Raw genomic sequence first — 72089 nt, 5'->3', positions numbered from 1 at the left:
GAATAGGATAAATACATTATTTTCAAATGCAAGCAGAAAATACACACAGGTTCATATGATATTTCTGCCACTGATTGATGGGAACTACAGTTAGTGACAGCTAACAAAATTTCGAAGTTTGTGATTCAGTTTCTGTAGCAAGCGCTCCAGGTCCATCTGAATTTACCCCCAGTTGCTGTCTTAGCCTTTGCTCCCGTCAGAGACAGCAGCCTGCCTTTTGCATGTTGATCTATATGTTTCCAACCTATCTATGACACTCTGTTCTCTGCTAGTTTCTCCTCAATGCTTTTTCTCATCCTCAAAAAATCACAGATCCTGATATCTCCTGGTTAAACATGAGGAATTTCCTCACTATGCATCAGGTGGAGGCCAGTGGCCGTTGACCTCCCTCATCACTGACTCAGTTGCTTCTATGTTGTTGCAACAGAAACAAGGCTGGTGGCCTACACCAGGAGTAAATCATAATGCCATGAGAGCAGGAGGAAACAGTAAGAAATTTCTAATTTCCCTGAGCTGTAATTCCTCTGCTGTTGTACTTCTGGGATGGTGAAGAAACCAGATTAGGACTACAGAATGTTTTCTTACGACAGTAGTAACATTCAGGCAACAGTAATGAAATTGTTATTAATAAGATCAATTCTATAGTCCCACAAGATTTTTTTTTTCATTTGGAAAGATGTTCTAATAACTTTTTTTCTGCTGATTATATAATCAGGGTATTATAATAAAATAACTATAATTATTCTTAACAGTGAGTATTTTTATTCAACTCCAGGTAGGTCGTCTTGAGAATCTGAATTAAAGAAAAAGAGTTTAAAAATCAGGTCTATTTAAAATGTCTTAGAATTTGAATATAATTATTTTAAAATGAGGAAAACAAAACCCCAGTATATTCTTGTGACCTTTTGTTCATCATATATTATTCAACTTTAAAAATGTCAACAAATTTTTACATTTTGATAACACTTCAAAAAAACTGTACAGTAATACATTTTTATTGCTTTTGACTATACATATCTTAAATATAAATGAGCAAATGGAATTTCAATTGTAATAAAGGTCTGGAAGTCTTTCTAAAGGCAAGATCCTTGTGCAAATATGACTTTCTTAAGAGAGAGAAGATAGTGAGTGCTGTGGTTAAGCAGGTCTGAGAATTAATCATCTGCTAGTTTTTAGACTAGCCCTGTTTTTGTTAGTAGGTGGGTGAAATGATTTCTGTGAGACAGGTCTTGGAGCACTTGGAAATTTATCCGTAAAAGATGAACCATAAATGTAAGCTGTGGGGATAATATTTTCAATAGCACCTTATGAATTCAGGAACAATCTAGAATGGAATTCAAGGTCTTAAGAACCAACGTTTCAAAGGTGAAGACAGAAACCTGCAAAGACTTTCAGGAGTGTGTAAATAGAGTATTATCTAAAATCAGAACAAACACAGCCCTTATGAGCTTAAAATGCTACTTAGGCAGAATTTAAGTGCTACTTTTAGGAGAACTTTTCAGGAGAATGTCCCCTAACCTGATTAGGTGTTTGAGATGTACGAGCCGTATATATTTTCTGATAAGTGGTTAGATGAAGGACATCTACCCACAAGCCAGTCAACCCAGGCTCCCTGTATAGGCAGTATAAAGAAACGAGCATTTTTAGGATGCAATTCAATTCATCTGATTCACTTTCAGATCCCAACTCTAGATTGAGCTGAATTTCACCTTTGAAGTGTCCTGTCCTCTTCTTCGACCATAAACAGTCTAGATACGTATCCCATAGTAGATGTCTAAATGTGATTGGATGAATCCTACTTTTGGCCGCTGTATACTCTGGAAGAAAAGACCAGACTGAGTCACAGAAATGAGAAGGTTGACTCTATGGACCATTGACGAGGATGTGTCATGAGGAAGCAGGAGAACGGTCCAACAAAACAGGCTTGAAGTGGAATCACCCCAGGGTTCGCAAGTAAATAAGAAAATGCCTCATTATGGGAAAAGCTCTCATGCCCTTTCTGGGAAATCAGCACGGTCTGAAGTACCTGTAAAATAATGCATGCACAATATGGCTTAGAAGTCTGTGTACAGGGCTACTATCTCACTGAGATTATGGAGACGTGGTGGCACAGCTCACAGAACTGGAATGCTGCTAAGAGTGGATCCAGGTTCTTTAGAAGGACAAGCTAGGAAGGCAAGGAGGGGGAATCTCTTTTTGTGGGAGAGCGGCTAAAATACCTGAAACTTTGCCTGGAAACAGACTAGTGGTGAGCTGAGAGCTTTTGGTTCAGGATTTGCAGGTAGATCAGTGTGGGTGATATAGCAGTAGGTATCTGCTATAGATCACCTGATCGGGAGGAAAAAAGAGATCTGGAAGAGAGCTGGAAGTGCTTCAGAGAGCTGGGAGAAGCCTCCCATTCACAGGCCATGGTCTTTATGGGGGACTTTAACCACCCTGATTTCTGCTGGAAACAACTCAGCCTGGTATAAGCAGTCCAGGAGGTTTCTGGAGTGCACTGATGACAACTCCTTTACAGAGGTGATTGAGGAGCTGATGAGGAGAGGCACTCTGCTGGACCTCTTACTTGAAAATAAGGAAGGATGGGTCAGAGATGTGAAAGTCAGTGACAGCCTAGTGATCACAAGATGGTGGAGTTCAGGTTCCTGAGAGAAGGGAGGAGAGCAAAAAAGATCACAGTTCTGAACTTCAGGACAGCAGGCTTTAGCCTGTTCAGGGATCTACTTGGAAGAATCCCATGTAACACAGCCCTGAAGAGATTAGGGATTCAGGAGACCTGGATGATATTCAAGGATCACCTCCTCCAAGCTCAGGAATGGTCCATCCCAACAATCAGGAAATTAAGCAAAGGTGAAAGGAGGCCGGCATGAATGAACAATGAGTTCTTGACTAAACTCAAACGTAAAAAAGAATTGTACAAGAGGCAGAAACAGGGACAGGTGATCCAGCAGGAATGTAGAGACACTGCTCAAATGTATAGGGAACCCAGGGAGGGACTTTGGAAACGATCTGCTGTAAACAAGAGTGCCTCAGATTACCATCTCATACCGAGCCGAGTGCCCAAAAGAAAAAAAATTCTTGCTGCTTCTCTAGGAATTGTAAACTCAAGCCTTTTTTAAAACAAAATGCAAAGTAACTCTTGTGACAGAGAACACTGGATTTTTCCCTGTCCTCTGCCTTTCCCAGTGATATGTTGAATTGCCCGATGTTTAAAAGGGGCAATATCCACTTTGCAGCTGTCCAAGCTGACACTTTATTCTTAGACTGGGACTCTGGATATCTTTTCTTTTGGGCTACAAAAATCCGTTAACTCTAGAATTGCATATAATTATTTATACATGTGTACACAGGCACAATCTAAATGCAAAATTAGCATTAATTAAATTTTTCCCACATACTTGACTCATAATTATTCTCCAGCTATAAGAAATAAATATAATTAGAACAAGTGAGGATCGCAAGACAGGAATAGTACAACAAGTTAGAGAGGAATAGTAGAACACAGGTTAAGAAGAGAGGGAAATTATTAGGGGATTATTTGTAGTTTAGAAAGAAATTAAGTCCATTTGCTCATGATGATTAACCACTGATAATTTGCAGGCATTTTTAGGTGACACTCTAAAATATTTCTGCTGGTAGCTTTAATAAAACAAAAATTGAAGTACTAAGTAAAAAGCATGGGAAGCATTTGAAGTTCTAAGTAAAATGCATGGGAATTGGTAAATGTATTTGAAGTGCAACTAGTGATACCATATAGAGGAACAAATGTAATCTGCAAAAATTATTAAAAAAGAGCCTACTGAGTTCACTAGACATTCCACTTCTTGTTTTAATCTGCATAAATAAGATGGAAGGCTAATGTAATTAGTAGTTCTATTTTGTAGTGGCAATAGAAGAGGAGAATGAATGCAGTAATGAGAAGGATAAAGTTATGAATGAGGAAGTTAAAGATATAATGGAAAGTAAAGTCAACATTTTTGTGTCTATGTCACTACTGCTGAAGTTGGAGCATTTTGCTGACTATTGCTTTGAAATAAAAATTTTATGAAATGCTCATAGCAGGGCAGAATTCACTTGCTTTAATGTGTCTTAAAATCTGAGAGACAAGGTTTGTAGGGAGAAGCAATATCTTTTATTAAACTAGCTGATACAGTTATAAAAAGAGACCAGTTTCCAGGGCACAGGAAAAAGGTTTGTATGCTTGAAGCATGTCTGTCTGATTTTCAAACTATAAAGTTGAGTTAATAAAAGAACCTCCTCTCCCTAAACCTTGCCTCTCTAAATCCTTGAATACCATCCCTAATGATCCTATTACTTAAAAATATGAGAAACTTCAACCAACTCAAGAAAGATCACCTCCTATCAGATTTTTGAATTTTGTCATAACCATTGTCCAAACCTGAGCAAAAGAAAAGAATGAGGGACTGTTAGTTATGAGTCTGTATGTAAGTCACAAAGAGGTCATGGTTCTGCACTTTTTTAGTGCAAATACAAAATTTTCTCTGAGTTTTGGATCAAGGGGATGATTTTCAGAAGCAGAAATAGGAGTGGAGTGCCAGTCTCCATTTTTCAAAAAGACCTGGAAAACTCTGCAGCTTTTCAAAAAATTTTCTCCTGCAAGTTCACTGTAGCAGCCCTGTAAATTCCTGTGTAAAAACTAACCCTGTGGATCAGTGGAAACAGCTGAAGGGCCTTTTTTTTTTTTTTTTTTTTTGGTAAATAGTAACTTAAGGGAGAACTACTTCTGGCCCACCATAAAACAATAAATATTAATGCATTCTCAGTTAAATCTAGACATAATATACTTTAATTCATTTTGTTTTGTTTTGGATATTGACTTTCTTTGAAACCTTTATTAATACATTATTTCAACCAAATTTCAATACAAAAGTGTCTTTGTATCAATAACTCTTAGCTGTTATTTGCTAGCTGTTAATCTACTCTGATTAGACTGTAATATATGCCTAACATTGAGGCTTCTGCTGGATAATTCCTGCAGCTAGGAAGAAATATTTTCCATTGTCTGACACTTAGCGTGGATTGTGGTAAGTTTTTTTGCACTAATTCTTCCAAAACATTTCAGATAGGCCATCAAAAATTTCCAGATGTTTGCTGGAGCACAGTGATGCCTCTAATGTTATTAAATAGTTAGGTGTCCAACTGATGTGTCTTGCTCATATATCCAAAGTTAATCTAATTGTTAGAACTGGATTTAGAAGGAATTTTTCCTTCAGGCCATGCTGGCAGACTGTTGATGCATTATTCCCTTCCAAGCTAGCAAATAAGTGGTTCTCCTAAGGCTACCTGGAAAAATAAAACAAGAACACTGTTTTTGAAAGGAGGTAGGATGTTGGCAATAACCTCTCTATATTTCTGTTCTACTTTCTGATGATGATGGCTTTTCATTTTTTACAATTAGCACAAATTTGTTAGCAGATGCTAAGCAGTATTTTAAAATCTATAGTTAGTGAATGTGTAAGACAGATGATCCGTAAATACTGTGTGCAGTAAATAGAAAGTCTGAATATAGGAATGTGTAGGGCTCATTCAAGGCCAAAACTCCTGCATTTCTTAAGTAAAAAAATATAAATATGTTCCCAATTTCTTAAACACAAAAATATAAATATGTCCCCCATTTTTTAAACTTAAACTATTTACTCAATTTCTTGTGAATAGATCCAGTCACACCAAAGCAACATTTTTAATGGATAAATTATTCACTAAAAAACTCACTAAACTCTATAAGGTGATTCAATGAGTTAATGAAATGGTTTAATAAAGTAGCACAGTAAAAAATAAATAAATAAAAAAAAGTTAATATACATTTAGCTAATCCTCCTACATTATGATTAACATGAAAAATGGTAGACTCTTTTCTACTTCTGAGCCAAGATTAAATAGCTGAGAGCATCAGTACTGACAAAATATAATGCTGATTTCATTATTTAACAAAATATCTATACAGTATACTGATTAGAGCAGAGTGAGGTAAAAAATAATCCAATTGTCAAAATAAATGGAAAAAAACCCCTTTTTTGAGGAATTTTGCTATTTAATATTTCTCTTCAAATAAAGCAATACAAAGTGCAATGCCCTGGAGGTAAATGCAAACTGGCAAAAAGTTCTCTGGTAATACTGCATAGGCTGATGTGGAAGATAAAATGTAATCAAAACCTTTTTTTTTTTTTTTTGGTGCTACCTCATAGAAATCAAGAGATTTGTCAAAATGTTAAACCTAACAACTTGAATGTACCCACACATAGCTCAACTTAATCCCCATGATCAGAGGCGGTCAACATGTCCGCTCAGACATGTGCAGACTGTCACACATTTAGTTCTTTGGAGCCCTGAACTAAGCAGATACAAGGCTGTTCTGGTCCGGAAGCTACACAGCCTCGTTAGGATTGCTACTGAGCTCTCTTGTGCTGTTTCTTGGAGATGGCAGATACTTTTTAGGTAGCATAGTGAACTAGCAAAATGGAGAAGTTAGTGCTAAAATAAAGTACCATCTACTGGTATAAATCCAGTCTCCATGATCTATGACTAAGTCTTTTAAAAAGGTCCCTTTAGGATATTGTGCAGTTAAATCTAGATGGGACTGCTAAAGGACTATGCTCAATGTGTGTGGCAGCAGTGTAAGGAACAGGGGCTCAGTTATTGCAACACCGTAAGCAGAGTGGGTACCTCCTAGGCTTCATCCTTCCTTTTGTCCTGCTCTGTCCCTTTCATATTTACGCAGTGCCGCTCTAAGGGTTTCCCTGAGCTGGTCTGTACCCTGACTCAGGGTAGGGACATAGGGACATACATCTGCCTATGATGGTTTCAGGACTAACTTGGCTTCAGAACCAGTTCATCAGTTTTCTTGGAAAGGCCTCTGCCAGACCTTTGCTGGCTGTGAGTGGGGCCAGCCCAAGAGCCCCTGCACTGTATTCCTGGGACTGGGAGTGCTATGCAACACAGTGCTAAAACCTCTGGGTAGTTTTGGATGAAGTCAACATGAGTCCAGCTCTGCAATGGGATTGGGCTCAGGATCAGTCCTATTGGATCTGGTAGCAGAGTGGGCAGTTGCCAGGAAAGTACAAAAAAAAAAAAGAAAAAGAGTCAATACTCTGGGGCTGGAAAGGGCCAGGCTAGAGTCTCTGTGTCTACTAGTCTTCCCAGCATCCCAGCAGGATCACTTGAAAGATTCTATAACAGTTATTCCCTGCAGCCATGTATCTCTGAACTTCTCTTCCCAGCGTATTCTACATTATCCTTTTTTCCTCCATTACCCAAGTGGCGCAGCCTACCACTAGCACTGTAGAGATAGAATATGATTCTCAGAAACACTAAAAAATACACTGCAGTTTTAAAGTCAGAAGGAGACTGGGACCTTGACAATGCTACAGAATTTGCAAAAAGTTTAACATGATGTCTCCAGATCTTGTGCTGAAAAATCTGGAAGCTAGATGTCCCGTCTTGCATATTGAACAGCAGTGAAGCAGTGTGGCTGGACCCCAAAGAGACAGCTTAACCCTGTTTTCCTAAAATGTGCAGCCATTACTTAAGAACTGTGTGTCTACCTGTAGTCAAAGTGCTTGTTATCAAAATCACAGCGCCACAGACTAAGCAACATAAAGGAAAAGCAAAGCAGATTTACTATCAGGAAGTGCAGTCCGGTCAGAAACACATTCTGAGACATTTCAAGCTTCATAACGTATTGCTGTCTCAGACATTACAGTAAACAGTCTATTAACAGTTTTGCGAAATGAATGCTGACCTCCACGTATTTATTTACTTGTATTTCTCAATATTTCATATAGAAGCTCTGGTTCTGGACCTTTCTCAGCTCTGAGACAGCAAAAAGTTCTGAAGCTTGAAATGACTTGGTTTACTGAGGCTGCTATTTTTGCTGAAATATCAACTTATTTTATACAGTATAATATTGATTCATTTTGTATCCTCTTTGAGAAAAAATCTCAGTGCGTTGTGTTCCTAAGTTGCCCTTACTGAATGCCCCAGTTCACTTGTTCCTTTCTATTCCAGGAACAGTCAGTGTCATTTTTAAGTTTTAATTGATGTACGGGAACCAGATTTTTTTGAATCGTAAGTCTTGCGTAGGGTGAAGAGCGGAAGAAAAATAGTGGAAGAGAATAAAAAATGGAGAGATCGATCAATTGATCTGTCTATCCATACAAAAATAAATTAACATAGAGACATTTCACAGGATAAGAATGCAGGAGCTGTGAAATGAGAGACCAGAAGAGTGATGCTAGACCCACAGTCTATGTATTCCCAGCTGTCACCCCCAGCTGTAGCTAGTGGAAGGGTAAGAAGTCAATACTGATACAAGGATGTAATTATACCGCAGGTCCTGCAGGTGTAAATTTTGAGAGCTGATGCTGTCAAAGATTGCTGTATTTGATGCTTTGATGTGGACAGATGTCCCAACCATAGAGTTCTCTGTTCAGCAGAAGAGAAGGCTGCTGAAGCGCAGACCTAAAAAGGAATTAATTTTTTTTTTTCTTCTTGATATCATAGGCTATGTCTAGTATATCAACTGCCTGGAATTATGCTCTGTTTTTTGTCTGGCCACGTCCACAATATGAAGAAAGAGATGTTGGGGAGCAGTTTCATGGGGAAGTTGCTTTGGACATCTAACTACAGCTACTGTTGAAAATCTGACTAAGATGCTAGTCTTTTCCAATAGGCTTTTTATTACTTTTAAAAGTTTAGCTCCTCATTTCATAACACTAAGAAAAATCTTTGAAGTGCACTACTTTGGCCTTCCTTTCTCCAGCAAAGGCCAAAGACTGGACGCTCTTTGCTGTTGAGATTTCCCAACAGGTTTAAGAGAAACAGTAGCTGGTTCCTACAACAGCAGCTTGTGAAAAAGCAAGCCACGCTCCCGATACAACCATGTAAGGGGCAACACTGGGGTATGGATGTGGGAGTGCAGGGAACCGCTGCCTGGCATTAATCCAGTCGTGTCTACCTCTGACTGGGAGTGCTGCACAAAGCTGTTTCCGCAGTTCAAAAAAGGAGAAATGCTGGTACTGTCATGCTCTGCTAGTGAATTCAAAAGCTCTTTATTACTTCTTCTCTGGGACTTAAGTCTGATACAATTTTATTTTCTGGTTTCATACATTTTAATTCAGTTTTTCCTCAGCTCTTTATTTATTATTTTTAGAGTTTCCAAGTCTGGGTGAATTTAACTTTCTTGAAAGGCAAATAGCCCTCTCAGTCACCCCAGAAAGAAGGTTAAGCATGTGGCCAAGTCAAAGGGGTTCATTTGACTTCAGTAATTAAGTTATTCCCGTTTCTATAGACAAAAGCATACAGGGATGAAACTGAGTCAGCATAGCGTAGTACGTATCAATAAATAGGTCAACCTGGAGACAGTTTGGGGATAAATCCAAAGAGTGGCTTATGCCTCTAGAATTGAAACAAAAATCTTTCACTCTTCCACACTGCACCATACTCTCAACCTTTCCTTAGAGTGGCAATATATACATAATTTTAAAAGACAGCACACCTTCTTCGCTCTTTTACCATGCAACCAGTTTATTATCTCATAAGATCCTGAGATGCAGTACTTAATAACCTGGAATGTTGTGTTCCAGTAACCTTGCTATGAGAATTTAAATGGCTTGCATACTTCAGTTGCCTCTCTCCCTACACACTCATTTTCCTGTATTCAGTAAGTGGCGTGAGACACATTACAGCCAGTTATGCATTACCTTGATCATATTTTGACCATACTTTATATTCGTTTGTTATGTTTCCAAATTGATTAAGCGGCAGTTTAAATTAGATAGAAAGCAGGCTGACTCATTGATAGATTATATTAGACTGAAGCCCAAATTCAGAAAGTCTTCCCTATTCTGGGAAGCACTTCCCCATGCAATTAACCATAAAAATTCTCTCATGCTGTCGTCAGTTGGGATGTTTGCAAATGAAGTCACAGTCATGAAATAATGGTCTCAAAAAAGTATTTGTGTCAAAAGAAATCCTAGAGAAAAATCAAAGTCTTAAGTCAAAATGACAGCAAATGTGGTATTTATGCAAGGTCACTTACTTGTTAGGATATATCTGATGAATGATAGAACTAAGGTAGAAAAAAAAAAGTGGGAAAAGGTGACAGTTGCAGGGTAGGTGTCCTTCAGTAGCTAGTCAGACAAGTAGAAACTTTCTCTCCCAAAACTTAATGTATTATTTAAAGATAAAAAAAAGAGACGGTTCAAAAAAGTGTTTCAAGATACAAAACCAAGAACCGAGGAATCCTTTCAGGGATCCAAACCTCTTGCTGCACTGCTGGCTAAAAATTAAGATTTCTTCAAATATACACTTAGACTAAGTCTATCGAAAAGCAGAGTGATAAATGAATGGATGGGTTGCCAAGAAAGAGGAATCATCCTGGCATATGAAAGTCTTTAATGCTATCAGTATAATGGAAGGAAAAACCTCAAGCCAGCAGAGAGTGCAGTTTTAGACACATGCTTTTCACAAACTGTCTGATGTGGTTCTTTCAAAGAAATCAATCTGAGCCTTGGCAAATCACTCTGGGCCAGATTCTACTATTCTGCCCTTGTCCTATTCACATTGCAGACACAAACTGCACTTCTCTGCACGTAAACTCATTGGCTGCAATAACTATCTCCTAAGATGACAGTGCAAGTCAGCTTGGCAGAATGTGTCCTCTTGAAAACTGAACAATCCGGACTTCAGGGGCTCATAACAGGCAAAGTTAAACTACAGATGTTTTTTCTTTTCCTTTTAATATTCTCTCTTGAAATTTAAAAGTACTGATTCTTTCAAATTCCTGCAGTGATTTGTTGCTGTCATTCACAACATCAAACCGTAACCTTAACGGTTATTTACATCATTTGCGGCATGCTGTGTTTTTATAGTTCCATTTGGCTCAAGGCAAAGTGATATAAGGCATTCATGGGCATACAAGAGTGTAAAAGAAAGTTTGATCAATAGGACACCTTTGTTGTTGGTAAACATTGTCAGAAAATGATCGGTGTCAGTGCTCTAAGCCAGAGAAAACTAATAACATGAGTGGCAAGCTTCCTGAAAGCGCTCGACGTATTTATGTGGCGTTCCAAAGCAAGATCTGTAAACAAGACTAGAACAAAAATACAATTTTATTGATATCCCCTGATTTATGTTTACAGCATGTGTTGATAATAACCCTATTTGTCAGAGAGTCCATCATGAATACTAATTTAGAGTTACTGAGTCAAAACCAAATAAGTGAGCTTTATGTGATGGTGTAGTCTATGCATTTTCATGTAATCATATTTATAGTGACCTGAGTCTGCAGTAAAGAAATCAGAGGACTTTCACCAGGCACAGAACGTTTTCTGTTGAGCTTGTAAGTGCCTGTCCATAAATTGAGCTCTGGGACTATGAAACAAACCTTACAGACTGTTTTATGAAACACGAATAAAAATTATTTTTAGTGTTATGTCATACTTTTATTTGACCAACTTACTTTTCAAAGTAGAACATCTCAAAGTTTCAGAAGATCAACTCTACAAGAAGTTGTTACATTTTGAACTTTGTTTCATCCTAACTTGAAACAGAGACAATATTAAGATCTTTCCTGAGATTAAGTTGCAGGGAAATAAATAGTAATTTGGTAAATATAAGAACGACCTGATCAGACTATTTTTTCCATAACATAGAGAAATTACTTTTAAACTTTATCATTCTATGTATGATGATAAGGTAATATTGAAATGAAATACTTCAACATAAATTAAATGGATTAGTAATTGTTCATGCATAATTTTGATAAAATTGGTACACTCCTACAAAGTATTCAATTTTGACTAATCAGTACATTTCAATAATAAAAAAATCTAGTAGCTATATTCCAAGAATGTATGAATATTACTAAATAATTTTTATACATAGAGAAATCCAAATAGAGATAAGATGATGTACCTAAATGCTAAAATCCAAAATCTCAGCTGGCATAAATCTCTTCGGTGGAGTCCGAAGAACATATCCCAGCTCAGTTCTCGTTCTTTATTCCTGTAACTAAGTAAACCTACTCTGTTTCTAAAAACCGTAAAAAGCAGTGAGACCCGGACAAAACTCCCTGTGATTTTACCACTAATGAAAGCCTTTCACAACACACTACATCCTGATTGTGTTTTATCTGCCTGAAACAGCTACTGCTATGCTCATGTTTGATGAAATCTGTCTCATTTACCTGGCTGGTTAGGGATACCCAGGGAATTGCAAAGTGGCATAACATTAGAAAAGCGTTTCCTGGTAGCTGGTCGATGTCTGTAGGATTACTAACTCTTGTGTTTTACTGCTTCCAGCATTTGCAAAGGTACCGTGAGCAGTTCTGGCCAAATTCAGCAATACTATATTTTATAATTTTCCGCTTAATTTGTGTCACATGAAGTTGTATAAATGCTCAAGAGATCTCTTGACCTTACTGTCAGGAAAACATTATTCTTGAAGATTCCTTCTCTTGGATTCAGGCTATGGTTTCCTCCTGCATCAGATAAACAATGGGAAAAATACTTTCTTAGACTTCAGTGCAGTGGGCATCTGTATGTCTAGCATCACCTTCAAAGTTTCTATTCAGCCCGAAAGACAGAGAATGGAAGATAATTTTCTGTATGTATGTGCTGTGTAATGCCCCTGTATCTGCCAAAGAGACCTGCTAGAACTGCTGCAATGAACTAGTCATCCACAGAGACCTACTGTTCTGGTAAATTGCTCAGGGTATATAATAAATAAAAAAATATATATATTTCTCATTTTTCAGAAGGAATTATAGTGAATTACCAAAGTTCCATACAAAAATAAAATAATAAATACAGGCTGGATCTTTAAGTGGAGTGTTCTTTCTAAGAAGAAATGCAGAGGAATAGGTGTAGAGTGAAGATCACATAGCTGAAGTTATTCTTATTCTATAGGAAGACACTTTGTGCTTATTTATTTATATTCATTTCTATGCATTGCTACCTTGGAAACCTTAAACCGTAACCACTGTTCTTTCCGGGTGGAAAAGGCGAAAATTATTGCCACTGAAAATGTAAGAAGGACAGAACTCCAGTGTGTATTGAATATCTAGAGTTCCCACTGTCTTCACTGGGAGCTTGCAGCACTCAAAGGTTTTGAAAAAGCAGATCTCTGCTCTAAGCTGGCCAGGGAAATACTGCAGAGCGATAAATGCCTCTCTGGCTGAGCCAGACTTCAGACCGGAGTGGTAGATCTGATGAAGAAAAGGGAATCAAACTCCATTCTTTATTCATGGCTTGGAATACACAGCTCTAGCCTCTAGGCAAATTGATCAGCTGATACTTGATAATTAGCACAGTACTTGTGGGAGAAACAGGTGTCTGATATGTTTGCCCTTAAATTTTAGCATCATTCAAGGTTTTGCTGGCAGAAGTACAGCTGAAAGCAGCAGCTGTGAATGGAAGATCCTTAGCTGGATTTCAAAAGCAGAGGACAAACAGTCTCATCTGGAGCTTACACTAGGTTTCTAGCACGAACTGCCTCACTACTAGGAAAGAGCACTTCTTCAATGAAAATAACCCTTGTTCATCCAAGTGAAAAGCTAGAACTACTGATAGTGACATCTGGTGGCACCTAAAAATGTCACATTTGAAACTAAATCCCTTTCTGGTGCAAAAATTAAAAAAAAAAAAAAATCACTTATGGTTTGACTCTTTTCCAGGGGGAGTTTGTAGAAGAAGTTTTATCTACTGGCAGTGAACGCCCCTTCCTCCCTTCAGTCAGGGATGTCTATGAAACCTCAGTCCCCATGGAGTTAGTTTCCACCTGATCTGTGTGTTGAAGGAATGAACTAAACTCCCAGATGCTTCTTAGAGGGTATTTACATTCTCTGTGGACACTGCACAAAATAAATCAAGTAAATGCCGCTTATAGATATGGTGATTCAAACGAGAAATTCTACCATCTATGAAGAAATAGATGCGAATACAAAGGGACTTTGGCACTATAATATATGACACTTCTCCGGCCTGGAGAAATACATCAGGTGTCTTCAATTAAAATAATAACAGTAATCCTCTTAGCCCTGTTTAATTCAAGCCAAGCATTTAAATTCAGTTTTCTCTCAGCTGATCTTAATAACCCTGCTACAATTACTAGAACTCCCTCTGAGTAACCTCTGCTCTGCCCACTGTTGCAGAAACATTTGCCTGGTCTTTTATGCTCTGCTCCTTCCTTTTCTTCAGCTGCATAGATGGTATCTAGTCTATTTTTTCCCTGCATGCTGTACAGGTGCTGATACAGACTATCTGATCAGTGTGACAGCAGAAAGCAAACTCTGTTATAGGAAGGAGAAAGAATACTACTACATCTGCTCTTAGCTCATTGCCCTCCTAAAACCCCCCCGATTAGATTCGCTGCTAGCGTCTCAGCTAAAGAAACCAGAGCAGCTCATGCATTTAGTTCTCCAGGGCTCCATTTGGGTTGTTATGCTGTAAGACAAAATGGTGGCCAAGGACCTTGTTGTCTTGATATAAAAATGAAGAAACACTTTCCAGACTGAGACCCTCAACTTTGTTTTCCCAAAGAGAAGCATCGTCTTTCACTGCTATGCTTCAACTCATATTTCTTTGTGAGAGAAACTCCTAACGTATAAACAGGTACAAATTGCAATGATGGCCTCTTGAAGAAAGCCATACGCTACATATAAGACAAAGGATCGGCACCTCTAGATGACACATTTTACTGTAATATTATTTCTATTACACCATCTACAGAGTCCAACAAGAATTTCGGGACCCACCTGCTAACTGCTAACATATGCACACCTGCATATATTCATGTGAGCGTGCACACATATTCATGTGAGCGTTTGGGGAGATTTGTGCCTGTATGTAAATCAACAGTAATCTTTGATACTTGGGTATGAATAATTTCCCCAACAATTGTCAACCAGTCTCTTGGAGAAAAAGGATGTTTATAGTACTCAAAAGTATTATAAATATGAATAAACATTAGCTCATACATTGAATAGTGTTAATAATATGCAGACAAATATATCTCTTTATACATAGCCTTCCCCTCTTTCTTGCTGCTAAACCTGTTCAAGTACAACTTCTGGACATTTTTCAGATTGCTCTGCTTTCACACGCTTACATAACTCATGAACCTCTAATCTTCTTTCAGAGTTGGTTTCTTCGTCTCTGAGGGATAACCACAATATGCAGTGCGTATCTCCTGGACTCGGCAGAGCTTGAGGAGAATGGCAGCTTCTCAGTCCTTTTATAAACACTTCACAACCCTGTCAGTGAATAAGCAGCAAGGAGCCTTCACAGGGAGTAGCAGAGCAGGTTTCGAGTTAATAGCTGACTGATACTCAGTTTTAGGTGAAAGCAGGAACCTAAAACTTTGAGTTTGTGCCCAGATGGGCACAATGTTGGGACAGGAAACATATATTTTAGTCTTGCATCATGAAAGTCACCGAGTCCTCTGGGCAATCCTTAATGACTGTATTTATAACTTCCTCACGCCTCTGTGCTCTGATTGACTCAGTTCTTGGAGGATGAGCATGTTTGATCTGCCAAGCGAAGTACCCAAGGTGAAAATTTCTGTTATAGGTTCAGAAACAGAAACTGTCACAGTTGAATTCTGGACATTTCTGGGCTCTTGTTCCCTTTTCTTGGTATATGAGCAGACACAGAACACTCTAAACTAAACCCATCTTTATTCTCTATTGCTTCTCTTCTTTTGGGGGGAGGGCTTTAAAAACTAAATACTATAGTCTAAAACGTATGGATTGTACTAACAAAATAGATCGTATCTGCCTCAATGACAGAATACTCTTAGATAAATTAAAGGCTTTGGCAGATATCTTCAGTTCCTCTAAATTGCCTGAAAAGCTTAAAGGTTCTCATCCAATCAAAAAATTTCAAATTGAAACTGGTCCTTAAGAAGACCAGTTTCTAAGGAGAATCCTTTTCAGAGAATGCTCCAAAATGTCGTATCCCCTTTAATTGGACATCTTTTGCTTAGAATTACCTCGTTTAACTCAATATTCTAAATTTTACATCTGCATTCATAAACTTGGCAAACACAGTGAGTAGATTACTAATTCAGGGAATAATTACAGTACCCGCTTTTGTTTTATCTTGTTTTAATTTATAAAAACTTTACTCTGGAAGTAAAGTTACAACAGCACTCTTGGTTTTTGATCACAGATGAAGACTTTTGGCAAAAGAAATGAAACTAGCTGGAGATTAGCTGGAGATTTTTTAATTTTTTTTCCCTGCTAACAAGAAAACCAAAGTTCATTGTTATATTAAAATGAACTACAATGCCAATTTCTGAGTTCCTTCTTGGAACGGACAACAAGGGGAGCTGTCTCAGCAAAAAGTCGTTCTTGGATAAGCTGTTCAGTGATTTCCATTTTTGCCTTCAGGCATTAGAGATTGAAGAGTTTACCTTCTTGAAATTAGAAGCAGACTCCTGCCAGTGGAGTATTAGGGGCTTTTACAATAACAGCAGCAAAGAGGAGACTGAAGAGGCAAAATGAATGCACAAAGATCTTGGAGTTGTGTGACTGCTTTAAAAAGTTTCTGCAAAGCTTTCTTTGGATAGTTTTGATTTTGGAGGGGAAGAAAGAAAGGCTTTTGCAAAGGGCCCTGGACAGAGATTCAGAAGACCTGAACCGTTCCCAGAGTTGTCACAGATTTCCTATGTCTGCTTTGGTAAAGGACTTAAGATGAGATACAAAAGATCATATAGAAGCTTAAAATATAAATTAAATATAAATTAGGTACACGCATCAAAAGAAGGGATTCAAAATCTGTTCATGTAACTGCTAGGATGAACTCAATGATCTCTGAGTCCAGAAGAGATGTACTGTATATCATGCTTATACCTCACATTCAAAAGGCAGTGACCTTTTCACCACAAAAACACAGTGAGCTGCATGAAGCTCAGCTATTGAAAATGCACAGAGATGCTATTTCTTGCTGAGAGAGGCAATTTGGGATTTAAAGATGAGGCATTTATAATTCCCATGAAGGTTGTGATGGCCGAACCCTCCAAGCTGAGAGAAAGCCCAGATTACGGGGAACAATAATGTGCTTTGTAATAAGAAAGACTTGATGTTAAATCGATCACAAATGAACTTTTCAAACACGGTGAAATAGGCATGATAAATCTATTAAGAAAACATGCATTTAATGTTTCTCATCACATGGGGCTGTAATAGAAGGTTTATATTTATATTCTGCTTGTTCTTAATTTACCATCAGTTCTGTGAAAAAGACAATGCCTAGGAAGAAGTGCCTACTGAACTCTCTACTTTGATGGGGCTTTGGAGAAAGGAAAGGACTAATAAAAGCTTAAAAAGAGCAGGGTGGACCAGGCAGGCAGAGACGCAGAGAGCAGGGGGGCGGGTATAGGGAACAACCTTGAGATGAGCAGCTTTGGTAAGAACAAACCCAAAAGGAAGCTCTCAGAGCTAGAGACAATGGCATAGAATTTGTGTAAATTCGGAACCGCTGAAAATTGTTGGCTTGAGAACCAGGCCAAACACTCATCCTGGAAGAACACAGTGGGCAGAGCTCAGGAGGCTTGTTTTTAAACCCTCTACTTAAATCTCACTAAGAGATCTCTGTCTATCCAAAACCAAACAAATCATAATTTAAATATTTTGTGTTCTAAGACGATTGGGCTTTATACATGGAGAGCCCTAGTTTTCTTTAATGTACCTACTTTAAAGAAAAAGTGGGACAGTCTTTCTCAGTTCCGACCAACAGGATCCTGCCACGGTATCTGAATTTTCATTATGATTTTAAGGATGCTAGATGCAGAGAGGGGTAAGGAGGAAGAGAGAGAAGAGCAGAACATCATCTGAAGCCAGGAATGTAAACTAGAAAATTAATACAATAGGTCAGTAAATAGAGCAAGCATGAGAAGAGGAATGAAGGTAGTGACTGTGCCACGGGATGCTCTTGTTTCCTAGGCACAGCAAACAGGAACCAATTCTTATGAAGAAAGGGTAAATTGAAAGTGAGACAATCAAGGCTTAAGCTGGAAGAGCAGTAGGTTTCTGAAGACATCTTGAGAAAACATGAAATATGAGCTCGAGGAAATTTCCAAGGACAATGCAGGAGTAGAGAAGGTAAGGAATAAGGCCACTAGTAAATATAATCTATAATTGAGTGTTCTTTTCTAGTAATTTTTTCTTTTTTTCAAACCATCATTTCATCCCGATTTGATAGATTGAAGATGCTTCTTTTAAATCTTGTCTGGTATCAAAGTGATTTTAGGGCACTCTGACAAACTTATTTCCTTGTCAGATTGACAAATATGACAGACTGAAGTAGAATGCTTCTTTATGCATAGGGAGAGTCCCAAGAGTTGGGAAACATAATCTGCACACCACTCCGAGCACTGACAGCTACATTAGAGTAGAGTTTCTTGCTATAAACTGTAAACCCTATTCTTTGCATTAGAGGTTAAAAAAAAAAATCACAGTAGTCAAGAAAACGATGCCATAGACTCTATCCAGGACTGACTAACCGCCTCTAGTTAGTCAGCAGCTTTTTAGAGGATTGTTCAGATAAAATGCTTGCCAATTTCTGGGAATCAAGAAGCATATATTGTTCCACAGTCCTGAATGGCTGGACGTTTAAGAGTATGACTTCAGCACGCAACTCATCAAAGGTGCAATATACGAATATTTTGAGAGCTGCTTATGACTAAATGGAATTTCCAGGGTGATGTTTTCCACAGTGAGTTAAGATCTTCAGCATTGCACTGGAGACCTTCGCTGCAGATGTTGGCATACAAAAAATATTTTGTTTAATAACTAGAGATAAATATATATTCACAATTTATTGCTTTAAATGTGATCTAAAACTATATATGACATAATAAAAAAGTAACAGATCCTAATTTAGCAAGCTTTGGCAAATAATAATCCATCCAACCAACTAAAATAATTTAACTAAGATGGAATGAGTGCTTACTGCGGAACGATATATCACTAATGATTGGAACAGGTGTACAAAGTGTCTTAATAAATCAGTAACCTGGAAAACACATCAATTACTTTGAAGGTTAATGGATTTTTTTGTTTGTTCTCCAAAAATCATGAAGATATTTTCGTGAATATGTCAAACCTTTCAAAAACAAACCAAACCAACAACTTTGATAAAAATTTTAGGGTGGTTGATATAGCAGAGCAAGATACTAGTGGCACAAAATTAAGTAGAGTGTTTTTATGACTGGAAGGAAGCAGAATTTTTGTAATACAAGATATCTCAGACTGTAGAAAAGCTATTAAAGTGAACATTTGGACTTATATCTCCCATCACACTTAAAAGCAATACTGGTCAGGAATTTCCATCAGAAAAGTTCTTTAAGGAAACTTAGCATTTTTTAGCGAAATTCTTGGCAGGAAAGATTTCGAAAGATCTAAACTGAAATCTTGTCAAAATATGGCACAATGACTAAGCCAGTACTTGAAGTGCTTGCCTGTTATGTAGGAGACCCTGGAATTTTGACATTAATTTCCTAATCAATGAAGTGGCAGCACTTTCATGATAAGTTTTAGAGGAGTCTTCATTTAATTCTGAAAGAGTGAAAACTTGAATCTTTTTTTGACAAACTGAATACCTGTTTTCCCATCTAGATACTTGGTCTTTATTACACGAATCCTTCAGGGATATATCTTAGAGAGGAGCCACACAATTGCACAAGATGGACACCGGTTTTTTTTTCAGATTTTTTTTTTAAATCTCACAATAAAGAGATGGAAGAAACTGAGTATAAAATATTTAAGAAATATACAGAAAAGTAACTAGTATGCAGCAGGCTTTATATAGATGAGCAGACTTTAAAATATCTTTTTAAAACAAAAAAAAAGTATTAAAAAACACCAAAAGTGAAGGAAGCAGACACAGAAAAAGTGAAGAAATAGTTAATGCTTTAAGGTATTTTAATAAAAAGGAAAATCTTGTTTTATCTTATCTTCCAGTATGCTCTAAAACTTCCAGAGAGAATGAGGAACAGGAAGATTTAAATAGATCACTTGAAAAATTATTTTTTTCATCCTATCATCTTTTAGATTCTTAATATCAAGAAGGACGCTCATTTTTCCTTGCATCGAGTATATCATAAATGCTTTTAACTTTCACACAGTTCTTGAATTGTTTTATCTGGGGAATTTCGTGCACTCAGTGATGGAAACGGTCCATTTTAATTCCGTAGTCCAAAACAAACCCTTTGTAATGCGCCAGTGAGCTCCTTGGGGCATCCTACAGATGGCAGTAGCAATCAAGTCATATGTTCCCTGCAGCAAACATATGACAATAGTAGGACAAATCAAAACAGTTTGTCATTTTGAAAGATGTATTTAGTACAAAGTATTTTCCAGGCAAAAGAGCAGGGATGACGTGCATCTGGAGGCAGAAGATTAGACAACTTTACAGCAGAAGTGGCAGAGATATATGGTACTTCCATATAATACAACCTAATTTAGAGAAAAGAAATTGACCTGTTAGACAGATCCTGAATATGCAAATACGAATCACACAGGGACAATTGCAGATCAAAGAGATATACAGAGGACTAGAATAAAAGTCCCTGGTTTTCTTTTCATCTCATCTGAAGTCAATTCAATTCTTTTCTGTCTGATATAACCAATGTTTCATAATAAACAGCCTCAGAGTTAACAGTTAACTAGACTTCATTACAGAACATAGGAAATTGGTTAAGAACTGTCATATATAGAGAGGTATTTCAAGTAATGGCTAAGTTAAGAGTTGCTTTCCTTACCGAAACCTTGCAGCCCACAGTCCAGTTCCTGAGTCAGAGCACCATGCACAAAGAAATAATCTTCGGACTCCATTGCTTTTGATTTTGCGTGAGCCCAACAATCTTTTCCCAGTTATCCTGCAGTTAGCATTCATGTAATCTCGCTTTCTTACTCACAAGGTAAACAAGGCATTGGCGGTCCCTCCTTTTTCAGCCAAGCTTACAATTAAAAAGGCTGCAATAACTTTCACAGAAGTAATTAGCAGCATGCTGCAATTCTGAATCCAGCCCTCTTCTAGGGCTGTCACCACTGAAGATGTGTCCAGACTGCAAACAGAAAGGCAAAGAAAAGTCCTACCCGAGTTGTCTCCAGGTAATTTGAGCTTCAATAACAGAGAAGATGCATAAAATGAATATCAGTGTAGTTGCACCAACCAAAGAAGAACCTCTGCTGTGGTCGCTCTCATGACATTGCTGGGCCAGCTTTGCTATCGTTTATACTTGAGCAAACGCAGGGGGGTGAATACATTTTCCTCCTTTTGTTCTGAAATTCAGATCCATTACAACAGTATCTCTGCAGGGTCAATAGTACTCTTTCTTTGAAAGCCCTGATACCCCACATGCTATGGACCAGCAACCAAAGAGAGTATGTGTTTTTACGGAACAACTAGGCTACCCACACCTACAACATGAGTCATAGAGCTGAATCCAGCTATTCCTGCATAGTGTCTCTCTGTCTGTTTTAGAAGAGTAGAATTCTTAATATAAAGATTTCAAAAGATATAAATTCCACTTTTCCCCCTGTAGTTTGTATTGATTAATTAGAAATATGAACATAAAAAGCTCTAAATTGAAATTTTCAATTTGATATTTATCACTCCTTCCTCTGACTGATTAAGGAAGCCAGTGTTTCCTCCTTGTGGGGCTATCAGAACACAGAGATCTTCCTTTGATGAGTTAACGGACTGAGATCCTTAAAACTCTTTTTTTTTTAGGGATTTGTCCCCACCCTTGAATCACTTTTGTGACTTTTTTTTTCTTATACTCTTGCCAATTTTACGCTATTTTAAAAGAAATACTGTCACCAGAACTGTGTGGAATACTCTAGTTTCTGTTTCAGTAATGACACACAGGGGAAGAAAAAAAAATCAGTTCCTAATTCATTGTTCTCCTAATAACTAGAGTCAATGAATCTTCTTGCTACAGCATTTTAATTCCAGGAAATTAAAATTTGTCTACTGTGACCCCTAAATCCTTTTAGGAATCACAGCCTGCTAGTACCTGAATTGCACTCTGTAGATATCCCCTGTAGTTTTTGCTCTCATATGGGTGTGCATGAATATAAACCTGCAGTGCAATACATTAGGTAAAAATATAAGTGGTCCTTTGGATTTTATTCTGAAAGACACTACCCTGCAAAATATACATTCAGCTCTAAACAAAATACTAGTAGAGTGAAGATATTGTAGGGAAGAGCTAAAATGACGGGCTGGCTGAAGGAGGACAACAACTGAGAGTGAGGAAATTATAGAAAATATTAGAAATGGGTCAAATGTAAGTGCCTATTGAAAGAATTTCTAGCGAATATGAAGATTTAACTGGTAATATGAAAATTAAAGTAACAAAATTGAGGTTGAGCATCTGAAAATGCTTTTCCTAACAATGCATGAAGCTGTGGAACATTTTCTAAAGGAATTTATATCTCTTGGGACATTTTAAACTTAGACTGATCCAAACGAGAAAAATGTTTGGATTGAAATAATCTTGCCTGGGTAGAAATCTAGACCAGATGGTCTCATTATTTCTGTAAATAAATAATGTAATGAGTCTATAATAGCATGATCTGTTGAGTAAGTAAATGCCATTTTTCATTACTAATTTTCTAAAGATGCTTTTTGGAAGCACATGGTCAGTCTGGATGCAAAACTTAACTCAGCTTAGACTTTAAAGGAACTTTAACGAGAAATTAATTCCATTTTCCAGGAAGTCTGAGTACATACAAAATCAAAATATTTTTATACCTTTTAGTCTAAAATAGAGATACGTCTTGGGAAATTTTCTGTTAATATAGCCTATGTTAGACTAGTCCCAATGAAAAACACAGAGTTAATTCTCTAAGACTTTATCTGCTACTTTCTATAAAATATCATTCAAAGATCATGAAATCAGTGGAAGGGTTCCCAGTGATTTCAATGGGCTTTGAATTAAGCCCTAAATTCACTTTTGAAAAACAAAGTAAACTGTATATTCTAAACATAATGAACCCTTTACAAAAAACAGTAGATTTATTCATCCACCAGAAAAATACATTAAAAGAACATTAAAGTTGTGATGCAAAAGAAAAGATGTGTGAGAATTTTGTTAAAAGCAATACTTACCATATGGTGTACAACACAGTGACACAATCGAATACATTTAAAAAGTAGTTAAGGGATACCCTGTTGTGTCTAGGTGTAGGGTGACATCTGTTAACTCTTCTTTCTTGACTCAGAGTTTAATTTCATTTGATTTTGTGTCAAAATCCTCCTTTTAGTGTAGCTAGCTAACTTCCTATTGCAGTAGGTAGATTGAAATACACTAAAATGGACTCATTTCAGAGAGTAGTTGAAGAAAGAAAATAAAAGATCTATATACAGAGATTTTGTCTGAACTAAGGTCATTTTTTTCCTCTTTGGAGATGACATACTTACTGTTGCAGATAGATAGAAGATTTATTTTCACCTACATGTTATTTTACAAAATATACGAATTGTTATTTAGAATTCAAGTCTATTTGCTAATTTCCAGTCAGTCATTAAACTAATTCTCAAGTGCTAGCTTGCTCTGCTTCTTTCTCACCAGGTATTCCTATTGAGATTTCTTACCTGTAGCGGTAGACAAGTGGTTGTCTTTGTAATCACTCAAAGCTTCATCACAGGTCTTGTTCACATATTCATCCGTTAAACACATGGTGCCCATATCTTTTCTATGTTTGTTGGCCAAAGTACATCTGGATGGTTCCTCAAACTTGTCAAATGGATTATGATTACAATCCAGTTATCTCATGTCAGGTGGCCAGTCCCTTTAAGCGTAAATAAGCTGCACTTTGAGAGGTTAGATCTCTAATATCGTGAATATGCCATTTTGGCAGAGATGCTTTGAACCCCCTTGGTTGTCTTAAACGGCACCACAAACCTACACAGTCCCCAAAGCATCATTGTAGGTGCTTTTGCAGCCTGGTTTCCTACTGCCTCTCCAGTAGGATGTGGATCTCCTGTAAGTCACCATCATATTTACCCTGCCTGTGCCTATAGCTCAGACATCCTAGAACACCGCACATGGCATTAGGCACTACATACAGCCAATCAAACCTATCCAAAGGCTAGAACGGTAATTGTCATGCAAACACCTCAGTGTAGGTGTCTTATCCCAAACAGAACCTACCTCTGCTGTCCAGCTCCTCATGGCACAGGAGGCAAGAGAGGGTAAGTGAAAGAAAGAGGAACTTCTTTTTCTCCTTCTTTTATGTTTAATCCTCTCTTAGATCTCTCCATTAGCTGTCTGTAAAGAAAAGACCTAGTAGCTAATGTACAGATCTGCGTAAAAATGATGCTGCTATACCTAAGTTGGTAAATTAGACAGTGAAATGGTAATTGACTATTCATGCTGCTTAAATTCTCATAATGACTGTTGGTACACTTTGGCCTGGGCTACCTTTCACTTTCATAGATTTTTTCCAGGCACAATTCCGTTTACTATGGTCCAGAAACCTCTGTTTTAGAGGCTAAAAGAGGCTAGACCATACTAGTTGGCCTCAGGACCAGAAACAAAATTATATATTCATATAATTACTGTATAGCCTTGACACTGAGCTAGTACTATTAATACAAGCATCAAACAAGGCTTCTCTTTCCAGACTTGTTAGCACCATTCCTTCAATGAGAAAACTGTTATATCTTGAATACCAGCACTTTGGTTTTCTATCTGAAGGGGCTTTTCCACACGCTACATTAATCCGTTATTTTGTACATGCAAGCCTCAGCTTAACGGAACTTAAATGTCCACATAGTCCCTATCTATCTTCCTCTTTGTCTTTAATTCAGTCCTGCCTATCTCCTCTCTAATATCTAACTAAGGGCTAGCACTAACTCCCAGCCAGTCCCTATCTGAACTAATCTACCCTATTCATCTGCAGTCTCTCTCTTTTCCTTCTACTTTTTACTTTATATTCTCTGCTAGCCTAAAGGTTTGGTAGAAGGGGAGATTTCTGCTGATGGAAAGTGTGCCTCAATTGGGCTACTTCTTCCAAACATTTCTGTTATCAATAATGTCATCTCCAATTTACCAAACTTCAGTTTAGGCAGTTGCCATTCAACTAGATGTGTGTTTCCCTAATCAAACAAGATAGCTGGGAATGATACTATCTATTTGAGTAGCAAAATAATGGAGAACTTAAAAAAAACCTTACCGAGTTAGAACAAATATACATCTAGCCCAGTTTTCCATCTCTGAGAATGGCTCAGTAACAGAGGCTTATTGAACAATAAGAAAGAACTACATATATTTAAGATCAATCCTTCTTTTCACATACGGCCTACCTGCTTCTGGTACTTAGTGGTTTGGGACAGTGATTACATCTGAGCAATGTTTTACGCCCATCACCAGACCAATTCTCAGTGAAACTGTCTGACCTTTTAAAACTCATTTATGCGTTTGCTCCTAAAGCAATCTATGCAATGGATTCCACAGCTGAATGATGCACTGTGAGAAAAGCACTTCCTTTTGTTTGCGTTAAACTCTCTGCCTAATAATACTTTGGGTCGTCTTTGGTTCTTGTATTGTGTCAAATAGTGAATAATTGTTCTTATTCCTTTTCAATATGTCAATGTGATTAATGCCTTCTTCATATTCCTAGCAAACTGAGGAGTTCTAGTCTATTAATTGTCTTCTTTTATGAAAGCTGTTATATATTTCTGATCATCTTTCTTTCACTCCTCCGTACTTTTTTTATTATATCTTTTTTCAGATAGGTGTACCAGAACAGTATATATCATGCAAGACATAGGTGCACTGTGGATTTATATAGGGCATAGCGCATAGCGATGTTCTACACTCTGCTGAGAGTTTAAGATATCACTATTACCAATATTAGTAGCATTACAAACTCCTCTGCTACTGTGATTTAACAGAAATGAGAATGAGGATGCAGAAGAGAAAATGAAATAAATGTTATTGTCACAGACCTGACACTGCAACAACCCAGTGTTTTATTCCCATATAACATGGACAATATGTCTATATATCTGCATCTATAAATACATCTTACCAACTTTTTCCCTTTAAATTTTCTGTTTACTTCAAGAAAGTTTGTTTAAGCAGACCATATTGGGGAATTCAGTGGGACCTTAAAAAAAAGTAGATGAAACAAAACCACGAACTTGGTTAGCAGTTCACCACCACTTTTCCCAAATTCTCAGCCCTATGGTTGGGGCTGTTTCTTTCTGTAATTAGCATCTATAACAATTTACAAGTCAATGAGAACAAAGGACATCAGGGACTGTTTTTCTCTTCTGACATAACGAGCAGACAGAGAGAAGTATTTTGACTGTGTTGATCTTCTGCCCATTGCCCAACTGTACAAGAATTAAATTCAGATATGACAAAATAATCACTGACTTTGTCATAGTCTGTATGGTTTTTGACTTATAAAGAAAATAAAAATTAGATTAATGAATCTGTAGGAGAATGTTCAATTAACTAATGTTTGATTAAAATAATGTTTCAACAGGAGAATTGCCTGTCTGACAACTTGAATAATGTCTCAGCTATCGTGGCTTTGTGCTGTTCATAGGAAGCAAAATTACAGTGGATCTACGTTCTGAAAACTAGTCATTCGTCTTTTATTTAATGAATTGGTAGGGTCTGTTTGTTTAATAATACGGTTCCATTTAACAGCAAATAGCATTTGGTAGGTGGACAGTATGGAGGCATCTAAAGGATAATAGCAAACAAAACAAAAGTAAAAAAATAATTGTGTTTTGCTAACCTCTGACATCTGAAAAAATGTGTAACTTAATCATTGCTTAATTCTTGTTTACCGGTAGCGCTATGCAGAACAAATTGCACGCTAATTTAAACCCTAACCCAAATACTGAGTTGCAGCAATACTGAGGTTATACACCTCAGAAATGTGCATCATTGATTTCCAGAGGTAACTTAACAGGCACAAGCTTCATTTTCCTATGCCTAAAATGGGAACCATTCTATATACTTGGCAGGGATTTCATCCAGTTGCTCTCTATTCTTCAATTTTCTATTTTCCCTGAAAATATGAATGGTCAAAAATCTTTACTAGGTCACACAAGCCCTCAGGTGCAGGCACACCATGCTTGTTCTGTATGTCCCTATTAAGTACCAAAACCTATGCCCAAGAGGAGGCATGCAAAACAACAACAGGATGCTTGTTTAAGGCAGAAAGTAGAGTAGCCAAAACAGGCTGATCTCCCGTTTGACCTCAGCAGTTTTGTGCATTTTTAAATGATGTACTCAGTCAGTTGTTTTGCTAAGCCTGTACAGCTGAGCCTGAAAGAGTGATATTCTAGGCAGTATACCCTAATATTACACGTGTAATGAATCTGACTCACTTAGCTAAACTGCATTTGTACCCTGACTTAACACTTCAGCACCATACTCATGTTCATATAGACAGCTCTCACCATCAGATCTATTCCTGCAATAAATATCTTGCTTACTAACCATTTTGGCAATGCACTATGCACTGTTACTCAGCACCTTTACTGAGTTCAGAAAGCCTCTGCAAGCCTTTTCTGAAGTTAAAAACTAATTTTGAAATACAACTTACAAGGTTTTCTTCATTCCAAGGATTTGTGGGTATTCAACACTTCTGAAAAATAGAGTGCTTGTTCAGAAATACCTATATATGAAGGTCAGAACAGACTTTTAGCCTTCTTCACCGGTAATTTGGAAGGGATTAAATTAATTAGATGCATACCTTAAATAGAACATAAATAAGAACTGCAAAACTAGCTTCCTGACTTGTGAATCGTTTGTGGGACTGTGTTTTTTTTTTCTTATTTAGTATGGAACAAATTCTCTGAACTTAACTTACAGTAAATAACAGACAATTAAAGTATTGTCATTCACAGGAAGGCTAAATTTGACCCTACATTTATGAACTGAAAAAGCATCTCGGCAGCTGCTGCGCCTCAGGTGGTGCTACTATATTCCTAATCATACTTACTGCCAATTAAAAAAAATAAAAAAGTAGAAGCTGCTAACATAATTATTACAATGAAATAAAAAAGTCATTCCCACAATAGCAGTGCAACAGCTAAAAGGTCACTGACTGTCTTTCATTAAAAGTCTTTTAAAATATGATTTTTCAAGCATGATGAACATAAATATCGATTTTGTTCTTGAGCAAACTCCCAGCTCCCTGTAAAGGTGTTGTAATGAGATCCTGTTTTAGTGTAATACCTCTTTAAAGCACTAGATAGTGGTTCCGTAGGTCCCCGTGCAGGGCTCATTTCATGAAAGTTACATCTACGCTTTTTTTTAAAGAAAAGATGGACTCCCGATAGATGCTGAAGTGAAAATTCAAAATTCTAGATTCTTGCCATTGTCTTTATTAGCAGATTTTACTGAAAAGGAGATGAAGGTTACATATTCTTCAATGTTTAAAACATGCTATGATCTCCAAAATAATTTTTAATGCTAAAAGCTGTTACCTTTTGTCTTTACTCATGTTAGTAGTGCCATTCACTGCAGTGGGACTTCTGTAATAAATGAAATTTATGGCTCCAATTCACTACAGTATTTGATTTCAGTGTAGCTACACAGATCCTCAAAATAAAGCACAAAATAAAGAAGTTCTCCAGCAAAGAGGGGAAGATGTACTCATGTATTTATAGTTAAGTGCGTGTTCACATGCTTTACTATAGTGGGATCTATTTGCCTGATAGTTTTAATGATGATCTTCCTGGATGCAATTATTTCCATTACATTTTTCTTAAAATTAGAAATTTAGACTAAGGAGAGCCAGTACAGGTAAAATATACTCTAATCTTGTCCCCAAAACTTTCTCTGTGGAAAATAGACACATGGCCCTTGGTCATTTACTCCACCTACCTTAGGCTAGAAGACTTTATCCTGAACATAGAAAGCAAAAGTCAAATAAAACAAAACAAAAAAGAAAAAAGTTACCATACCAGGGAGTGGCTACTTCAGTACTCTTGTGATGGTTGATACTTGAGGGCAAATCCTCCTCCTTTCTTCAATTATTAGAGCACCTTTGGACCTCATCCTGGAAGAACACCTAAAAGACATGTAATATTTTATCCAGATGTCACGGCCTGCAGTGAGGAACGCACAATTACAACCTGCATAGGAGATGCCTCCAAAACACACAAAAAAACCGTGGCACAGGCTGACTGATACGGAAGCAGCATTAAAAGGCATGCCTGCCCCATCTCAAAAACTGTACTTTTGAGATTCCTTCTGAGCTGCCTTGAAATCCAGACAATTTTGAGGTTCAGTAGTACGCCTCTCCTGGGAATTTTGAAGTGAGTGCATGGGAATCCCTCCAGCAATGGATAGGAGAATGTCAGGAAAACAAAAGTATGAGTTTAAAATAGGCAGCATTGTAACATAGATATAGAGCAAATATTCAGTGTTTTCTTCTCTCCCAACATGTTTGTTTAATTACATGTTTTCTTCTTTGCATGTGGAACATGCAGTTTCTCTTTATGTATATCATTCTGGAACTGATGTGTATTTTAAAGACTGAGAGCCAAGTTGGTATGTGGTTCAGCATCAGTGTTTTCAAAAGTGATAGAACATGGACAAATCAGATCTTTTTCCATGCATACCCCTACCAGTTCCTCTCTGTGTTGAATTCAATGCCAATATTGCATCTGAAACAGTTCTATTTACAACTCTACTGTTACTCATGCAGAATCTGTAACATCCAAGGTCATGACTCATAACAGGGAAGATCACATTTTACTGCAGCTCCTTCACCAGTGCCTGCCAGTAAGTCCCATTAGTTGTTTTAGTATTTCAGAAGCACTCTGCCTTTCTAAGCACGCAGAAAAAATACCTCAGTCCTTTACAGGCCTTTCTTCTTTCTGCTTCCTCTGAGATCTCTCAGACTTCACACAGCTGATGATATCTTTCTCAGGCTAGCAGACACATATCTCTAAGTAAAACTGCCAGCAGCAAATGTCAACTATTTTCTTTTATCAGTACTAAGATGGTCTCTAACAGCTTGGTTTAGTTTCTTGGTTCTTAGCTGTAGCTGAGAGCTGCAGCAGTTAATGGTAATGACTTTGCCTAGTACCTTTCATCTAGCAGCATCTAGCAGGATCCCAAAGTGTTTTATCTGACTGATAAAATGTGTAGAAGAAGCTCCATGTCTACCACTGAAATGCAGCCAGAGAGAAGAACACTGTGACTAAATGAAAGTACAGAGAGAATTCATATAGGCATCTAGTACCTTATTCTGCTGCGATAGCTCAGATGTAATATTGTGGAAGAGCACCATCATGGGCTCTCGAGAGCTGGTTCGTATGGTTATTTCATCCTGTTATAGCATATCTTCCTCATCACTGGAGGAGCAAAAGCAGCTAAGGCTAGAACGTATAAGGGTGAAAAGGAGGGGAGAAAGCAAAAGGGATTATGGAGAGCTAACCCAGATATCAAGGGAAGCATCGAGTAAAGGAAGAACAGAAGGGATCTCGCCTGCACATACAGCATTGGTAAGCACGCCACTATAATACTACATCAGGATCTGGGTTCTAAAATTCGAGACTGATAGGTATAGTAGATTCTGATGAGGATCACACAAATGATCCAGGCAAGCATTTTTTTAATACTCACATTTTTGAATTTGTTATTTCCAATATTAGTGTCATTGAACAAAGCACTGCTGAGGCCAAATCTATGGACAGTTACCTACCCATGTGCAAGAAAGATGAAACAGGCCTGAAAATATGCACTGAAGTGCCATTAGGATATTGTAGAGAGGGAGCATAGATACTCCTTTATGGAGAAGAGTGAAACTTATTTTGTCAAGCTTATCGAGGTGGAATCTGAGAAGATTGGCTTTTTTTTTTTCAAAAAAAGAATAAAGAAAAAAACTAGGAGAAAGAAGCATTTGAGCAAAGGTGACACAAGAACAAATGGATGTAAATTGGATATGATCCAATATAAGCTCAAAATGAGAAAAAAAAATCTAACAAAGTAGTAGCAAAACAAAAAATTGAAGATCAAGCAAAAACATTTCTAAAAGGATTATGTCGTGTAGCTGTTTACCTTAGCAGAGCCTGAATTCAGTAGCTCAGGATGTCATTCCCAATAATCCTTACCGATACTACTATTACGGAAATAGGAGGTGATGACCAGAAGACACAAAGACCAAACCCACAAGGAAATGTTCAGTGTTACAAGTAGTCACATGTCAACTACTATCCAATAATTCCTTGTGTCGATAACCTTGGCCCCGGTGAATGCTACTTGACTAAGTGCTGCCCTATCTTCTTGTCAGACTAGATGACAAGCCAACTATTTCATTAGAAGTGAAGACACTTCTCAAAAGTAACTGCAGTCACAGACCCATGACAGTGTTATAAAACACAAGAACATAGGAGTTACAGGTGGGTGGAGCCATAGCGTGCCAAAACTAAAATTGCCTATAGATAAATGTCAGTTATAACAACTCTCCCAGTTAAAAAAAAAAAATAATCAAGGCACACATTTTGGAACTGGCTAACTTTTTCTCGATGATATTTTGAAGTGGAAGGCTTTTTCTAATTTTATTTTTGAGATTTGCTTAGCACTACAACACAATAAAAATTTTAAAAAGTGAAAAATAAAAGAAAGTATTGTCATAAAGAAGACTAATGATAATAACAATAATATTAATGATATTTATGCTGATTCAGTGTAATTTGTATTTTTAACACTTTTTCTTTCTGAACTAGGATGTGAAAAAGATGTTGACCCCTAGAAAGCTATCCTGGGACTGTAAACATTTTGTGGCCACCTTTAGTCTATCTTGATCTGAAATGACTATAAAACTACTTAATTGGAACACTAACATTTAACATCCTGCTCACTGTGATATAAAGCAATACAGAGAGCACAGGGCAAGTTTAAATAAGCCATACATTCACAATCATTTCTTCCAACAGCAAAAGCCCCCAAAACACAGCAACATATGATGGGTATTTTTAACCTGAATTAGTTTCCCTGATGCTGTTCACAGTGTGACACTTAACAGTGATTTCACTGGTTCATCTGAAGGAGTGAGATGAGACAGCGATAATCAGTGAGGCTTGGGGGATGCACAACCAAACGTTGATGCCAAGATAAATGCTTATGAAACTAGAACCTCAGATTTGTTATGAAATTATTGTTTCCTTCCACTGCTGCTTACCTAGCCCTCAATTTTTTTTTTTTATCTGTGGCTGTTTTATTTGCTTGAAAGTGTTCCTCAGCAGGACTGAGTCATATGCAATATTTATAAGCAGCTGTTTACCTTAAAAACGAAGTTTTGTTTCTTTCAGAGGGACAATATATATATGAGCTGAGAATACCTGAGACCTTCACTGAATAAGGCAATCAATTATTATAAAACAAAACATCTATCTATGATTTATTTTGTTATCAGGTTAAATGAAAGAAAGTGCTTGCCCATTTTATGTTTTCAAGGAGTATAAACACACATGAGTCACTTGCAATTCTTCTTGGGATTTTAGCAACTTACAATCAATACATTTTTTCCCAGTCCATGGATTTTAATCAATTGAGATTGTTGTAGACATGGTATGGTAATGTTATGATGCTCAAGACAGATAACTCTTCTACTTTAACCAGCATGAAGTAAAGAATGAAAACATGTAAACTTCTCAAATCCATCTCCATTTTACACACTTCAAAATGAAGGTGTACTGATTTTCCTGAGGTTTTTCCTAATTTGAAAATTAAATGTGAAACATGATTTCTTTGCAGGTATATACTTCTCGGATCCTTGCAATGTGCTCCTGACTATCGTTAAGGCTGAGTTTAAGGTAATTTCAGAATAGCAAAGGACTGTCGATTTACAAGCTAAACAATTATTTTGTTCACTCCTATATTTAACAAAACATCAGCTTGAGTGATTACATTCTGCCTACCTAATTGCCCCTTATATTTATAATAATAAAGAGCTTGAATCTGATCTTGCTCATTCTAGTGTACACCAGCGTAGCAGTGACTCCATCTGCTCGTGTGGTTAGGCAAAAGAATAAATCTGGTGTAAAGGAGATCAAAATCAAGAGCAGATTTTTCTCGTCTTTTTTGAACACTTCACCTCAGAGGTGGTTGAATTTCAGTGACAGGTGACTCAATCTCTCCATTTTTAATTGGGCTGACGAGGGAAAGAGTTGTAGAAATGCACGCCTTCATCTCTGCTGTCGCTACAGTGGTTTTCACTTGCAGCAAATAGACAAATACATGAAAATTAAAAGATCCTTATCATGCTCTGAAGGATTATCTTACTTCTAATAAAAGTGAAAGGCTAATAGTTATAACCGGGAAGTTTTCCTAAGGCCATTGGCCTGCAAGTGCAGGGCAAATACCTTACCTTCCACTTCCGTACTTGACTGAGATGCAGTTGCATCTACCGTTCCTGCCTCAGCTGCTGTGCTGTGTGCCTGTGCTCAGTTAACAGGTGCCACAACCTACCTTAAAGCTACTGAGACTGTTCCCAAAGACACGTGGTAAAGCACTTTGAAGAAAGCTATTATGACTGATTCCCTTTCCTGCTAACATCAGCCTCACTGTAAGTAAATGTGATTTGAGATAGACAGGAGGTGATGTTAACTGATGGTCTTTCCTGAGCTGTAGGGGACACAGACACTGATCTGGGAGAGATCAGATCATATAATTTTGGGGGGACCTCAAAACAATATAGTCTTTTTTTTTCTCTCATCTGGTCACATACAATGCACTAACTTTTTTTTTTTTCTAGTAACAGATCTAGTGGCAACTGGAAGTGACAACTTTAAAGTTAAGTCAGTGTAACATTATGTCACTTTTTTGTGAGAGCAATGTTAATTAACACATCACTTTGCACCACACCAGAAAAATATTGCTATTAATTTCATTAAAATCATGATATATGCAATGTTAGCTTAATACAAAAGGTATACCCTTTTCTGTACTGATTATTTGACAAAAGATTAAATGGGAACGAGGAGTTCTCTATATTTTTATTAAAATTCTTGGGAACTGACCCTGATTTTGACTGGAAGATTCATTAATATTCATTTGTATATAATTGCCTTAATTTTAGTGATAATGACTTCAGTTACCAACTGTGTGATTGATGGGACGTGTGTCTTCTCTCTGAAGGAGATGAGCTAAATAAAAAAAGAAGAAACTTGCTATTCATGCATGATATTTTTAGCTGCCTTTAATTACAAGCTAGCTAAATAAGCATGCAAACTTCGCTATGATTGATAGGATCTCTATGCTGTAGTGATTGTTTTTCATGAAGTTAGAAGGTGCTTGAATCAACTGAGCTCTAAAATTAACTGGAAACTGCATCCCAAAGAAGGCTCAATTCTTACTTAAATTAGCAATGAAGAAGAAACACTTAAATATTTTACCCGTACTAGATGCATCCACACACAAAAAATCTTCTCTATACTAATCTGCAAATATGCCGCTTAAGTGGAACTTCCTTTCATATTCCAAGTAGTTGGGAACCAATTGTCCTTCCCTGCAAAAAAGCTGTGCTTTCAAAACAGTCTCATTCACTCCTGGGATGAAACCTGACCTTCCCAAATTCATAGTAAGGAAAACTAACACATGCAAGCCACACTCAGGATTACTTTAGAGGTTATGCCAGCCAGTCAATATCCCTGCTTTGGTGTTTTCCCAAGCTGCAGAGCAAAGCTTCAGCAGGCAGACTGGTCTAAACTGCATAACTGTCCTCTTGTAGCTGTTCTATCTCCTATTATTAATTAGACTCTCCCTAGGGCAAGTGCTTGAACCCTCAACAGAGCTAAATCAGCCAGGTCTTCTACTGTTGAGTTCAGCACCCTGGCCCAAAGCTCTTGGAGGAGAGAAATATAGGTTTTCTCTTATGCTTTCATCAGATACTCTACCATGTGTCTGAGGAATGTGCAGAAACTGATGAATATTCTTCCACTATTTTATACCGGTATGGAGTGGTCATCTGAGGCTGTCATTATCATTTGTTAGGCTCGGTCGTTGTACAGAGGGTGGCTTACAAAAGCACACTGACACCTACAGAGTACTGTACTGTAGAAAGCTGAAATCATCTCTTATAGTAAATGGTATGACTTGCAGAAATGATTTTACTGATGATCAGAATCTTTTCTCATTATACATTTATCTTTTAAAAATATATCATACTGTTCATGAAGTCCAAATTAAATTTACGTTGAGAGCAGTACTAGAGAGGGGACTAGAACTTGAAAAGATTGTTTTCTTTATCCAGGAAGACCCACATTTTCCTACATTTATTTTAAGGAAAATATTCCAAAATAGTAATATTTAATAGCTTTCTAAAAATGGTGTGCTGTAGATATCCTGTCTCTGATTGTGTTCAATATCACTGTAAGGAACACAGCTACAAGAGCAGTCTGGTTTTGACCACCACTACGGCTTTATTCCAGAACCTTTGAAGTTACATTTTCTGACCAGCAAGAACTGTATGTTGACTAAAACGCTCTAGAATTATTAGACAATAGGGAATAGAAAAAAAAGCATTGTGTAACTTCTCTGAATGGATGAACGATTATATTCTGTAATAGTGGGAAGAGAAAACTGATGTTCACAGAAAACACAGGCAGGACTCTGCAGCTTCCTCTATGCTATTTGCTGTATACTGATTGCCAAATGTTAGCTGTTATTATTATTATTCTGCAGTGACGAAGTCTTCATTTCCAGACTTTCATTTAAGTAAAAAACAAAATGAATGATTATAAGCTGTTCATAGTTGCTTTACAAGGCTTAGTCTATTCTTAAATCATTTATTTACCAAACTTTTAATTTATTAAAAAATTAAATTAAATATTACATTACTAATAGCCTCAAAGATAAGAGCAATTAGCAATGAAGATCATTTACAAGTTGATTTATTGCACTAAATAGCAGCCTAATATTCAGCTGCCAGTGCAATAATGACATTTTCATATCTCTTTGTTATTTGCTTGCCCAGCACTTGCCTGTACAATTTCAGGTGGTGCAATCATGGTCATTGGAACTGTGCCAATTCATTTCAACTGTAAATCTGGCCCTAAGTATCTCATGTTGACTCACACGTATGTCTTAGTCCTTCGAAAGATAGAAAATCAGCTGTCAATGAAACCTCAAGCCATGTGTTATAAACATTTTACACTTCTTGGACAGCAGCTACCAGTGTGGTAACGTCAGTTTTTGAGCAGGAAGGTTTGAGCAGGAAGAAACCTACACAAAGAAAGGTTTCTGAGGATTTCTGCACATCTTCTGAACAGTTTCAGAATGTTCTGGCATAATGTTGTTAACGTTTTATTTAATCAGGAAAAATAAAACAGGAAGTGTGATCTACTAACAGTCAGTAAAGGAATTCCATAAATATGAAGCTGAAGAGATTTCAAAGATAGATGTGAATCCCCTTAATTAATTTCCTTCCCTCTCTGGAATATTTTTAACCCAGTTATCTTAAAGATATATCTTAGAATGAATATTTCCTACCAGATTTAGATGACTAAAGTGAATCCCCTTCTAACTAATCCACAGAAAAAATCTGCAAAGTAGTATTGGTTTCACCTGTTCTTTTTGTTTTTTCTTCCAGTGTAACACTTCCCATGTGCATTCTCGCAAGGTTGACCAAGGTGCTACATGACATTTATCTTTGTTATTTGCCTCCTCTTAATTCTGACCCATAAATAGCATGAATAAATCTGTATTAATAAAGCTGCTAAACGTCCTCTAGTCTGAAGATGGCTACAATAAATATAGGTTGGACCCATGTGGACAGCTTCAGAAAAATCTTTCAGCAAGGATTCATTGATTTGACTGAAATAACAGCTACTGAAGATGAGATGGTGATGCTTAAGATAATGCTGGGTAGGATATCTGCAATGTCAGTGGTGGAAAATAGGTAGTGCACCAGTGGCTGTTCAAGCGCACAACGTATTTGGTCTACCTTACTTATAGGCATGACTCTGAGGTGCATATTCAGTATAAAGTATATATGACAGCATACTGACCTCTAAGTCAAGAATTTTCATGATCTGGCAGCTCTTTCTTGTCTTGCACGCACATAAACATACTTCGCAGTCTACCACTGACAGTGAGAATAAGATGAAAAGTTTTATAGTAAGTCATGAAACCAAGAAGAAAGAAACCCCATAAATTACACTGTGCCTCATTGTACTGTCATAACAACAGCACTTCATCACATGAGCGGAGTCCTCCTACAGCCAAGGAACGTGGCCGCTTGAAAAGGCAGTGCTAGAAAAGCCAGAAGTTTTACCTCTCATCTCCCTGTTGTGCGGAACAGCTAATCCAAAGGGAGGAAATTTTGCCTTTTCTTTGTCCAATAGCATGTGACAGACCTTGTCCTTTTATCTGATGAGGAGTTGCTCTATACAGGATGCGCGTATGTGTTATATCTCCTGTGTGTCCACCTCCAGTGTAAGAATGGAAGAATTCATCTTGAGAGAGACTGAAGACCCAGGCAAGACATGTAAAATCTGCCAGAAAGAACAATTTCCATAAGCTGTGACTGAAGTCATGGCTGATGTCTTTGATATACTTGTGAAAACACCACTTACGGGGAACCATTCTCCATCCTGAAGCCACGTTTTTTCACTCCATGAGAGTTTCAAGGTACAGTCTTCATCTTTAGCTTCTTTTTCCCATTTTCTGAAAACTTTTGCCTGTTTTTGTTTAGCTCTTCCCAGAATCGGAGGGGGAGTGTTAGGGCCATAATATTAACTGAAGGACTTGATATGAGCCTCCCTCCTCGTTAGGTCTAACTCAGTTAGGTCTGACTTTAATAGTGGTTTTCTAGGGATGAGTTAGGACAGGACAGGCATGTATAATCATTATGCTGTCTCTCTCTAATAGTCTCCCAACCTCCAACTGTTTTGTCTATTTAATATCTCCCAATCGATCTATCTTCCAAGGACTTATTATGTTTCACCTTGAAATCAAATGAACTTCCTCATCCACATTATCTAACGGAAATTTTCACAGAATCACACAATCGCTAAGGTCAGAAGGGACCTATGGAGATCGTCTAATCCAACCTCCTCCTGCTTAGATCTGGGACAACTAAAGCAGGTCACTCAGGTCTGTGTCCAGTCCGATTCTGAATATCTTCAAGGATATCACAGTTTCTCTCGGCAACCTATTCACACAAGTCAACAATCAGTTGAACGTAGAAACATCTTAATAAGTTCATTTTCTTATTTCTTCCTAGCTTCACCTGATGAACCCTATTTCTCATACTAGGAGATATAGCAAATGGTCATTTCCTACCATCCTCTCATACTCCTCCTTTTGCAAGCCCCTGCTGTATCTCCCCAGGTCATCTCCTTTCCAGGCTGAATACACCTCGACTATTCAACTGCTTTGCACACAAGAAGCAGTCCCATACAACTGTGATCACAGTTTTTATCCTTTGAGTTTTTTCCAGTTCTATTGTATATTGCACGCACTACTCAGGTCACGGTCAAACTATGAATTTATAAAGTGGAATTATTTGCTCTATTTACCTTTCTTAATAACTATTGTAATTTGATTTGTCTTTTTGACTGCTTTCAAACACTGATCTGACACCCTCATCTATCATAACCCCAGCTGTGAATTATGAGAAGCAGATGTGGACACATAAAACACAACCTGTGTCATCTACTAATGTCCCATAGACATGGATTGAAGCAGTGAAACATTCCTAACAAACTAAACAACTATATGTACCGAGAGAGAGACATGCATAGACACACACTAAATCTGGGACCTGTGTACACATATATTAATTTAAGATTTTATTCTAGATTACTAATAAATTCAATAATATTACAATACTGCAGAACTATAATGGATAAAATTGTTTGCACTTTTTTTCTAATATTTTTTCATAATGCTTCTCTTGCTCTCTAATCCTGTCCTCTATGTAAGAACAGAGTGAGTGATAAAGAAAAATTCATGAGCTAGTCATTTGGTTCCTTTAGTGAACATAGTGCCTGTAAAAGGTGCTCTGCCTACTGAAGACTATGTTTATTCATGACACAGTTAAAACCAGTAAAACTCTGTCTCATCATTGTCCTAGCATTTCTAATGCTAAGGGAGAGACAAGCTCCCATAGGCCTCAACTTTTTTGTTCCTCTTTATACATCACAATGGGCCAGCTAAGAAATCTATTTCTTATCTTCTAACCCTCTGATCTTTGATCTTTTTTTCTGTAGAGAGTGATGCAAATGATTAAGATCTAAGAGAAAAAGAGGCAATTAGGTAGAAACCAAGTGTCATTCAAAGTGAAAGGGGAATATATTCGTATATTTTTCAGCTAGGCAAAACATCCTTGATGACTTACAGAACTGTAACACTATGTTTCTGGAGATCTCTCCTTTTTAAGGCAAGCACGCCTGAGGTACTTGGTTAATTATTCTGCTGGTTGAGAAAGCCTGAGGTAAGCATGGGTGCTCATGTACTCATTCATCTCTAATTATTAGATTCGGAGCTGGATGGTTGGATGCTAAGTAATTCCACTTGTGTACAAATTCCTCCAAACAGATTTGAGCCTTAACATTATATAAGAAAAAAACATAGGAAAATATAAATAAAATCTCAACCATAGGCAAGTCATCAGCCCAGGGGAATAAGACGACCAGAACCAGTAACAGCACGAGATGAAGAAGAAGTCTTAACTGAGCAGTCAGATTGGAAATCTACAACTAACTTGATGAATGCCCTAGGAAATTAGTACAAGTCAAAAAGCAACAAAGAAGAATACAGTGGGCTGCATAATACTGCACATACTCTGAAATATCAAGAACTACTTGATAAAGTCACATTCAACAATAAAATCAAAAGAATTTATGCAGTACAAAGAGGGTGGCTTCCTGTGGGGAGATGCTCCATGTAGCAATGAAGAACAGTTTAACGAGTCACCGTCATAAGAAAAGCAGCAGGCTCTCCTTGTCCTTAAAGGTGAAGAGTGATATGTGAAGTTCCCCAAATACGTCTGTAATCACTGCTAGCTTAGCAGACACACTCCCTCTTCCAGAGAATAAATATTGCTTATATTAAAAATATATAGAGAGAGAAATATAGGTCCTGATTCATTCTTTCTCATGCTTTGATCCTTGACTGAGGTGCCTATTAGATAACCATTAGCATGAATTCCCCCTGTGGTCCATGAAAAAGGATAAGTGATTGAAAAGGTCAGTTTGGTCCATCTAAGACCTGGATCACTCTCTATAGAGCCTCTCTCCCTGGGACTCCAGAAGGTACCATTCACCCTGGTTTGTCTGCCGCAACAAAATGCTTAAAACTAATAGAGTTTAATCCAGGCTATAATTATAAGAGATCATCTGTAGTCATTCCTCTCTCCCTAAGGAATCAAGACATTTCTTCACTTTTTTACAGAGAAGTCTATTGACACTATTAAGATACTTTAAAATGATAATCAGGTGCTATATCTAACTCAAACAGCAAAACACAACAGGTTTTGAGAATGAGGTGCAATACCAGCACTCCTGCTTAATGTGCATTGTGATTGTAGAAGTAAGTAGATAGTAACAGCATATGTGAATACCAAAGGATTTATTTCTGTTTTATGAGCAAACTGAAGAATTTCTCCTGATGAAATACAGTTATTTGGTAATTTTGGTCTTAATATCTTCAATAAAACTGACAAAGCACTATTTCCCTGCTTATATGTCTGTAAGTCTTTGTAAAACTGAATCCAATCCAGTGGAGTCCTGCATCAATTAAGACTTTTGAGGGGTGGGGTGGCAGGGGGGGACTGAATTCAAGCCTGCTTCCCAGTATAGGCTGAATGTCAGAACATCACATTATAATGATATGAACGTTCTCTCTGTGATCTGATTATACACTGTCCTGCAGCTTGTGTGGTTATATGCATCTTGCTATATCTTCTTATAGAATTATTTCTGTATGAATGTAAACTGTTTCTAAGTTTAGACTCTCAGCTGAGAGTGGAAACAGAATGCTATGCACCAACAGGGCCAAAAGTCCCTAGCCGTGGGATCAACATCTACTGTCTGTTAGTACCCACTAAACTTCAAAGAAAAGAACGTGGAAAGTGTAATCAAGACAATAAGCAGTATAAAGCATCCATGTTTTCCCTCTTCATAAGCATACAAGGGTGATTTCATCTGAAATAATTCTTAGTAGCAGTTGGGAATAATTCCTGCCATAACACTTGCCAAAAGTATAAATGTCAGGTTGCATTAAATGGAAATACCTAGTTTATATATATAGATATATGTGTGCATGCATGTGTGTATGTGCAGAAATTTATGAGCAGAAAGATGCCTTATAGCAGCTCTTCTTTGAACAACTTTACAGAAAGTTGATGTATATTGATATAGTTACACTGATTTACATCCAGTAAGAATCTGATATGCTATGCTATGCTATTTGAATGCATATAAAACATGTACATGTACAAATCAACATGTTATCTTCACAAATACCTTATTCAGCCACAGGAAAAAAAATCACCTGTCAAGATCAGATTTCTCATCACAGATTTTCAGAGTATGAAAATCACTATGCCACTTAATCTACTTTTCTCACTGAATCAGAAGCCAAAGAACAATTTTATCCTGTGTCTGTATGAAGAAAAGCCCTTCCCCTTGGACTATGACCTCAATGCCTGCACCGTGGTAGAATGCCCTTTGATGAGTGAGACTCCAAATGAGAAGTGCTGGAGGCTATGTTGATGAGCATTGCACTCTGTAACTTATTTATGAGTCTTTTTGTACGTGGTAAAGGGCAAAGAATAATGAAACATAATGTTATTGTTGTTCATTCATTTATATACTTTTTATAGACTCAGAAAGAACGTCCTAGCAAAGGCTGATGCTTGTATATGAAGAAAGAAAGCATTAAAAAAGTCAAAGAAGGAAATTAGAAGAACTTTAGCAGCATTGTTACAAAATGAAACAAAAAAGACATTTTTTTCTCTCAGCTTTCAACCTGGACATACTGAAATGCAGTAAACAGTGATAAAAGCTGAAGCCAAAGACAGAAAAGGTAAAGAGTGTTCCCATTTGGTTCTCCTGCAAGCCTAAGGGCCGGTTTCAAACAGGTCACCTCATCTCACTATATCTCTCTTCTCATTTTTAAAATTTGCGGACAGTGACACCAACTTCATTTTCAGTAAATGAAAACTGGATCATTAGAGCTAGATATCACTATTGTTTCACTTTCTTCTAGTATTTCAGGCTTTCCATCATCCAGGGAATCAGAGATATTTTCTTCATATTACTGTAGTCTACCTCTGCTCACCACCATTTGCCTCTGTCTGCAGACTCCTCTTGTAATGAAAAAGAGTTGGTTGGATAAAGATATTTTTAGTGCAAAAAGCTCAGCAGAACCTTGAGGGAAAATTTATGTTTTGCAATATACGTAGGTACATACATATATGTGTGGATGTATATTTATTTAAAGTGTATTTGAATTGTTCACAGAAATTCAAAAATCTTTGTATGAACATGGAATATATTCAGTTAAACTTCTGTTTGATTGATCAGTCATAGTCTGTAAAGAATATTAACAAAAAAAGAAATTTCTCTGGTTTACATGGACATTTTCAAACAAAGCTCTTAAAAACTTATCTGTGGAAAGGATTAAATATGTTAATTATCTATGAAAGTTATCTAGAAGTTTGAAGGATTTGTTATCTTTATAGTCCAGACTTTTTATCCCGGGTCTAGCTTATGTTTTTCATGACCCCAAGTCCCCTTCTGTCATGTTAAATTTACTTTCTGACCCAGATTTCCATAAATTATGGAAGTAAACGTGGGAAGGAGACAGAGAGAAAACATTATATTGCCAATCCAGGTGTAGAAAACACTACTGACAGGAAAGAAAACGCTAAATATTATGCCTACTGTGGGAGTATTCAGCATTACCTGCATCATTAAACCTGTAACTTCAGGTGTTGTGGCTTGGGGCTAGAGTGGACTTCAGGGTGGAGTTTCCAACACGCTCTACCCCGTCATTGGTGCCCTGGGATTGCCGTCAGCTGAACTGAGGCAAATTATCACCTGGAAGGTCTGTATGAGGATCTGGATGTCTGGAGGAGTCCTTTGCTAAAGTAGCATGACTTGGAGCTGTGCTGGCTTCTGCTTTTTCATTGCACTCCCCTGAACGCGTGGATGGATTTTAATCTGATGAATATATCTTAGGACGTCTTCCTCCCCTGTGCAGACTACTCTTTTGAAAGAGCTACCTGCTAAGACTTTACGTGGATTGTATGCAGAGCTTTGAAATAGTTGTACACCAAATAAAACAGAAATAAAGCATAAAAAGGCAAAATCCACAATATTGCTGCTCTTTCTCTTGCAGACACAATGGCTGTAGTTGAACAAGTAGCTCAAAGTGCAAATTAATGCAGTGATATCCTCTGTCACAGAAACATGTTAAAATCATCAGTTTTGAAATTCTTGCTGTCATTTTAGTAGCATAATTTTCTATGTGAGAGCACCATCTCTTTTTTGGGAAACATAATTTTATGCATATACCAGCTCCAATATATATATACACATATATGTATACTTACAGTCATTACTTTAGAAGCTATGTTCGATTTTCATTTCAAAAATGCAATGGCTATAAAATACCACCTTGAATATATTTATAAAATACTTCATTTGGTTAGGATAATATTTGTGTGTAAGTATGCACACGTGGCAGAGACTTGTTAGGATCAGCCTTACAATTCACATGGCCGTTTGTCTCAGACCTGCAAAATGAGATCTGTTGCAGCCCTACTGACTTAGGTAGAACAGTGCACACCCACCTGCAGGGCCAGGATCTTTCTGTCTGTATTTATTTCATTCAATGAGCAAGCCAGCATGGTGCCCAAGGATATCATCTTAGTAAATGACGACAGATCCTTCAGTATTTTGTGCTATGTGAATATCATTGCAAGATAGTATCTATTTTACAATACACCCAAGTGACTGTGAAAGTTTGTAAAGTGCCCAAACATAGATATTTAAAAGCTAAGGATTTAATAATAGATCCAGTAGAAAAGTCAGCAATAGAAAAAAAGGAAAGAAGTAGGAAATCTAGGGATTTTAATAAGCAGATCTTTCAATTACTCAACAGAAGCACTTGAATTGTCTGGTGTTCATATGGGATACGCCAGTCAGACATTCAGGTAAGAAAAAAAGGACATTTGTCAATTGAACTAATAGAAACTTTGCTTTTGAACTACTCATTGTCCTTGCTACTGCAATTGTAGTTTCCTTCCGCTTCTTTCCTTATTTCTTTTTTTTATTTGTCTCCCTGTGATTTCCACCCACTTAGCAAGGTCATGACATGTGGCTTACAGCTGAACTGAAAATTAAAGACTCATACTTTGAAGAATCAGACTGAAGAAGATATCCAGACAGTGTAAAAGACCCTTTTATCCTACTATTTCCTCTAAGACTATTCTTTAAATTTGCTATCTCTAGCATTTTAAGATATACAGAGAAAGTTAGCTGTTTACCATGATTGTCTCTGAGAAGGAAATGCTTAGAAAGAGATCTAATTATACTGAGGAAACATAAACCTGTTGTCAATGACAGAGTCCATTCAGGGGAATAATGCATTGAGGCCATTTAGAAAGTAAAAGCTGAGGGTAGGAACCACTAAGCGGTTTTTAAAAGAAAACCATAACCTTACGTAACATGACGAAAGTGCTTTTTGTGTTTACGCTGACCACTCAGGCCAATGGGAGTTCCAGAATTTCAGGACATCACCAGCATTCAGGAACACGGGTACCAACCATGTAGTAGGCTCTACAGTCTTTATCTAATCTACAAGCTCCATCACCTCAGGTCTCTCAATATTTTCAGCAGTCCCGTCACATACCAAACATATCCAAATAAAAATGGACAACAAGGCAACCGGCAGGTAACAGGAACAAGAAATGTCCTATAAAGAGAGGTGGGGAACATAAAGGCAAGAGGGTGTGTGTAGAACAGATACAATAGCAGTTGGGCAGCTACACTTCACATGAGGTCCTACAAAACCTCTTTGTGCCAGCCCTACCTTTCTAAAATTAAGGTTGTAACTCTTTTGTACAGTCAAACAGGAAAGATAAATACACATCCTTCTTCCTGAGGTAAGGTTTGTCAGATTTAAGAAAAAAAGAAGAAAAATAAGTTTAGGAACAATCATCAGTAAAGAGAATGTTTTAGTAGCTTGCAAAGAGAAAGCTTTGCCAAACAAGAGAAAGAAAAACTCTGCACTTCAAGCATTGCTCTGGAGTTTAACAGTTTTCAACTTCTGCAGTCTCTTACATTAGATGAGTGACTTATTTGGCTTATAGCACTTGCACACTTCTTATCGCTATTCACTTCACAAACACTATTTTGTTCTTGTTTGCTAGATAACCTTAGATTTATGAGCTCTTTAGATAGTTAACTTTTTGTGTAGTAATTCAGTACAAGTTACTTATCACCTTAATGCAAGAGAACTTTCGGCTGAAAATTAATTTGAGGGAGATTACCAGCCTCTTTTTCCCTGTTCACCTGTTTGTAAAAGATAAAGAAAATAAACAGCTCTTTAAGTACCTTTGTCTAGTACTTTTTCTCTTAAAACATTTTTTTTCCTAAGCACAGTATCACACATCTACGATTACGCATCATCTTAATCTAATGCATTATTCCCACTGTGAAATTCTGTTGTTCTTCCCAATTTAATGCGCAGTTTGTTTTGCGTGTAGAAGAGACTATAAGCCGAGCTGCATGCTGTCTGACTCAGTTATAAGATACCCGCTCTGTACTGAATCTCAGGAGATGCTTTAAAGATCCGTTGTCTGTCTCCTGTTTCAAATTATTAAAATCCGATCTAGTTTAGCAAGTAAGGCAAGCGGGGTATGTTGGGTGACTAGGAGGAGCTGAGTCCACACACACCAACTCATTTGAAAAAACTGGAGTATTCTTGATCTCACATATTGCTTAGCATGAACAAAGACATGTGTTGCCAAAGAAAAAAGCAAACAAAACCCAAGATGGCTTTTAGGATGACAGCTGTGTCTTTTCATGTCTGTAAGGTAAATAGCTTATGCTGCTCCTTCCCTCAGGGGTGTCTTCAGACGCTATAGAAATATATGTGTTTTCATGAAGAGTGATAAATAATAAAAACTACCTGAACTTAGAAGAACAATATTGTAAACTAATGAAGGGGAAAAATTTTCACTTAATAATTTACTTTTGAGGTGGTCACTGTAAATGCTACTGCTTTAATGGTTAAGTATGTTTAAAAGCGAGTAGCGATCATGTAATAACTGTCCAAGTGCATATAGGCTCCTTGTAAAATCTTAGTTAATATAAACTTATAATGACATGTATTTTTGGATCTTGAAGACAGTGAATAAAATTTGTTGGCAAATAAACTTGATAAATTATAAGAAAACAAAATTTTAATTAAAATTGTGTGGCTCCAAATATAGGTTATTTTATTGTAGGTGAGGGCTAAGCAAATTGGAAATCGTTGAAAGTATTTTTGAAGTAGTCAATTGTCTGAAAATTCGTATCAGAAAGGAAGTTATTTACTATCGGTCATTCCTGATTGTCCTGTTTTAAAATAGCTGCTCAACGATTTAGTATGACTTAGATGACCAGTCATTCCAGCAATCGTGCATAACATATGCCAATAGCCTAGCAGAAAATCACTATTACAATTGTTTGAATAAAATGAAATAAGAATCCTTATATAGAAATGAAGTCAAAAGCAAATATGTGTGTGTGTGTGTGTATTTGTGGTAACAGTTTTCTGATAACAGCAATTAGAACTGTAACCTTATTAAGATATTCATGCAGATGACTGGGTCTTGTTCTGAGATTTGGCTTACTGAGCAAAGTACAGGAACCCACCAGATGTGACAAGAAAAACTGCTGGATGCAACAGATAATAATGACAAGAGCTGACAGAAGTTATGGTGGGATGAGGGATGGATGGATTTCAGATCAGGTTAAGGAAGAATTCTCTGAGAAATGGTTGAGCTTCACATATAACTGAACGGGAGCATTGGGGACCTATGGGGGAGCCAATGGGGCGTGGTTAACTTATCAGTAATACCATGTAAGGCTACGGAAACTCGGATTACATATCAGAAGTACCAAAGCTGTGTATATATGTAGCCTAAATGGGCCCTTCGGGAAAAAGTAACTAGGGCACGCTTGTCTGGGAGGGGATAAGGATGGAGAAAGGGGCAGATCAAGATGTGCTGTGGAATAAAGAGCATGGGAAAATGGAGAGAAGGGGAGATAAATGGGAAGTACAAGCAAGGGGCTGGTCAATATGTTTGCCTGGTCAAGCTTTGTACCTGGTCACTGCACTCTGTTCTGCCTTCTTATTGAACTCTATTTCTATCTATTTTCAGTAGGAATGTGGTCTCCATTCCATGTGTGCCTCTATATATTCCCCTAGCTATCTTCAAGCTGTGCTAGCCAGCTAGTAGGTGCTTCTGCCCACACTTAAGAGTGAGGAAAAGCAACAGATTCACATCTGACATACTGAGAAGGGGAGGAATTGCCTGAATCTTAAAATCTAGTGGATTTGACTTTCCTTAACAAATTTCCAAGGATGAAATATTTACCCAATGCTCTAGCTAATCATTTGCTAAGGCCTGATAATGGATAAACGGTTCTGTCATATTTACATAATGTGCAAAGTTTTTCAGAGGAAAAGGAAAAGATCATGAATCGTACTGACTAGACAATTAGAAGACATTTGAATAGATACTAATATACATATGCATGTCACAGAAAGGAAATGGAAGAGAAAAAATTACTTATGGAAGTCTGCAAAATTCATCCAAAACTCTATTTCTTTGTAAGAGTTCATATGTAGCAGGTATCAAGGATTTAATTCTCAGCAAGAGCAGCCAGAATAAGCAAAGAGAATTGAACTGAAAAGAAATTTCACTTTTCTCCTGCTGGTGATACAAAACCTTTGGGAGAAGAGAAAACTCTACAAACAAGAAGCAAATTGAGGTATCTGATCATGACCACAATTTATAAATAGTTCTATAAATAAATAATATTTGATCAGATAGAGCAAAGGGAAAGTAATGATGAAAGAACATTTTTGGAGTTACACTTTAATTAGCTTTAAAAAATTCTCTATATTAGAATAACAGCCTGAGGATTTTCAGTTATGTTTACCTGGTCTTTGAAACAATCACCTTTACAAGGCTTTGAAGATTAAACTTTTTTTTCCTAAAAGTATTTAAAGTTTATTTTAAATAAACAAAAGGAAAGGAAAAAAAAAAAACATAATTGATAGCACCTGGTCCAGCCTTGTCCAGGAGGCAAAGTTTGCACTGCTTACAGGAAATGAAATGAAACCTATGTTGTTCCATATTATTTGACTCCCATAACAACTACAAATATAAGCATGTACTCCCACAGATTTAATCCTACTTGTTCTGCTTCTGAGATTTGCCTTGGATTTTGGCTGAAATAAAAACAAAAACCCTGACAGCACATTCAAAATACCTGAGTTATAATCTCAACGTGGTTAGCTGACTGAACCCTTCTGAAGTCGTAATATTCATAAAGGTTTTGAGAAGTATGATCTGGATTTCTAACAACAAAATTTGATAGGCTTTATATTTTTAATACTATCTTGAGAATGTTTTATGCAACTAGCCTCCCTAGTATCTCAAGGCTTTTTGAACTTATATATGTGTTAAAAATACTTCCTCTGTAAATGTTTATGATACATTACGTTGGCAGTATTATTTATGAAATACTTTCCCTTCTTCCTTTATTACTGTATTATATGCTTCCTAAAATATTTTTAGGAAGGTTTCAGGGTAGACATATCTTTCTCTCTACATAAAGATGCACAGGCGCAGTATTACCCATGGGAACTAAAGGGATCTTATCCCTTCTACATTAGCGTTGTTCCCATGTCACTTGGTGCAATTTAGCTACTCAATCTTCCTCTATTTAGAGAAGGATTGCAGCATACCTATACTGTATTCATACCCGTCTCTATAAACATATATAAAAATATATAATTTATTAAATAATGATTTAACACTCCAAAAGTAACACTCATCTTCCCAACTGGTTACTGATTCATATGGAAGTTAAGAAACATCCTGTATGAAACATCTGACCAGCCTATTCCAGTTCCAGGGGTCTGTTCTTTGAAGCTGATTATCTAGGACTGTTTTCTTACTTCTACTCGTATAAGTAAATAATTATCCCTTAAGCTGCTGAGAAATAACTTTTTGCAATTAACGTCTGTCAGTGTAATTGAAATTAGGAAATTGATATAGGGTCTAACAATGTGGGACAACATAGATTTTAACTCATTTCCCGTAATCAGTGGAAACTTTGCCTTGTTGAAATGATGGGGCCAGGTGGTATCAATTACACCTTTTTTTCCTTTTTTTTCCTTTTTTGCCCTTTATCTATTTAAAATTACCTTTAAAGTTCGTATTTCAAATAACATCTTGGATGATCGCTTACAAGATTGTCTGGTAGATTACAGAAAATAAAACACAATGCATAGGTACTTAATAGCACAAAAACTAAATACAAGTATGTCGTATGCTTTTGGATCCTCCAGTCAACTACTACTTTCCTTATGTCCAGTATAGCTCAGTAATTGGCCAATGAATGTTGCTTAGTGAACAAATAGAAAATGCTGTGTGAGCTGATGGGGGAGAAAATGCTTGAGGAAAAGCTCACTCTTTAGCAGCAAAACCTACTAATAACTGCTGTTTTCCTGATCTATGTTTGTACATCTCTAGATTCTAACTGGGCAAAGCAATTTTGATGTCGGCATTGCTGTGAATAAAGATTGTTTTTTTCCCACTGCTATTTGTTTCCCTTCCCTGTCCCCTTTGAAATGGTTAAATCCCATGACTGGGAAAGGAATATGATTTAATGTTTAGCTCACTACAATATAAGGTGTATCCTGCTTCCCTGTGCAACATAACGGGATTAAAAGGATACCAAGCCATAAATTAGCTCTTTAGATCATTCCCTCCCACCTCTGTATGGAGAAATCAATGAAGCTTAGGCTTTAAAGGCTAGACTTGCAAGAAGGAGTTAGGCAGATACTTGTCACCACACCTAGCCCCAATATTTCAATACTGGTCCCATAGATACCAATTTTTTTCCCCTCTGGGAACTTATACAACTTCTTGACATGACGGAGAAGCTTAACACTTGTCTCACATGTCAGCCCGTCAGGGATTTGCAAAAAGGAAAGGTGTTACTCCTTTGTTGTTCACTAAAGCAGATTTCATAGCCATGCTCAGATTATGCCTAGCTTTCTACAGAGAAAGGTTAGAGAAAGCGACACCGCTGCAACCTATTAATCTTATAACCACAATACTCAGGTCCTGGAGTACAAGTTTTAGGTCTCAGGGGAAGATATTATTAGCATGTCAGAACTGTGTACTGAATAACGACGAAAGTAAATGAGAACGTTAAGGCCACTATCCAGACTTGTTTTAAAACAACAGGACGCCTTCAGCATTTGAGTAAGCAAAGCACTTTGTTGTTTTCCAGTTCATACCCTAAGTATAAGTTAGGCGTGTAGCAGAATTGTGTCCGAATACCTAATCACTTACCATAAATAGAGGTCAAGTTGAGAGATAAAGCGGGAATTCAAGGTATCTTCTGCCTGTGTCACATTCAAGCACTGATTTCTTGTCATGAGGTGCCAGAAGCTATGTACTGATTTTTTCTGTACATGTCTAGAACTGTAGCAATATTATTAGCAATAACATAGCTGTGGGTAATAGTTCAGGAAAGTAAAAATATTATAAAGTTAGTTTTAAGGACTAAGCTGTGGAGGCTGAAAGATGTAGACAGGAAAGGGTAATTTCCCTGTAATATTCAAATTGCTTCAAAATTCCAGATTTAATTTGTGACTACCTTACTACAAGACAGTAATAGTCTCTCCCCATAACACATAAGCAAGTACACAGATAGTTTTTGCCTCAAAGATTGATGGAATTCCATTAATTTTCAAGGATAAATTCAATTAAAATAATGTATTAATTTCTGCAGTTTAACTTATTCATACTACCCTACCTGTTCCATGGACGGATAACTCTGTAGCTTTATAAATATTTCACTTGTTAGAATACAAGTCTAGCTTCATTTGCAACTCTTTTTGTGTCACTGTCCTACTTTTTGCATAGTCTGCTTGAACAAAAAAGTTTCTGCGCCTTATCTACCTGAATTTTATAACAAAAACCTTTGGGACTAATTAAGACTTTTATAGTAAAATAATGAGAGAGATATTCTGTCTCTCTGTTTTTTTTTTTTCCCTAGTTTTGTGCCTTGGGTTATTCTTGGGGCCGCCATAGTCAGATTCAATTTATAGAAGCACATGTGTTGCTCATCTGCATTAATAGAGCATAGTACTACAAAAACAACAACAATAGCAACAAAGATCTTGGCAAGTTCTAATATTTTCTCTTAAGCTAAATAATTCCCTAGCTTCTTTCATAAGACTCATAAAATGAAATATGTGCTAATTAATGTAGGAAAATCTGATTGTTTGGAAAATATTTTAAATGAACTGAAGAATGGTTTTTTTAGTAGGCAAATTTAATCTGGCAAAGAGAAGCTGGTAGAATGGGCTAGACCAAAGGCCAGAACTCTGTCGTATCTACCATAATTTTTCATGAAGCCATTAGCCAGACAGGCTACATCTGTTTATAATTCTTGCATATGTCGATGATAGGTAGCATCCAGCTTTTATTTTTCAAAATGACAATAAATGCAGGAGAAGGTATCATCCCTGCACCAGCAGAAAGCTTCTGTGTTCTCCGTCACCCAATGAAATCCCCCAAAAGGAAGCACTAGCAGAGTTCAGGACTGAAGGGTATGATTCACAACAGAAATCATTCAGAGACCATCTGACAGAGCCCAGAGGAAAAGCCACTGAGTTTAAGCCACTTTTCCAAGAGAGAAGAAGTCTTAATTGTTACCGACAGCTATCATCTGGGATCCACCCATCATGGCTGAAATTCAAGTTCTTCCTTGGTGTACTTCGACTGAAACCTCTAGTGCACCTCCAACACCTTGCATGGAGGATGCTGGGGCTTTACTAGTGAATAAAACAGCCCAAGACCCACGCTCTGGCTCTATGGGTAGGGGCTTCATGTCCACGCAGCTAACCTCTCTCCCCTGTGAAATGGTGCACCTCATCCAAACTGCTTTTTGACAACTCCCCCAGTCAAAACTGGGTGCTATCTGGGAGAACGCTAACTGGCATAGCCTGTGACAGCAATTAAACAAATATTGATGACCACAGGAAGAATGCTCAAGGCCAGGCCTTGTTCCCGTTTCCTTTATAAGTACACGCATAGCCTGTGATGTGAGATGTGTCGGTGATGTGTCAGCAAAAGTAACTGGCTGAAAGGGGCACTGCTTAGCCTTCCTGAGCTCCAGAGAATAGCAAAAATCCTCCTCTGTTGGCTTTGCTCATCTCAGCGTTTCTAAACTCTCTGCAGCTACAGCCAGATGAGCCCCATGCCTATATTTCGTTTGTGTGGAACACACCTCTCACAATTCGGACTCACCTCTCTATCAGGAAACCCATTGTCCTGATGAGCAGTCAATGAGAAATGATCTATAGACCTGGGTGTTTAAGAAGAGCTCATCTAGGATGCTGGAAATTCAGGATCCAAACTCTAACGCTTTTATCCCTTTTCCCACAGTGGAAGAGGTTCATTGGATGTCACTAAGAAAGACCCAGAATACATAGACGTCCAGATGGTAGGAGGTTCTCTTCAGAGCTGAGAACTTATTTTTCAGAGCAAATTAGATGAATGTTGGATGGATTAACCACATTTGACCTCCACATGAATGTTCTGAAATATGAGAAAAGCTGGTCTTGTTTTACCTCTACCTGCGTGTGTGTGAGGTGAGTCCTTCACTGATCATGTTAACCTTGGGAATGTCTAGGCTGTGACTCTTATAGGGACCTATAAGATATATAAGGCTCTGTCCTTGTTCAGAGATGCATCCAGTTTCTAAATTCCGCCGGTTTCTGTGAGCACTAAGGGCTTCAGGCAGTTCTGTACATGCTTAGGTACACCTAATAGACTTCACCACTGAGTAATTGAGCGTCTGGGGAATTTAGGCAGTTCCTGAGTTATCAGTGTTATTTAGGATCTAAAACTGGAAGTGGCAGCTGGGTGCGAGTCCCCTGGTGAATTAAAAGGATTCAGCCCATCAAACAGCTCAGTCAGAATGCTACTAGACCTTTCCAAAAGCAAGATAATGCAGCTTTTCTAAAGCCATTTTCACTCCTGACTTGGTTAAAGGGCATTACCTTATGATTGCAACCAACTAAGAATATGAATACAGGAATTTAATTTATATAACTTGGTGCTCAGTAATTTGCTGAAATGTAGAGATTGCTGAACTTGACTTCAAGTGCTCCTTCAAACGAACACCCTCCCCCACCCTGGGTACAGCTGTACAATCCCTTTTACAGGTCGGGGTGCTAGCATCTTCCAAGAGCTCCTGAAATCACATTCTTTGGCACAGGCTGGTACAAACTGCACTATATTCTCCAAATTCATGGTAATTGTTTTACTTATTTGCTAGTATTCAGCTGGCAGCTTGCCTTCCTATCTTCCTTTTTGTCATTTCTTTTACAGGGCTCTAATCCCCACATGATGAGGCCATTGGCTGTGCCACCTAAGGACTGATCTGGGCTGTATCCCTCTCCGTTCCGAGTGCTCCCTCCCATGAAAACTGCAGCATTCATCACGCTAAACTGTCTGATGATGTTGTGATATGAACAAATGCTCAGTGGGGAATAAGCTGAAACTAACAGAGACATTTTCACTTAAAGTCAGACTTCCAGAGGTGCAAAGTTAGCTGTTTACTGTGCAATCAAACCCTCAGCAGGAATCTTCTGCTAATTGTGACATTTTTCAGTAATATGCTAGCAGACAGGTCACTGGAAAAACGTGTACTTCAGATCATTTTAATAGAAGTAATATAGTATGCACAGAAGCATTTGCCTTCTTAGCCCTACAGAGTTCCAGCTGAAAAGCCCATTTAGCGTTTTTTAGCAAAACTCTTTATAAAGCAGAAAATGTAAAACTCAGACATATCCTCCAATGGTTGCTGTAAAATGCAATAATAGCAAGTCTTGGCTTTTAAATGCTCTAGTTCATTGAAGCACTTGCAGAAACAAGCCTACTGACTTCAGAGCTATTGCTCATGTGTTTGAAGTCTAGCACATCATCAACTGTTTTGTTGGACCGAGGCCCTATAATGTTTTAGTTCATAAATATAAGATTCCTTTAGAAGAAAAGTACTACACCTTTATATAGATATACCATAGCATAAATATAGAAATGAAGAGAGAGTGCAGGGTCGAGTCCAGTTAACTTTTTTTTTTTTTAATTTTAGTCTCCTACTGAAGGAACTAATCTAAAATAAGAGATTTATTTTCCTATCTATATAATGGAGAGGTTAGTGCTTTTTAAAAGTCTACCAGAAAGAGAACCTGTTTGCCTAAGTAAGGTACCTAGGCTTGAACAGACCCGATTCTTCTAGGCTTTTAAAACACCTCCAACCAATTAAAGAAGATCAGACCAAGAAAACCGTCATCTAAAATGCAAGAGAGAGTTATATGCCTAAATCAGGAAGACGATGTAGGAGAAAAAGAGTTCTTGTCTTATGTGAATAAACAGGATAATGATAAAAGTAAGAATCAAATCTAGAGATTAAGAAGCTTGTTTTCTTACGTCTCCCTTCCTATCACGCAGAATTCATTTTTTCTAATGATTTTGAATATTGAAATTATATTAGGTAGGATCTTGAGTTCAGCTTGATTGTGCTTACAAGCTTTGCTATGCTTGGCTGTTCTTACTAGGCATAAGTGGCTTATAGGAATTGTATTTCTGCTTCTCTGCTATCTACATTGTCTCCCTTTTCTTTGGCTGGATTGACTGGTTGTAAAATTCTTGATTCCTCCTTGAAAGGGGAGTGAACCCCTCCCCAGCTTGAGAAACAAAGTCATAGATGGGCATGTGGATGCAAGGCAAGAGAACCAGTTTCCCTGTTGCTGTGAAGTATTAAAGCTAATCTGAAATTAGCTTTAATGCAAAATACTTCTGTTTTTAGGTATTTTGTTCCTCAATTAAAAGTTAAAAAAAAAAAAAGGATACAAAGTTTGCAAATGAGCAATAGAGAGCATATTGTCATGAGATTCTAGGCCTGCTCATATTTACAAAGTATCAGAAATACCCTGAGAAAGCTTCTTAGGATGAAGTTTCCCGCCCAATTTTCACTTATGTGGCATCAACATATGTGGCTCCTCTGAAGACAATGATTATACAGTCACTGAAATTGGCTCATATCATACCTTCAGTCATGGTTCTGTGGCTGACAAGCTGAATAATCACTAGCTGGTGAAAGAACTGATACATCTATTGTTAATTTGCATGTTAATGGAATCTTTCATCTGACAATCTCATTTTTTAATGTATTAATTAAATAACACAACAACATCGACAGAGGAGGTAAGTTAGTATGACTGGCATTTGCTACCCTCTCTGGCCAATTAGAAGTTTTAAGTAACATTTTGAAAAACGCATAAGTGATTTTGGAACTTACATGTCATTTTTTAGGAATGATGGCTATTTGCATCCATACTGGAAAAGATATTCAAGTAACTTTAAAATACAAATAGGATCTTGATGATTAGCAACTGTATACAAATTATGTACCAGTACAGTTAAATATCCAATCTTTGAAGGCATCCTTGAAACTTTCACAATATATGGACATATAGGATCTTTTTAATCCATAACTTCAAGGCTAATTGCAAGAACAGAACATTTTCATATAGGCTGAGCAAACTATTTTTTCAGCATGTATACTCACAGATTAAAAAGTAGTACATTATATACACTTTTCTGAAACATTTTTAGGGGTGTGTGTGAATATCCTATACTTAAGAAAGGAGAAAATAAGACAGTCATATTGCTACTGCTCTGATAGTCTACCTTCCAAAGAGCAGTATTTAAATATATTTTGAAGGTAATAATAATTAAAGACACAAAGGCAATTGGAAAATATGATAAAATATAACAAAAGTTTATGAAGATAGATGGTGTCATAGCTGCTTGATATCTTTCTGTGATATCTAATTTTCAAGTTAAAGGACACATAGTAGATCTAATCTGTCTGGGTTTCAGTAAATCATTTGGTGTCAGGTTGAAAATTGATAGTTAAAACGGATAAGATGGACATTGGAACTAAGAATGTAGTGTGAGTAAAAGACTAGCAAAGAAAGACAAAAATGAGCATTATTAAAAGGCAACGTCTCAAAATGGAGAAAAGTTACCAGTAGCTTCTGTGATGTCATGTTAGGATTATTCTTATTAAACACTTTCATTACGAACTTCATGCAAAATTGGTATGAAGCTGATAGCTGAAATGATATTGAGAGTTATCTTATACATAGTGGGGAATGGAAAGGAGGAACTGAATGACCTTGAGGACTGGACTTATAGAATGGAGGCAAATTTAATATGTCAATTTGAGTGATAATGCACTTTTACACTAATAACAAGATTTCATGCTTTACTTGGAGAACAACAATTGGAAATGAGTGAGCAGGAGAAAAATCTGAATGTATTAGCTGATGTCAATATGATGCGACAATGGAAGTGGTATATATGTGACCCTAAATATGTAAGTTATTTCCAGTGAAATTAAGGAAGTATTTCTTTTTTAGCTGGAATATAGAAGGAATGTAAGAATGATAAAGGGAACAGAGGCTCTTTTTTAGGAGTCAGGACTGTAAGAGCTATGTTCATTCAGCCCAGAATATGGAAGACTAAGAAAGGTTTATTATTGTTGTTCTTTACAAATATGCCAGGTTAGAAAACATTAAAGGGAACAAATGACAGATTAGGTTGCAAGGAACATGTGTATGAGAGGAAAATAGGCATAAATTGGCAATGGATACATTTAGACTAAGAATTACAAAGGTATTTTTTAACATATACAAACCGGCATTCTGCAAAAGCCTTCTAGTTTTAAGCATTCCAGAAGTATCACAGAATTAAAAAATGGCCAAGGTTGGAGGGGACCTCTGGAGATCATCTAGTCCAACCACCCTGCTCAAGCAGGGTCCTCTAGAGTACATTGCCTGGGATTGTGTCCAGACGGCTTTTGAATATATTCAAGGATTAAGAGTCCACAGCTTCCCTGGGCAACCTATTCCAAGCCTCCGTCACCCTCACAGGAAATAAGTTTTTCCTCAGGTTCAGGTGGAACTTCCTGTGTTTCAGTTTGTGCCTGTTGCCTCTTGTCCTGTCACTGGGCACCATGGAGAAGAGTCTGGCCTCATCCTCTCGACACTCCCCCTTCAGATACTTGTAGACATTGATGAGATCCCCCCTCAGTCTTCCCTTCTCCAGACTGAACAGGCCCAGCTCTCTCAGCCTTTCTTCAGAGGAGAGATGCTCCAGTCCCCTCATCATCTTGGCAGCCCTTCGCGGGACTCACTTCAGGAGCTCCACGTCTCTCTTGTACTGGGGAGCCCAGAACTGGACACAGCACTCCAGGTTCGGTCTCCCCAGGGCTGAGGAGAGGGGCAGGATCACCTCCCTCCACCTGCTGCCAACACCCTTCCTAATGCGCCCCAGGATCCCATTGGCCTTCCTGGCCACCAGGGCACATTGCTGCCTCATGCTTAACTTGTTGTCCACCAGCACTCCCAGGGCCTTTCCAGCAGGTCAACCCCCAACCTATCCTGGTACATGGGATTATTCCTCCGCAGGTGCAGGACCCTGCACTTGCCTTGGTTGAACTTCAGGAGGTTCCTCTCCGCCCACCTCTCCAGCCTGTCCAGATCCCTCTGAATGGCAGCACAGTCTTCTGGTGTGTCAGCCACTCCCCCCAGTTTCGTATCATCAGCAAACGTGCTAACGGTGCACTCTGTGACTTCCTCCAGGTCATGGATGAATACATTGAACAAGACTGGACCCAGGACTGACCCCTGGGAGACACCACTAGCTACAGGCCTCCAACTTGACTCCGCACCACTGACCACAACCTTCTGAGCTCAGCCATCCAGCCAGTTCTCAAGCCACCTCACCGTCCACTCGTCTAGCCCACACTTCCTGAGTTTCCCTACAAGGATGTGATGGCAGACAGTGTCAAAAGCCTTGCTGAAGTCCAGAAAGACAACATCCACTGCTCTGCCCTCATCTACCCAGCCACTCATTCCATCAGAGAAGGCTATCAGATTGGTCAAGCATGATTTCCCTTTGGTGAATCCATGTTGACTACTCCTGATCACCTTCTTGTCCTCCACATGCTTAGTGAGGACCTCCAGGAGGAGCTGTTCGATCACCTTTCCCGGGATGGAGGTGAGGCTGAGAGGCCTGTAGTTTCCCTGGCTCTTCCTTCTTGCCCTTTTGGAAGACTGGGGTGACACTGGCTTTCTTCCAGTCCTCAGGCACCTCTCCTGATCTCCAGGACGTTTCCAAGATGATGGAGAGTGGCCTAGCAATAACATCCGCCAGCTCCCTCAGCACTCGTGGGTGCATCCCATTGGGGCCCATGGATGTGTGGATGTCAAGTTTGGACAAAAGATCTCTAACCTGATCCTCCTCCACCAAGGGAGAGTCTTCCTTTCCCCAGACTTCTTCTCTTGTCCCCAGGGTCTGGAATTCCTCAGGACTGGCCTTAGCAGTCAAGACTGAAGCAAAGAAGTCATTCAATAACTCTGCCTTCTCTGTATCCTTTGTCACCAGGGCACCCGCCCCATTCAGCAGCGGGCCCACATTTTCCCTAGTCTTCCTTTTGCTCTTGATGTATTTGAAGAAGCCCTTCTTGTTGTCCTTGACATCCCTTGCCAGATTTCATTCCAACTGGGCCTTAGCCTTCCTTGTCGCATCCCTGCACACTCTGACAACGTCCCTGTATTCCTCCCAAGTGGCCTGTCCCCTTTTCCACATTCTGTAGACTTCCTTCTTCTGTTGGAGTTTTGCCAGGAGTTCCTAGCTCATCCATGCAGGTCTCCTGCCCGCTTTGCTGGACTTCTTCCTCAGAGGGATGCACCAATCTTGAGCCTGGAGGAAGTGATGCTTGAATATTAAGCAGCTTTCTTGGACCCCTCTTCCTTCTAGGGCCCTACCCCATGAGATTCCCCTAAGTAGGTCCCTGAAGAGGCCAAAGTTAGCTCTCCTGAAGTCCAGGGTTGTGATCCTACTCATTGCCCTGCTCCCTCCTCCTAGGATCCTGAACTCCACCATCTCATGGTCACTGCAGCCAAGGCTGCCCCCACCCTTCACCTCTCCAACTAGACCTTCTTTGTTTGTTAGTACAAGGTCTAGCATTGCACCTCTCCTCGTTGGCGTCTCCACCACCTGAGTCAAAAAGTTGTCATCAATCCTCTGCAGCAACCTCCTGGACTGTTTGTGCCTAGCTGTGTTGACTTTCCAACCAATATCAGGGTATTATATGATACAGTTGACAGAAAAGCAGATGTTCGGACTTGATGGCTCAGAAGGTGTCTTCTAATTCTGTCACTCATTATTGCTGTAAATGAATTATGTTAATTTAATTCTAGAATCATAATATTAATATCTAATATTTATAATCATATTTCATATCAAGTTATATTTACTATTATGCATACTGTATACTGCATTTGTAGTCAGATAAATAATGTCATCCTCAGGGTCATATTATAATCATAACTAAGCTAAAATACAATCCAAAAGTTTAGTTCTCTTTTAATCTATTCACAGTTCTCCCTCTAACCACTGTAGTCAACTAAGTCCCTAACATGTATATATGTATGTATGTAAGTACCTATATACATAACAGCCCTAGGCACAATATATATTTAAAACTTATTTACCAGACTATTTCCCCAGAGACTTACATTCGTTGGATTTTTGGTTTTTTGTTCCTTTTTTTTTACTTCTGATGGTAGTTATAGACTGCATGACATTAGCTAGCTTGGAGGTGCAAACATACCCCAGAGGAATAGCCTTATTTATTTTTTATAGTATAATTGATTATTTTGAATAATGTATGCGATGGCTAGGTAATGAGTGGAAAAACAAAGTCTAAGCATGAATTGGTACCACTTTCTGTGGTGCCTGCGATTTGACAGCATAACATATTAGGTTGGCCTCACAGGACAGGATAACTGTTTTATTCTTTTCTATAAGTAAAAGTCATTCAGTGCATTCCTCCCTGCTCAGAAAAAGAATATGAATATGCAAGATTTCATCTGCATTTTTTCATTTGAGATGCTAGTATAAGAATGATATACAAAGTCAAATTCTATCTGAAACTTTTTCTGACATGATTTATCATAAAGGAAAGGATGCATGCTTCTGTGAAAGTATAAAAAAGAACTGAAACCCAATCCGTACTGAAATAATATTTTTAAGAAATTAGGATTATGACTGGCTATCTATTCGAATTCTGAGGCATTTCAGGAACAGAGTCTGGACTGCAGTTAGAATGAGCTCATGCAGTAGCACCAAAATAGTCCCTGTATTGTCCTACTCACAGTGCAGTGATGCGTAAGATCCTCTTTGCTTTACACCAAACTGACTCTTAGACTTAACGCTGGCTTGGAATCTGACCTGGAGCAGCAGGTCAGGTCGTACAGTACCTAACTCAATCCAGTCAGATAATATTTACCCTAGCTTCCTGGAGGGGGCTCTATGGGTGACCAGTGTTTAGAAATAGATTCATTTTTGCAGATGTGATCAGTGAAACATCAAAATTAATTATCTTTAACACTGCCAACTGTACCTTTAGTAAAGGGAATGTATCAACAGTGCAAAGTGAGTATATTTTTGTTACATTTTTTGGTTACAGCTTGTAGGTTACTGAAGGGAAAAATGAATAAATTGATGGATTTGGTTGTGTGTGAAACGGATATGCAACAAGGGAAGAAGAAAACCTTTTATATTTCCAGAGATCAGAACTCCCAACCTATCATATAATACTCCATTCCAATTTCATTCAACTGTGATGGAGGGAAGAATTCCCTAACATTGGTGTGCACTTAATTGTCACAGGGAAATAAAATTACAAAGTTTAGTAATACCATAAAAATGTGCGGTGTTATGCAAGAACTTAAAATTACATGCCCTCTAAAGTAAAATTATTATACTACAGAGGCTCACAAAAGCTTTCAAACTAAGCAGTATAATCTCATAGTTAAGAGCTTTAGCTTCTAGTTGAGAAAGAACAGAAACACAAATGCCATTGCTGTCAGGACCAAATAGTACAACAGACTCAAGGTGAATTTTTATGTGGTTTTTGAACACATTTCCTATGCTAATGGTTGTTGATAAAAACACAAGAAATAATATTTGCATTTTCCATGCCCAGCTAGGGTTTTAGTAGCAAAGTCAGAACAAAGGAATGCCCGTTAATACTTAGATAAATAAAAACAGACATACAGAATGCACTGAGTTCTTCCAATCAGTGAAAAAACAATAGAGAAATGCAGATGCTGATTTTCCTGACCCCATCAAGCTTAAGCCATATATCCTCCATCCCATCAAGGGTATCAACAACTAAAGCTTTTCTGTGTAAAGATTTGAGTGCAGGAAAAGACAGACTCTTCAAACACCAGATAAAAGGCCAAAGTACTAGTGGGTGAGCTGAATGACTTAATTATCTGGTTATCAGAAATGTGCATGTTTTATCCTATCTTGAATGTTCTTACCTTCCAGCACGATGGCTGGGATTTCTTGGCCAGCAGAGCCATTTCACACACAGAACCAGCTGATCCATGTGCGTTGCACAAGCAGGCATTGGACTGAGGCACAGAATGCTGTTAATAGGTCTTCTTCTATGTTGTTAAAAAATTAAGCAAATCCACGAACAGAAAACATGTATTCTGGGTGTTACAGACCTAATGCACTCTAGTCCTTCGTAGTCCCTGCGGTGAAACCTTAGGACCCCTCAGGATTATCCACTGAACTCTGAAATAGACCCATGCTTTTCCAAGCTGACACAAGACAGTGAAAAACAGCTATTGACTACTGCCAGCCGAAGTTATCCATATCCCTTTGACAGAAATAAACCAAATAGCTTTTTTGAAAAGTATATAACTGTAACCATTGCAAAGAAAATACAGTAGCTCAAGGTCCAGACACTCAGGATTGTATCTGCCTTTTGAGGTGTCCAAATCTGTCACCTAAAGGCATTCTGTAAAAAATATAACTACTTTTTAAACTTATGGGCATCTAGTTGCCAAACGGTGGGCATGCACAAAAACACCTGAATGTTGATAGTTACTCCACAGATAACAAATTGTTTAAAGTCCTAGAGAAAGCTGTGAATCATGAGAACCCCGGCAAGGTCTGCAGTGTGGATATTCCCCACTGTTTGCACTGATCCAGGAGATGTAGTCCAACACACCTGCACAGGATGCAGTCCTCACAGAAGATAGTCAACAAAGGCAATGTCTGGCACCTTGCACTTGGGAAACTTCCAGCATGAAAGTTGTTGAGTCAAATGCTGATTCTGCAGCATGATCTTTGATTCGCATTTTACATGAACATAGGAGCTCCATTTTGATTATCCTAGTGGTGATTTTCTCTCTGTCTGTGTTAATCTGTCACCATTTGTAAACGCAGTTAAATAATTAATATACGAAAGATGAGAGTCTGTCTTCTACTTTTCCTATCACTGAGCTAAGATCAGCTATTTTGTTTCACTCAACATTTCACTTTCAATTCCAAGAGAAACAGCTGTAGGAGGTGTTCAAGAGTAACCTACATACATTTCCTCATCTTTTTTTGCACAGCCAGCATTCCTGGGATCTTTTCCTTATGTATTAAACAATCCCTGAAAGTGTCACTTGGGACTGAAGCATCACTGGGTGCAAGAGAAGACTGGATAATTTCATGGAAGAGAAATTAAATGATGTTTACTAAAAAAACAGACACCATATGTGGCTCCAGAAGTCCTCAAGACAAAAATGGTTGGAGGATGGGAGAGTGTGCAGGTGAAACCTCATCTGTAATTGCTCTGTGCTTACACCCTGTTGATTTTGGTCACTGTCAAAGTGGAATATTGAGCAAGCTTTGCTAGTGATCTGAGGCTGTGTGATTGCTTCTGTCCTCTTAAGACTAAAGAAGCAGCTTGACCAAGACCATTTTCTGAGCATCCAGTTTTCGGCCACTATGGGTCACCTCTGTACTTCAGCTGTTCCTCTGGACCCCATCTTTTGCAGCTATCACTTCAAAAGAATTGACCAGAGGCAAAGAGAGCACTGTAAGAACCTGAAGTGAATGGAAAAGAATATTGTGCAATTAAATTGTATTCTTCTAGACCATGACCAGAAACAGCGATAAAGCTTACAGAAGGCTTTTTGTTGGAAAAAGAAAATACAGAGGTGAAGAGGTGGAATGTGTAACTTAACATATAGTATTCTAGTCTCAATAATCTGAAACTGTAAAAGCTTTGTATGAATAAATGTTGAAAAATTTATGCTGCCCTTTTTACCTCTCTAGTGTCTGGGTAATTTTGGCTGAGGGCCTGGAAGATAAGCTGTATTTTATTATCTCCTTTGTAATTTGCCTTAGTTATCTTTTACTCTTTTTTTCCCCAGAAAACAAAGGAAGGATTGGCTTCTTTCCTATAATATTTCTGGATGAAGAAAAAAGTGTTTTTCTCAAGGTGATATGCCTTGATTTCATAGTCAGATGCCAAATTACGAATTGAACTTGATATTTGTTTCATGTTCATTCATGATAAAAGTATGTTTGATGTTAGATACCAAAGCTTTATGTGAAATTTAATTTTTGTGACAATCTCAAAGCATTACTATACAGGATGCTTACCTTTATGAATAAATTCATGGACTACTATACCTCACTTTTCCATATCTACAAAAGAGGGATAATAACACTTATCTACATGACAAATGAGATAAGCAGCTTAATTTATTAAAGTTTGTAAACTGCTTTGAGATCTTCCAATAAAAGTTGCTGTGCAAGGAACAAAGTAATAGCAGCAATATCATAAAGGAAACTAAACTTTTAATTTTTGCCAAAGTTCCCTGGGTGAAAAGATAACTCTTTAACGAGATTAAGGACGTGTTTGAGATTGGCAAGTTTATAACAAATCCTCCGTGGATACAAACATGTAAAGCTGTTTGGCATAACTTTTTGCAATTGCATTTGTGAAAGTAATTGGATATTACGAGACTGTGAATAGTGGAGAAATACAGCTGGGAGTTCTAAGTTGTGAATTATATGTCATTTTTTATTGCGTAGACATGAGTGTTGCTGCTGTTTTGGCATTTGAATGGGTTTTCTTTTAGATGATTTATTAGCATATGTACAGTATTTGACTAGCATTATGTTTATTTATTGATACTCATAACAACCATTCGATCACATGGTAATGTGAAGAAATAGCTGCAGCATCATGATTTAAACGTGTGGTTTTTTCCCTATTTGAAGAAACCCTAATATGCCAAAACATTCGTAATCAATTTTAAAGGACATAAAGACTCAAAAGGATGCTATTAAACTTAGTAGAAATGTACTAGAATACTATACCTCTAATAGATTATTAGTTTTCTCTGTATGGATGGGTTTCCACCCAGCTGAGCTGGCTGTTTCCTTGCAAGAACCAGAGGTAGATCTCATTTGAAAGGAACCCTCATTATCTGAGACGACCTAATATGTCTTTTGATTGAATAGTTCTGTGCTATCCAGCAGAACAAGAGCCTCAAAATAGCAAGACCGCATTCACTCATGTTTTGATAGTTTACTGTTGATTTTTTTTTCCCAATCCTAAGAGCCAGAAACTGAAAGGAACAATTTCAGTTACCACTGAATAAAATTGCACATCTTAATCCAAATCTAGGCAGCTAATGAAGTGCTGATTTTTCAGAGCTTTTGAATATTTGTAATCCTCATCTACTTGAAATTAAGTGTTGCATATTTTCAAGTAGGGTTACACCTGAGAATAGTCTTCTATAAAAAGCATAAAAATGAGAGCCACAAGGTCAGGAATGACCCAAAGCTATATGAATGACTCAGACTACAGGTTCACATATCATCAGTATATCATATATGTCATAAATATGACAGCTCCTTTCCCTTCTTGGCCAAATACAGTTTCAATTTAGAGAAATAAAAATAACAAAAATACAGCAGGATTCTAATGCTCTTTCTTATTATTAGTGACAGTCCTGTAACGAAGAGTCATACCACCCCTGCTGTTTTAGTACGAAACCAATCCACTCCTTAGGAATAGTTTCCCAACTCAGAAATCCAGTCTTGTCCTCAGAAGCAGTCAGCACCTTCAGGGTCAGCTGAATTGTGACCGGAGTGAATTTAATGCTGGCTCTGTCTGACACAGCTTTGAGCAGCAGTAGCTTCTGCTCCTGTTCATAGGGTCAGATGACCCAGCTGCCTGGCTCAGATGCTTCTCCCAAAGCTAAGTGTTGGGGTGAGGGTGAGGTGGCTGCTTGTCTCACTTCTTCATCAATCTTTGCTTTGTCAGAGTTGTAGAAGGCCTTTTTGCCCCGTTAGTCTAGACACCAGAAGCCTGAACATTGTCTTACACTCTGCTAGCATAAAATGACCTCAAAATGCTCTTAAATTACAGTAAGCTGTATATTTACACTCAGTTTAAAACTCTTATTAAGGCTCACTGCCAGGGTACTGCCAAATGTAAATCAGGGTCTGTTTAAGATACCGTGCAGGGTGGAAATTAGAAAGTTTAGAATCAAGTAACAGTCTTTTTTCTCTCTTTCAGGGCTATAATTTGTATTCTGATCACTAATACATGGCCTTGCTTGCCCCTATTATTAGGGGAATATATTACCTCCTGTACAGAATTTTTCCTTGTTTGTAGGTTTAAGTAATTCCGCATTTTCTGAATCATGTTAATTTTACAGAAAACTGGCATCTATTTTAATAAAACTACAGAACTACATTAAAGGAGGAAACCCATTGGGATGAGGGAAGGGAATTTCTAAGTTTCCGGCCACAGTTTGCTATCATCTATCTGACTGTGTTACTCATTTACAACAAATGCAGCCTGAGTTATAAGCTCATATTTTACAGTATGACTTGGAGGCAGAGTACATTTTACTCTTTAGACTTTTGTTATTAACAGGCTTGTTAATCTAGTTGGATAATGAACAGAGAAGCTTAAACCTATATGATCCTGGGAAAGGGGCTCTTTCTCCATGGTTTGTTGGACACACATCAAAACTTAACACTTTCCCATGACACAGCTTGTTGTAAAAGGATCTAAATATGGATTCCTCCTCCTATCTCGGTGCTCTAACTGTATTCTTAGAGCTCATTGCCAGACTTCAACTTCTCTGTGTGATTCTGCAATGCACGTATCCTGGACCTTGCACTTGGTTTCTCACATATTTAACTTCCTTCGATCCCAGTGATTAACATGAGTTTGTTCACAAAAACAGTGGACTGTTCTTGACTTGGCATCACAAGATGGTAATAGATGGTAAAAATATGGTAAAATAAGTAAGAAACAAGAAAAAAGAAAACAAAGAACAAGAAGAACAAGAAAAAAACAATGTGCTTAAAAAAGGGATTTATTAGAAAATGTCACTCTTCTGAAAAAAAAAGTTCATTCTTTGTGTATTTTTAGAAGTCATTTTCCTATGTCTGATTTTCCATTGCTTTTAGTCTGATAGGTCACTGTTGGAACGGGGAAGAGCTTCCCTGTTCTTTCTTTCTGGTTTATACATGGTAACAATGAACCCTGCTGGAACAAAACAGCGTATCTTCTATGGTACAGTATCAGTACCTCCTTCAATGGATTCTCATCTCTTATTAAAATATCTAGTATCCCTTTATATCAAAATTTTGTGTTCTTTATGTCTCAGATGACTCAGCTGTTCCAGGGCTTGACTCTATTATGAACAAATTCCTACAGGCAGCAGCCCATATTTATTTTTTCAGGATACGTTCAGTTTCAATATGAGTCCTAGTTACCTTCAATCATAAGTCAACTACTAGGTGCAAAACTTTTCCCAAATATATTTGAGAAGGAAGTTGGGGAAAGGTTCAGCACAACATCAGGGAAACCTATCAAGGAACTCCCAAGAACGAATGAAATACAGTTTGATGCAGACAAATCTATACCATTTCATCATATAAATTTTAGAAAACCTCCCCCTCAAATGCTTCAGATAGGTTTAAATCAGTTGCTAACAAATGCCTTTAAAACATAAGCAATATATCTTTTTTTTAAACTTTTATAAAATTGTTTTATTTCTCCACAAACTTTGGTAAAAACCTTCGGTCATCTTTCAGATGATCACATATACCTGTTTGATTGCCTGCTATTTTTTCCATCTTAGTATCAGTTTGTCCTTTTCCCATTTTAAGCTAGTTTAAAAGCTCCTTATTTTGAAAGTTTTTCCTAATGTCTAACCTTATCTTTACTGCAATTTGAGCCCATTTATCTCCAACGGTTATTGGAAACATTTTCTTACTTTCCTCTTTCTAGTACTTTTACACATTAAAATCTGTTTACTCTTAGTCTTTTCTACTCTAGTCTGCTAATCTGTTCTCTTTCAGTTTCTTGCCTTTGAATTCTGATTATATAGACAAATAAAGGCCTGTGGAAATTTCAGGTCATCTGTTTGGATAACCAATATGTCACTAGTACCTTCTCCTCCAAAAGGGTGAAGGAGACTAAAGAACACTAGCAGTAGACTTCTGTGTTTCCAAATCATAGATTTCTCAGTTCTTCAAAATTTACTTTTCTGAAATCAAAGGCTTCTTCCGTGTTTCATCACGTGAAGCTCTTTCTTATTATGCTGAATTCATCCTTCTTGAAAGCTGTCCTGTTGTTCTCCCATTCACAGTCAGTTCAGCTGTCACAGCTAGCAGATATAGGCAAACTTTCTTTCTGTTTATATCATCCATATTCTACATCTGGACAGTCTTTTTACAATTTAGCCATTTCTTTGATGATCTACAGAACCCTGAATTTTTTATTCAAAACAAATACCAAGGGAGTTAACCTCAATGAATACAAGTTCTGTGGTTTCAAGAACTCAGACAGAAGACCAAGTAATTCTTAATTTTCTCTCAGATACATTAGTGATTTCCTATCACTCTCTTGGTTTTCTTCTCTATTCTTTGTTTCCTTCTAGTTGAAGTAACTTACCCACTCTTCTCTTCCATATCTTTATGCAGTCGTCCCATACAGGATTATGTAAAGCACCAAAACACGCTTTCACTTCTTTTCTTCTTAAACTGTTTGTATATTCAGACCCTTACTGATTATGAATTACCTTCCTTCCAGCTCTTTTAGGTCTGTAACTAGTGTACTTATGGCCAGAGGTGCCATATCAGAATCTTGTTTTCACAGCCAAGGAGTGTTTAAAGGCTGCCATGGCAGAGGAGATCTACTGACACTGAGTCTGATTAGAAAGGGATTTGTTATGGGACTTGGTTCTGCTCACTAGAGATTAATTGCCATAGTTTAGCAACAGTTTGAGTTCTTATTTCCTACCTACCCTAAGTGTGTCTCCAGATCTTTTTATTCCATTTATTGCTCTTCTTATTTTCTATTTTCCAACTTTTGTCTCTTTTGTGATAGCTGCTTTCATTTTCTCTACTACACTCTGAATATCTCCAAGTCTACTGTTCCATTTGTGATGTTAGTACCTGGCTTCATGGGCCATCTAATCAGCTCCACGAGAAAATATTTCCTTGGGATCCACCTACCTCCTTTTCATAGCCTGTGTGAGTCTGATATCACATATGTATGCTGAAAGTAAAAACTAAATGAGATATTAAAGCCATCAAATTAATTTGTGTCATACCTTTTTACTGCCTAATTTGAATATTTTTGAGAAGTGAAGAAATGTTACTGCTTGAGAAAAAGGGGTGAGAATATTAAATTTTACTACCAGGTCACCCACCATCATATACAAAACAATTTTATGAATATTTGGAGTACTGATGAAACTAGCTACAGATAGGGCTGTAAAGCAAGCTTTTATTTCAAAAGATCTAGGAAAGCTTGATTCCTAAAGATAGAGGTCTGATTTTCGTCAGCTTCTCACCTTATACAGTCATTTATACCAGTGACAAAAAGTATAAAGCAAATACCAACTGATAGAGAATTAGATCAAAGCTCATTTAAAGAACCCAACAAGGAATCCACAAGGCAATACATGTTTTGGTACATCTTGTTCTATAGAGAATATACCCAGGTTTCTCTTTTTCTGGAAATATCAGAAGAACAGTTAAGGTCCTTACTATACATAAAACCACCTAACGCTTGGAAAAACACTTTCTTTGGTGTTCATGTCCTATTCTTCAGAGAGCGAGGAACATCTAAATCTAATCCTACTTCCACTGCTACGTTCAGATTGGCTTTGGTCTGAAAACGTAGTATGTTCCTCCATTGTTGCAGGCATGGAATAAAAATGGCGTTGATAATGACAAAAGACTGCTTAAATACTATTTATATAGTGCTTAAAACCCTGACAGTATTTTTTAATGTCCATATGGTGTTTCCCACAGCAGTTTAGCTGGTCAGTAGCTATAAACCTATAACTTGGGTATATATATGTGACTTTATAGATGTTAATCTCGTCCAGAAGAGTCTGAAATGTTCTGTTCCACTCTTTATTTACACCATTTTCTGCTAGAACACATCTGCCACTTTTAATGGAAGCATCTCTATCTCTTGCAAGTATCCAGAGGGGAACATCTACCAGTAAGCAAACTATGTTCAGATTACTATATCCTAACCAAGTAAGGTAACTATCAAACAGCAGGGACTAACGCTGAAAAATTTAGTTACTGGTAAACATTGCACACTTTGGCCCCATACAGTTGATAGATAATTTATTCAGAAAAGCATATCCTCCTTTTTTGCTCATATATTATTGATAAGGAGCTCTTGATTGTCTTGCATCTTTTTATTATACAGCCATGTTAGAGGAACTCATTTATTAAGAAGCACTTGTAGTCTGTGAATGCTTAGTCTCCTGGTTTTATTCTTCTCAATTTGAACAGAGTTCGATCACATAATATCATGTGTGTTCTTCAAACTAAGCTAATGGCCAACAAGACTGTACAAATAAATCATTGCTATCTCGCACCTTCTACCCATTCACGGCTGCGAAGGGTCTGGAGCAGGTCTTGATCCTGGAAGTAGGTGCATGGAAGTTTTCTAAATTACTGGTTTCAGGGCTGATTTCAAGAAAGAAAAAAGCACGTTTCCGAGGCTTGTTTATTATTTATTTATCTATTTAGATCAAATAGTCTTGCTTCTGACTTTCCTCAGGTTCTTTGATAAACGTACACTCCCTTACTCTAGCACTGTATCTTCCTTCCCAATGCCAGTCCAGAAATGTGCTGTGCATCCCCTTCGACTGAGGTTAGGATCCTACACTACAAGAACAAAGGCACCTTTCAAAAGCACTAATGAGGGTGTATGGTAGCAGAGCAGTAAATTTACATTATGAATCTAGGCTAGGATCTGACCTTACAGGAGTATAAGAAAAGGCTTATCTTATCCCCAGAGTGCCATGGTCACAGCTGGAAATGAAGGCTTGAAAAATAAACTTTATGATACCTACTAATATTACAAACTGTAGCACTATGGAATAAATCACAGGAGCCAGGAAACACAACATACGGTACCCTGTTTTCCGCCAAATGATTTATTCATGAATGTTCGTAATTCAAACGAATTGGCCATGAATATTCATAGATACTCCTTTGTAACTAGACATTGTAAGGAAATCTAGGCTAATTACAACAGAGGCTCTTTACTAGCATTTGCATAGTGGCAGCGGGAACGTTCTGGAAGTTGGAATTCCTTATTGGAGTCCCAGCTGCAACTACTTCATGTGATTGAATACGTACAGAGGTCAACAAAGCAAATATGTAGTAATGCTTGACTGTAGTCTGCTGGCATCTACCCAGGCTATCTGTAGAAGCATCATTAGACGACAAATATTACATAACTTACTGTGAGTAAAATACTAGACTTTCATGCAGAGCAAGCATTAAGCACAAGTAAGTTAAGTGGCATGCTCTTGTAGGCACAAGAGGTCAATTAATGCTGACAGTTACATTAGTGCAAATTCACTGATTCCAGTTAAGTTACTTTGGTGTGAATACAAGCCAAGTTTGGCCCTGTCTACAGGCTCATAACTCACAAACTGGCAATTTTCTTTTCCAGTAACAGGACCGAGAAACAAATTATACCACAATTTCTTATCTTTTTCCAGCGACATGGGCTCAGGTTAAAATGTCATAAATCTGGCATTTCTTTTTTTTTTTTTTTTCCTCAGAAGTATCAGCAGGAAAGGATGCCTTTTGCTCTCTGTTCCCCTCACACTTTAAAAAAGAGGCATCCCGTATGGAATTGTCTGCAAACGCATATAGAAAGATCTGGAAAGGAGCTGTAGCTTTGACATTGATGACAAGGAAAAAGGAAGTATGAAACAAACATAACAGCTGGGCCTTTGTTCATCTAGAGAATGACAAGCAGGTAAAATCCGTGGGGAGTTCGTCGACTCATATATTTTAAGGTCGCGTGAGATCATTCTGACAATTTGGTGTCCTGAATAACGTAGACCACATAATTTTTCTCAATATATGTTGTATCAGGACCAAAATTTCTAATATCCTGACTTTAAATTAAAGATGCTGAAGTGAGGAGTCATCTGTCTTAAGGCTTCCATCTACAAGTCAAACAACCATATCTGACCTAAGGCACAAGCACTGCTAGAGTGTAGTGCACAGGACTGACATCTAAAACAGGGAAGATGAATCATGAATACAAAGAGTTTCTAGATGACAAGAAAGATCAGATATTATGTCAATGCTTGCAATATCAAAAATGTAAGTAGGTTGAATTTCACCCCTACTATGATTGAAAATCCTGGATTTTCCTCAGAAATGAATATTCCTCAAATATTCATTTCACTGTTAAAGCATGCGTTTGAGTTCTGATGCAAATTTGTCTGGCTTCAGCTTTCTCTCAGAGCTATCTGAAAGCTTTTGCAATTTGAAGAAAGAAGTATAAGAAGAGGCAATAATT

This window comes from Struthio camelus, chromosome 3, assembly GCF_040807025.1.
Source record: "Struthio camelus isolate bStrCam1 chromosome 3, bStrCam1.hap1, whole genome shotgun sequence".
NCBI lineage: Eukaryota > Metazoa > Chordata > Aves > Struthioniformes > Struthionidae > Struthio > Struthio camelus.
This window is presented reverse-complemented; position numbering follows the sequence as displayed.